General features: G+C 54.7%; 2 protein-coding genes across 10 annotated transcripts; both read left to right on the top strand.

Moving 5' to 3' along the window:
- Positions 1-42989: 42989 nt before the first annotated feature.
- Positions 42990-53013, top strand: SEPTIN5 (septin 5). 9 transcript variants are annotated; one of them, XM_054543682.2, is made up of 12 exons: positions 42990-43146; positions 43596-43651; positions 49288-49384; positions 49492-49578; positions 49801-49924; positions 50006-50140; positions 50235-50352; positions 50454-50555; positions 51326-51422; positions 51508-51643; positions 51930-52032; positions 52121-53013. In XM_054543682.2, exons 1-12 carry the CDS (start codon positions 43110-43112, stop codon positions 52175-52177), a joined length of 1149 nt encoding a protein of 382 aa, XP_054399657.2. In that variant the 5' UTR covers positions 42990-43109; the 3' UTR covers positions 52178-53013. The 9 variants fall into 9 exon arrangements, with proteins under 9 accessions (XP_054399657.2, XP_024095754.2, XP_054399656.1 ...); XM_024239986.3 differs by lacking the exons at positions 42990-43146; positions 43596-43651 and adding exons at positions 44188-44318; positions 44474-44484; XM_054543681.2 differs by lacking the exons at positions 42990-43146; positions 43596-43651 and adding an exon at positions 44511-45408.
- GP1BB (glycoprotein Ib platelet subunit beta) lies at positions 52677-54467 on the top strand. Its single transcript, XM_002830852.6, has 2 exons — positions 52677-53273; positions 53549-54467. Exons 1-2 carry the CDS (start codon positions 53264-53266, stop codon positions 54157-54159), a joined length of 621 nt encoding a protein of 206 aa, XP_002830898.1. The 5' UTR covers positions 52677-53263; the 3' UTR covers positions 54160-54467.
- Positions 54468-69880: the final 15413 nt, after the last annotated feature.

Below are 69880 nucleotides of genomic sequence, written 5' to 3'. Positions count from 1 at the left end.
AGGCTAGAAAGGAATGCAATCCCACTGCCCAGAGAGGCCAGCCTGGCTGTGCCAGAATCATAGAGTGGGGGTACACTTTCACCTGGCACAGCCAAGCCCACTCAGACCTGCCCAGTCAGAGCTGGGGCAGAGCTGGGCAGGAGGAGGTTGGGGACACCCCCTGAGTGATTCTGACAACCTCCTGGTTGCAAACTGCCCTCCGTGCAGCATCTCCCGTGGGTGAGGTCAGGCTCTTGGAGCAGTTTTCTTTGTCTGCTTTTCCCCATGTAGCATTATGTCATCCACATTTTCTGGTGATGTTCTCTCCCTGTAACTCTCACACCTGTAATCCCAGCACTTTGAAAGGCTGAGGCAAGCAGATCACTTGAGGTCAGGAGTTTGAGACCAGCCTGGGCAACGTGGTGAAACCCCATCTCCATAACAAATATTTAAAAATTAGCCAGGTGTGGTAGCACCAGCCTGTAGTCCCAGCTACTTGGGAGGCTGAAGCAGGAGGATTGCTTGAGCCCGGGAGGCAGAGGCTATAGTGAGCTAAGATCACACCACTGCACTCCAGCCTGGGTGACAGAGTGAGACCGTGTCTCAACATAAAATTCTCCAGGTGTTCTCCCAGCCCACAGCCCTCGTCAGGTTGGCATACGACATTGTAGGCCTTTTCTTCTGCGTTTCCATAATTACATATTTACGTGGCAATATAGTTGTGGATTTTTTTTTCTTTTTATATAAATGGTATCATACCACAAGTGGCATCCTGTGTCTTACCAGTTTCCCACTGTGATATGTCTTGGTATTTTTTCCGTGGTTGGACATGTCATTGACACACATTCTTTTCATTGCTTCATGGTTTCAAGGTTCCAAGGTTCCAAAGTTCCAAGATTCCATAGTTCCAGGATTAGATGGTTCCATGGTTCACTGGTTCCAAGGCCCAAGGTTACATAATTCAAAGGTTCCAGGGTACAGTGGTTCCATGCTTCCAAGGTGCAATGGTTCCAAGGTTCCAAGGATTAATAGTTCCATGTTTCCAAAGTTCCTTGGCTCAAAGGTTCAATGTGACCATTGTTCCAAGGTTCCATGTTTCCAAGATTCAGTGGTTCCAAGGTTCTATGGTCCCATGGTTCCAAAGATCAGTGATTTCACTGATGTGCAATGGTTCCAAGGTTCCAAGGTTCAATGGTTCCATCTTTCCAAGGTTCCAAGATTCCATTACCAAGGTTCAGTGTTACCATCGTTCCAAAGTTCCATGGTTTAATGGGTCCAAGATTCAATGGTTTCAAGATTACAGAGTTCTAAAATTCAGTGGATCTGTGGTTCTGATGTTACAAGTTTCCAAGATTCAATGGTGAATGCTTCCAAGGTTCCAAGGTTACAGGGTTTCAAGTTTACAGGGTTCTAAGGCTCTGTGGCTCTGTGGTTACAAAGTTACATGGTTTCCTTGTTCCAAGATTACATGGTTCCAAGGTTCCAAGGTTTCTTGGTTCCATGGCTCCAAGGTTTCACATTTCCATACTTCCATATTTCAGTTGTTCCAAGGTTCCATGGTACCAAGGTTTCATGTTTCCTGGTTTCAAGGTTCAGTGGTTCCATGGTTGCAAGGTTTCATGGTCCCATGGTCCAAGGTTCCAAGGCTCCAAGTTTCCAAGGTGCCATGGTTTCAGGGTTCATGGTGTCAAGGTTTAGTGGTTCCTGGGTTCCCAGGTTCCCTGGTTTGTTGCTTCCAAGTTATCAACATTTCATTTTTCATTTGCCTCCACCTATTTGTAGACACTCAGATTGCATCTGGAGATTTTACTTTTATCAACAACGCCACCACTATCAGCCTTGCTTTTTTTTTCCTTGTGCACATTTAGGAGTGTGCCTGAAGGGAAAAAATCAGGAGCAGAATTGCTGGATCCCAAGAAGTAATATGTGAAATTTAATCAATAGAGCCATATTGCCCTCTAATGCATCTGTATCAGTTGCAGTCTTCCAGCAGTGTATCCGAGTACCATTTGCTCATCATCCTTGCTATGACACAATATTATCAAACTTTGGTAATCTTTTTTTTTTTTTGAGACAGAATCTCATTGTGTTGACAGGCTGGGATGCAATGGTGCGATCTTGGCTCACTGCAACCTCCGCCTCCGGGTTCAAGCAATTCTCCTGCCTCAGCCTCCTGAGTAGCTGGGATTAAAGTCGCGTGCCGCCAGGCCCAGGTACTTTTTATATTTTTAGTTGAGACAGGGTTTTGTCATGTTGGTCAGGCTGGTCTTGAACTCCTGGCCTCAAGTGATCTGCCCACCTCGGCCTCCCGAACTTCTGAGATTACAGGCATGAGCCGCTGTGGTCAGCCAATCTTTGATAATCTGACAGATGACAAGAATATCTCATTGTTATTTTTGTTTCACTTGAGTTTGAACTCTTTTGCAATATGTTTATTGACCACTTGTGTTTCATTGTTATCTGTGAATTCTCTGTTTTTATTACGTAGGTGGTCTTCTTGTTGTTACGTAAAGATTCTTTTTCTTTCTTTCCTTCTTTTTTTTTTTTTTTTTTTTTTGAGACAGAGTCTCGCTCTGTCTCCCAGGCTGGAGTGCAGTGGCACGATCTCAGCTCACGGCAGCCTCTGCCTCCCGGGTTCCAGCGATTCTCCTGCCTCAGCCTCCTGAGTAGCTGGGATTACAGGTGCCTGCCACCACGCCCGACTAATTTTTGTATTTTTAGTAGAGACAGGGTTTCACCATGTTGGCCAGGCTGGTCTCAAACTCCTGACCTCAAGCAATCCGTCTGCCTCGGCCTACCAAAGTGCTGGGATTACTGGCATAAGCCACTGCGCCCAGCCATAAAGATTCTTTATGTGTTCTACTACCAATTCTTTGCCTTTGTTATACATGTTGCAAACATTTTCTCCCAGTCCATCACTTCTCTTTTAGCTCTGTTTTTGGTGAGTTTTATGTATTGCCTGATGTATCAGTATTTTCTCTCTGGATTCAGAAACTTATGTATTGTATTCTCTACTTCACCAACAAAGTTTCCTATTTTTTTCTTTTCTTTTATTTTTTTTGGATGGAGTCTCACTCTGTCACCCAGGCTGGAATGCAGTGGCACAATCTCGGCTCACTGCAACCTCCACCTCCCGAGTTCAAGAGATTCTTCTACCTCAGCCTCCCAAGTAGCTGGGATTACAGGTATAAGCCACCACACCTAGCTAATTTTTGTATTTTTAGTAGAGACGAGGTTTCACCATATTGGTCAGGCTGGTCTTGAACTCCTGATCTTAAGTGATCTGCCCATCTCAACCTCCTAAAGTACTGGGATTACAGCATCAGCCACCGTGCCTGGCCTATTTTTTTCTTTTGTATCTCATCAGTATTGATGTCCACCAGCCGAAGACCATCTGCAGTCAACAAAGTTAAGTCTATTGCTTGGTTGTAAACGAGCCTGCACATCTAAAGGAGTGGGTCTGGGGACTAGAGTTAGTCATAGGATGTCCTGTCAGGGTTTGGACAGAGTTTGTTAACTGAGGGGCTTACTGGAACAACGATGAGTGGTCTTGTCTTTATGGGTTCGTTTTGTTTTGTTTTAGAGACAGGGTCTCACTCTGTTGCCCAGGCTGGAGTGTAGTGATGTGATCATAGCTCACTGCTGCCTCAAAATCCTGGGCTCAAGCAATCCTCCCACTTCATCATCCCTAGTAGTTGGGACTTCAGCTACTGTAGAGGCGGGGTCTCACTACGTTGACCAGGCTGGCCTCAAACTCCTGGCCTCAAGGGATCCTCTCACCTCGGCCTCTCAAAGTTCTGGGATTACAGGCATGAGGCACTGTGCCCGGCCTGGTCATGTGTGTTCATGGGCCAATTTGTCCATGGCTTATTTTAGGACACATGGATCTGAATGAACTGGTGTTAAATAATGATGCCCACCATGGCTTGATCTGGCACAGTTGACGTGTTTTGTGAGTCAGGGTATGTTTCGCAAGCCGTGGTTTCTGTTTTAATCCTCAGTTTCCCCAAACAGACTGGATGCAGCAGGACCTGTTTACACCTGAGCTGTGGCTTTCCTGGTTATTTTCCTGGCCAGCCTTGGCTGAAGGACCAGCTGTTCTCTTCTGAGCGTGCCATCATCGATTTTTGTGCCAAGTCAAATGGTAGCCTTTCTGACGCCTGCAACATCCAGCCCCCTTGTTCTTTCTGTTGGATCATCTGGCAGGACATCAGCTTTGTGGCAGCATTCCAAAACATGGATATGCACTTGGCTACTGCAACACAGATAAATACTAAGACAAGAGTTTTTATTCACAAGTGAAACATATCTCCTATGTTCTGTGTTCTGTTGGGAGCTTTCTCAGATGACCAAGTGGTTTCTTCCCTTTGATCTGGATGAGATTTGTTCAACTTTGCCAGAGTTTGAAGAATTAGTTCTATATCTGGTGATCATCAAGAGTTAGGGTCTTGGAAGCACCAACAATGGGGGTGTCCACTGGCAATGGAGTCCCTGAATCCGCAGAGAGAGAAAACAGCCAGGAAAATAAAAACCAGGGACATGCCTCATGCAGAGAAGCCCCAGCAGTGGGCAGAAGCGTTCTACTCTGCTGATGTCTGCTCGTGGACCCCTTGGTCCTGGGAACCCTGACCTGCACGAGGTCCATGGTGAGGCATTGGCACTGCCCCTAATTGAATTCCCTGTAGTACCAGTAGCCACCAGAGCCTGGGACAGTCCTTGACTAAGGTTCTTTAGATGTTTCATCCACGCGGCTCAGTTCCCGAGCTTTGTGGATAGCAGGAGCCTTGGGGAGAATGTAAGTAAATGTTCTGTAAATGTCAGTTCGGCCCATCAGGTCTAGAGTGTAGTCTAACTTTGATGCTGCTTTGCTCATTTTCTGTCTGGATGATCTGTCCATTAATAAGAGTGGTATGTTGAAGTCCCCTACAAAACTCTAGTAAGTAGTAAGAATAAGTGTTTTTTTCTGGATTTAGGAAAGACAAAGTCAAAGAGTTGTCAGAGAACTTAATATATGAATAAGGCTAGAAATGGTTACAAATTATACATACAGATAAATATATATAGAGAAAAATATATAAATATATATAACAAAAAATTTATATATATATATATACACATATATTTTCCAAGACAAGGTCTCAATCCCATTGCCCAGGCTGGAGTACAGTGGTGCAGTCTCAGCTCACTGCAGCCTCAACTTGCTGAGCTCAAGTAATCCTCCCACCTCGGCCTCCCAAGTAGCTGGGACTACAGGCGTGTGCCATCATGCCCAGCTAATTTGTTGTATTTGTAGTAGAGGCGGGGTTTCACCAATTTGCCCAGGCTGGTCTCGAACCCCTGGGCTCAAGTGATCTGCCTGCCTCGGCCTCCAAAAGTGCTGGAATTACAGGTATGAAGACTTCATTGTCTTTGCAGTCATTTCAGGACAAGTTAAGGGTGGAGCCAGAATAAACCCAGCTGTATTAAACCCTGAAATTCCAATCCTTCCTTCTAATAGCTTTAACACAATGTTTTAACTTTCAGAAATGAGGTCTCACTCTATCACCCAGGCTGGAGTGCAGTGGCATGATATAGCTCACTGCAGCCTTGAACTCCTGGGCTTAAGCAATCCTCCTGCCTCAGCCTCCTGACCAGCTGAGTAGGCACACGCCACCACATCTTAATTTTACTCTCGTGCTGTGTAAGTAGAGCTCCTTAATCAGACTGCAATGTATTTTTCTGTGGGATATATGACCCAAACCTTTGTTTCTTCCAAATGGATAGCCAGCTGTTGCAATTTTAGACTAGTGTGACCATTTTTCTGTTCATAAGAACACTTTAGAGAATATCAAGCACATGTATCTTTCTGTTCACTTAGGCTCATTTTCTGGAGTTAAATTTCCTGAACTGGAATTACTGGGTCAAAGGTATGAGCCTTTTGAGGTTCCTGGTGCATGTTACCAATTGTTTTCCAAAAAGGTTGCACCCACAGGCAGAAGTGTCCAACCTTAGATATTCTAATTGTAAAAGATATGCTTTTCTAGTGTGGATAAGCAAAGTAGCTTAACATTGCTTCAATTTACACCTTTTTTTATTTTTATTTTTTATTTTTGAGATGAAGTCTTGCTCTGTCGCCCAGGCTGGAATGCAGTGGCACTATATTGGCTCACTGCAACCTCCGCATCCCAGGCTCAAGTGATTCTCCTGCCTCAGCCTCCTGAGTAGCTGGGATTACAGGTGCCCACCACCACACCCAGCTAATTTTTGTAGTTTTTAGTAGAGATGGGGTTTCACCATGTTGGCCAGGCTGGTCTCAAACTCCTGACCTCAGGTGATCCGCCCACCTCGGCCTGCCAAAGTGCTGGGAATACAGGCATAAGCCACCCTGCCCAGCCCAATGTACACTTCTTTAAAAATTAGTGAGAGGCCACTTCATACCTATTGGGGGTGCTACTATGTTTTAAAATAAAAACAGAAAACAAGCGGGGCATGGTGGCTCATGCCTGTAATCCCAGCACTTTGGGAGACTGAGATGGGCAGACCACTTGAGGTCAGGAGTTTGAGACCAGCCTGGCCAATGAGGTGAAAGCCTGTCTTTACTAAAAATACAAAAATTAGTTGGGCGTGGTGGCAAGCACCTGTAATCCCAGCTACTCGGGAGGCTGAGGCAGGAGAATTGCTTGAACCCAGGAGACGGAGGTTGCAGTGAGCCGAGATCACACCACTGCATTCCAGCCTAGGCAACAGAGTGAAACTGTCTCAAAAAACAAAACAAAACAAAACAAAAAAACAGAAAACAAAAGTGTTGGTGAGGATGTGGAGAAATTGGAACGCTTGTGCAAAAAAAATAGTATTTTTGCATTGCTGGTAGAAATGCAAATAATGGAGCCACTATGGGTTCCTCAAAAAATTAACTATAGAATTAGCATTTGATCCAGCAACCCACTTCTGGGTATAGACACAAAAGAATTGAAAGCTAGGACTCGAACAGATACTCGTGCACCTATTATTACAACAGCTATGAGATGGAAGCAATCTTATTCATAACCCAAATGTCCATTGACAGATGAATGGTTAAACAAAATGTAATATAAACTTACAATGGAATACTATTCAGCCTTTAAAAAGGAAAGAAATCCTGACAGATGCCACAACATGAATGGACCTCCAGGACATGATGGTCAGTGAAATAAGCTAGTCGCGGACGGACAGATTCTGCATGGTTCCACTTATGTGAGGTTCCTACAGTAGTCAAAATCATAGAGACAGAAAGTAGAAGAGTGGCTGCCAGGAGCTGGGAAGAGGGGACAGTGGGGAGCAGTTGTTTTACGGGGACAGAATTTCAGTTTGGGAAGATGAAAAGTCCTAGAGATGGATGGTGGTGATGGTTGCACAACAATGCGAATGTGCTTAAGCCCATCAAATCTCACACTTAAAAATGGTTAAGACGGGCCAGGCACGGTGGCTCACACCTGTAATCCCAGCACTTTGGGAGGCTGAGGCAGGCAGATCACAAGGTCAGGAGATCGAGACCACCCTGGCTAACATGGTGAAACCCCGTCTCTACTAAAAAATACAAAATACAAAAAATTAGCTGGGTATGGTGGCGGGCACCTGTAGTCCCAGCTACTTGGGAGGCTGAGGCAGGAGAATGACTTGAATCCGGGAGGCGGAGCTTGCAGTGATCTGAGATGCGCCACTGCACTCCAGCCTGGGTGACAGAGTGAGACTCCATCTCAAAAAAAAAAAAAGGTTAAGATGGACAGCCTTTGTGTGTGTGTGTGTGTGTGTGTGTGTGTGTGTGTGTGTGTATAGGCCGGGCACGGTGGCTCATGCCTGTAATCCTAGCACTTTAGGAGGCCAAGGCGGGTGGACTGCCTGAGCTCAGGAGTTTGAAACCAGCCTGGCCAATATGGAGAAACCCCAGCTCTACTAAAAATGCAAAAAATTAGCCAGGCGTGGTGGTATGTGCCTATAATCCCAGCTACTCGGAAAGCTGAGGCACGATAATCACTTGAACCTGGGAGGTGGAGGTTGCGGTGAGCAGAAATCGTGCCACTGAACTCCAGCCTGGGAGACAGAGCGAGATTCTGTCTCAAAAAAAATAATAATTATTATTTTATATATATATATATATATATATATATATACAGAAAGGGAGAGAGAGAGAGAAAGACAGACTCACCCTGATCACAGCTCAGTGCAGCCTCGACCTACTGGAGCAATCCTCCACCTCAGCCTCCCTAGCAACTGGGACTACAGCTGTGGGCCACCATGACTGGCTAATTTTTAATTATTATTATTTTTTGAGACGAGATCTCCCTATGTTGCTCAGGCTGGTCTTGGACTCCTGGGCTCAAGTGGTGCTCCTGCCTTGGCCTTCCAAAGTGCAGAGATTATAGGCATGAGCCACTGTACTCGGCCTGTCATGTATATTTTATCACAATAAAAAAATGTGTGAGAGGACCATTTCTTCCAATGTTGATTAGCCAATCCTATTTGTGTGTGTGTGAGTTTTCTCTTCATTTTCTGAGCCCACTTACGTCTGAGCTCTGAGTCCCAGAAGGCCAGTGGAGGAGGGAAGAGGAGGACTCGGCCTGAGGGTGACATGAGACTTGAAGAGGCTCCTGCTGGCATGGGGGAGGGGACAGCCCAGGGGAGGCAGTTCCGTAGGCCTGGCAGTATGAACCCCAGGCTGAGGCAGGTGCTAAAGAAGAGGCCATCTCCTTGAGGCCCTGACCCTGGAAGGCATTTGCCGAACACCTAGTGCCTGGTGACATTTGGGGTCCTGAGCCCAGCCAGCCTCCGAGGATCAGCCCTGCCTGTTATACGCGGAATGTTTGCATCCCTCCAACATTCGTTGTTGAAATTCTAACCCCTAGGGGGGTGGTACTAGAAAGTGGGGCCCTTGGGAGGTGAAGAGGTCGTGAGGGTGGAGTCCTCATGAATGGGATTAGTCCCCTCATCAGAGGGACCCAGAGAGCTCTCTGCCCTGTGCCACGTGAGGATTAAACACTAAGTAAAAAATCTGCAGCTGGAAGTGGCTCCCACCAGAACCCAACAAAGCTGCGTCTTGGTCTCAGATTTCCAGCCTGCAGAACTGTGAAGAATACATTTCTGTGTTTAAGCCACTCAGTTTACAGTATTTTTTAATAGCAGTCCAATCTAACTAAGCCACCATCCCTGGCTGGGCCCCAGCTAGACAGAAAGCCTGTCAGGGCACTCTAGGGTTTGACTCCCCAAGCTCAGAGAGCGTGTTGGGGCCAGCTGGTGTCCCACACCTGGGCCACTTATCTAAAGGACAGGGTGATGGGGACTCCCCCGTGTGTCGTGACCTCTGGGGGAGGTTTTCTAGAAAGTGCATACACTTGCTCTGTACGCATCTCCACCCTGATCGAGGGTGCTCCCATCTCTGCCCCAAGCACATGCTCCAGAGGACGCATGGTCCCACCGCCCAGGAACAAGAACCCCGGACCAGGCCCTAGCCCGGTTCTGGTTAGGCTCGGCCACCAGGGGGCGGTGTGGGCTGCAGGAGGCTGCTGTCCCTGGAGCCTCCCAGTTCCCGACCAGGACGCCACCCCACTGGGTGGGCGTCTCCAAGGCCCTGGTGGATTCTGTAAGCTCGGACCTATTAATAGAAGTAGTTCTCTATTGTCCCAGTCGCCTAAAATGCTGGGGACCTCTCAGGTGTCTGCTGATGGAAAGGCAGCCAGAGCCAGCCAAGGCAATTCCCAAGCCCACCGCTCAGCCTTGCAGAACTGACGGCGCAAGGGTCACCCAGGGGAAATGGTTTCTAAAAATACAGGGACTTCCACTTCCAGGAAAATTGAGTTGAAGTACTTTTCCCTGTTCCTCCCACTATGTACGGCTAAAAGCCTGGACACCACACAGAAAGCAAACATAAGCGGATTCTGAAAGGCGAAGAGAAGAGCAGAGATCCATCAGGGACCTCAGGACCCAAGGATGACGGGGCGGGCAGCTCCCTGTGGTTTCTTTTGGCCTCAAACATCTCACTCCTGGAGCTGAAGAAGCCAGCAACCTGGAAACGCCAACAGACACAGACAAAAGTTGCTCCAATGAAAGCTGCTGTGTCTAGCCAAAGGACCAGGAGGGAGCAGCCTCGCAAGGTCAAACGTTTAGACGATAACCTGTCTACTCCAGCCATCACCACTGAAACACCCTCGGCCACTCCAGCAAAGGCTGAGCAGGAGCCTAGACTCCCCACTTTGGGAAGCCGTGGCACGGAACCCCAACATCTCCCCCTGTGGTGTCAGAGGGGCCAAGGAGGGAGCCGAGACCGCCTCACCCACCCCGACCCATACCCCATTGTGGAACAGCCTGAGCTTCCACCCCATCTGCCAGTAATGCCGCCCTCTCCTCCTCCCTGCTGGGGATGGGTGTTGGTGTCAGAGGAGGCAAAGCGAGGAGCCTGGCTCTTCACTACTACCCAGTGGTAATGAGGCCACTCCAATGGGCTGTCAGCAGAAACCACATGGGGAGCCAGACCCTGCCCAGAGTAAAGAGAAAAAGAGCCCCCTTGGGTATAAATGGAGATTGAGTGGGGAACCTGGACTTTATTCCACCCTGCAGTAACAAGGGGCTAGAGCAGCATCAAAAAAACAACAGCACAACACCACAATGTTTACAAAAGCAACAGTAGAAGACTTTGGGGCCAGGCATGGTGGCTCACGTCTGTAACCCTAGCACTTTGGGAGGCCAAGGCGGCTGGATCACTTGAGGCCAGGAGTTTGAGGCCAGCCTGGCCAATATGGTGAAACTCTGTCTCTACTAAAACTCTAAAAATTAGCTGGGTATGGTGGCGCACGCCTGTAATCCCAGCTATTCGGGAAGCTGAGGCAGGAGAATCGCTTGAACCTGGGAAGCGGAGGTTGCAGTGAGCCAAGGTTGTGCCACTGCACTCCAGCCTGGGTGACAGAGCAAGACTCTGTCTCAAGAAAAAAAAAAATAGAGAAGACTTTGGGAACTGATGGGTGTGTTTATTACCTTGATTGCGGTGAGGGTTTCATGGGTCTGTATAGACATATGTCAAAACTCATCAAACTGCCTATTTTAAATATGTAGTTTCTTGGGTATCAATTATACCTCGATAAAACTGTTTGAAAAACAGAAAATTTAAATCAGATCCAGAGTCTCATAACACAAAAAATGTCCAGGTTTCAATAGAAAACCGCTCATTACCAGGAAGATGGTTCTCAGTATGATGCAATGGACTGAAACTGTTGCAACAAAGTGAAAAGGGACAATCGGTAGATGCCAACAGTAGGTGGCAAAGATGTTAGAATTCGCTCACAAAGATTGTAAAACAGCCATCATAAAGATGCTTCAGCAAACAACTAAGAATGTGCTTGAAACAAATGAAAAAATAGCCTCAGCAAAGAAAGAGAGAGAATATCTTAGGAGAGAAATTGAAGATACAAAGAAATTGGAATGGAAATTTTAGAAGTGAAAAATACAATAACTGAAGTATAAACTTCGTGGATGGGCTCAAGAACAGGATGAAGGGGACAGAGGAAAGAACTAGTGAACTAGAAGACAGAACAATAGAAAGTACCCAGTCTGAACAACAGAGAAAATAGACTGAAAAAGAAAAAAAAGAACAGTCTCAGGTATATGTGGGACCGCAACAAAAGACCTAACATTTGTGTCACTGGTGGTTAAGAAGGAGAGGAGAAAGTGTGCAAGGCTGATAAAGTACTCAACAACGGCTAAAACTCCCCAAATTTGGCAAGAGACACAAACCTACAGATTCAGAATGAATCCCAAATAAGGAAAACCCAAAGCAATCCATGCCAAGGCACATCACAATGAAATTTCTAAAAACTAAGGACAAAGCAAAAATCTTGAAAAGAGCCAGAGAAAGCAATACCAATACCAATACCAATACTCTATAGGGAAAAGCCATTTGCATTACTGCAGATTTCCCTTTGGGTGTATGGAGGCCGGAATGAAAGCGGCACGATATTTTTCAAGTGCTGAAGGAAAGGAACCATCAGCCCAGAATCTTGTATGCAGTGAAAATATCCTTCAGGAATGAAAGGGAAATCAAGACATTCTCAAATGAAGGAAAACTAAGAGAATTTGTTGCCAAAGACTTACCCAAAAACACTGTCTGAAGGAAGTTATCTACATGGGAAGGAAATAATTAAATAAGGAAGGAAGGAAAAAAACCTAATATGTAAAAATGTGAGTAAATACAATAGGCTTTTCTTCTCCTCTTGAATTTTGTAAGTTATGTCTGATGGCTGAAGCAAAATTTATTGCACTGCCTAATGTGATTCTAAGTGTATGTATAGGAAAGATTTAAGACAATTACATTATAAATGGGGCAGGATAATGGGATACAAAGAGAGGTAAGTTTCCTACCCTTCACTCAAACTGAAAAAATGACACCTTCAGTAGATTGTGATAAGTTGTATATAATGTAGAACATCCACTAAAAGGCTGTACAAGGAGCTACACTCAAAAACACGATGGAGGGCCAGGCACAGTGGTTCACACCTATAATCTCAGCACTTTGGGAGGCTGAGGCAGAAGGATTGCTTGAGGACAGGGGTTCAAGACCAGCCTGGGCAACATAGCGAGACCCTTACTCCACAAAACATTAAAAAATTAGCCGGGCATGGAGGCACATGGCTGTGGTCCTAACTACCTAGAAGGCTGAGGTGGGAGGATTACTTAAGCCCAGGAGTTTAAGGTTACAGTGAGCCATGTCATTCCAGCCTGGGGAACAAAGTAAGACTCTGTCTCCAAAAAAAAAAAAACAAAGCAAACAAAAAACAAAAACAACCCACACTATTGATCAATCAAAATGGAATTCTAAAAAATGTTTAATTGATAAGAAGTCAGGACAAAGGAAACAGAAACAAAAAACAGATCAGAATAAAATGGTACAATTGCCGGGCGCGGTGGCTCAAGCCTGTAATCCCAGCACTTTGGGAGGCTGAGGTGGGCGGATCATGAGGTCAGGAGATCGAGACCATCCTGGCTAACACGGTGAAACCCTGTCTCTACTAAAAATACAAAAAATTAGCCGGGCGTGGTGGCGGGCGCCTGTAGTCCCAGCTATGCGGGAGGCTGAGGCAGGAGAATAGCGTGAACTCGGGAGGCGGAGCTTGCAGTGAGCCGAGATCGCGCCACTGCACTCCAGCCTGGGTGACAGAGCAAGACTCTGTCTCAAAATAAATAAATAAATAAATAAATAAATAAATAAATAAATAAAATGGCACAATTATACCCTAACATATCAATAATTACATTAAATGTAAATGTCTTAACTCAACAATTAAAAGAGATTGGTAAGATGGATTTTAAAGCATGCATCAACTATATACTACCTACAAGAAATTCACTTCAAGATGTTTCACACAGATATTAATCAAAGGAAAGCAGGAGTGGCTGTATTAGTATCAAATGAGGCAGACTTCAGGGCAAAGAAAATTACCAGGGATAAGACTGACATGCAATAATAAAAGGGTCAATGCAACAAGAATGCATAGTAATCCTAAACATTTATCTAACAAACAACAGAACTGCAAAATATATACAACAAAAAGGGATAGAACTGAAAGGAGAAATAGACAAATCCACAATTGTGGTTGGATACGTCAACACTCCTCTCTCAACAATTGATAGATCAACTAGACAGAAAATCAGCAAGAAAATAGAAGCACGCAATGACATCATCAACCAACAGGATCTAATTGACATTTATTGAACACTTTATTCCAACAGCAGATTATACTTTCTTTCCAAGTGCCCACGAAACGTATACCAATATAGACCATATTCTGGGGCACAAAACAAACCTTAACAATTTTCTAAAAATTGAAATCACATGGTGTGGGTTCTCTAAACAATGAATTCAAACTACAAATCAACAGAAAGAGAATAGAAAAACCTCCAAATACTTGAAAACTAAACAACTCATTTATAAGTAATCCATGGGAAAAAGGAGTTTCAAGAGATATTTTTAAAAATTCATTGAGCTGAATGAAAATGGAATACAAATGTCAAAACACAGAAAAAGCATTGTGGATAGGGAAAATTTATAGCATTAAACACATATATGAGAAAAGAAGAAAAGTCTCAAATTAATAAGCTCAAAAACCTCAAGAAACTAGGAAAAGAAGAGCAAAATAAACCCAAGGCAAGCAGAAGGATGAAAATAATAAAAGATAAGAGCAAAAATTAATAAAATCCTTATTAAAATAATAGAGAAAATCAATGAAAGAAAGAACTGATTGTCTTTTTTTGTGGGGGGAGGGGGATAGAGTCTTGCTCTGTTGCCCAGGCTGGAGTGCAGTGGCTCAATCTCAGCTCACCGCAAACTCCACCTCCCAGGTTCAAGCGAGTCTCCTGCCTCAGCCTCCCGAGTAGCTGGGACTACAGGCACGCACCACCACCCCCGGCTAACTTTTGTATTTCAGTAGAGACGAGGTTTCACCATATTGGCCAGCCTGGTCTCGAACTCCTGACCTCGTGATCCTCCTGCCTCAGCCTCCCAAAGTGCTGGGATTACAGATATGAGCCACTGTGCCCGGCCAAAAGCTGATTCTTTGAAAGGTCAATAAAACTGACAAAACTCTACCAATACTGACCAAAGAAAAAAAAAGACATAGATTACCAATATCAGGAATGATAACTCTACTCTATACATATAAATTTGACAACTTGGATGAAATGAACCAATTTCTTGAAAAATACAAACTACCACAACTTACCCAATATGAAAAAGATAATATGAATAGGGAATTTAATTAATAATTTTAGAACTCCTAAAAAAGAAATCTCCGGACTCTTATGGTTTAAATAGATAATTCTATCAAATCTTTAAAGAAAAATTTATCACTACTGTTCCAGAAAATAGGTGAGGAAAGAAGACTTTCCAATTTGTTTTATGCAGCTAGAACTACAGTGATACCAAAACCAGACAAAGATGGTATAAAAAAAGAAAATCTCAAAATATCCCTCATGAATATAGACCAAGAAAATATTTAATAAAATATTAACAAATAGAATTCAGCACTACATACAAATAATTGTACACCATTACCTAGTGGAGTTTACTCCTGGAATGGATGACTGGTTAAACATTCAAAAAGCAAACAATATAATCCACTGAATTCATAGGCTAACAAAGAAAAATCATATCAATTGATGCACAAAAAGCATTTGACAAAAATCGGCTGGGTGCAGTGGCTCACGCCTGTAATTCCAGCACTTTGGGAGGCTGAGGAGGGCGGATCACGAGGTCAGGAGATCGAGACCATCCTGGCTAACACGGTGAAACCCGTCTACTAAAAATACAAAACATTAGCCAGGTGTGGTTTTTTGTAGTGGGGTGCCTGCAGTCCCAGCTACTTGGGGGGCTGAGGCAGAAGAATGGTGTGAACCCGAGAGGCGGAGCTTGCAGTGAGCTGAGATCGTGCCACTCCACTCCAGCCTGGACGACAGAGCAAGACTCTGTCTCAAAAAAAAAAAAAAAAAAAAAAAGGCATTTGACAAAATTCAACACTCACTCATAATAGAAATTCTAAAACTAGGAATAAAGGAGGAACTTTGTCAACTTTGTAAAGGGCATCTATCAAATACCTATAGCTAATGTGATACTCTTTTTTTTTGAGATGGAGTCTCACTCTGTCACCCAGGCTGGATGGAGTGCAGTGGCGTGATCTCAGCTCACTGCAAGCTCCACCTCCCGGGTTCACGCCATTCTCTTGCCTCAGCCTCCCAAGTAGCTGGAATTACAGGTGCCCGCCACCACGCCTGGCTAATGTTTTAGTAGAGACGTGGTTTCACCATGTTAGCCAGGATGGTCTCGATCTCCTGACCTTGTGATCCACCCTCCTCGGCCTCCCAAAGTGCTGGGATTACAGGCTTGAGCCACCGCACCCGGCCAGCTAATGTGATACTTGATGGTGAAAAGTAAGTTCTTTCCTTCCAAGATCCAGACAAAGAGAAGATGCCTGCTCTCACCACTCTTACTCAGCACAGAGCTGGGAGTTCTAGCCAGTACAATAAGACAAGAAAAGGAAATAAAAGGCACACAGACAGGAAAGGAAGAAACAAAACTGCCCTCATTTGCAGATAACATGATTGTCTCTGCATAGAAAATTCCAAGGAATCTACCCTCAAAAAAGCCCTCCTAGAACTAATAAGTGAGTTTAACAAGGTCGCAAGACATAAGATAAATGATCAAAAGTCAATTGTATTTCTACATGCTAGCAACAAACACATGGGCACTGACATTAAAAATACAATACCATTTAAAATCCCTCAAAAAATGAAACACTTAGGTATAAATCTAACATATATAGAATGTAGATATGTGGTGTGCACTGGTAGCCTCAGCTACTCAGGAGGCTGAGGGGAGGATCACTTGAGCACAGGTGTTCAAGGCTGCAGTGAGCTATGATCTATGCCACTGGACTCCAGCCTGGGTGACAAAGTGAGACCTCATCTCTAAAAAGATTTAAAAAATTAAATTAAGTTTAAAAATACAGAATTTGAACATTGAAAACTATACAATACTAATAGAAAAAAAAGAAATGAAGTTTTTATTGATCCCTGCAACAACTGGGATAAATCTTCAAAGAATTATGCTAAGTGGAAAAAGCCAGGCCTGAAAGATGATATACTATATGATTCCATGTCCACTTACATAACACCGTTGAAATCAACATTCTAGAAATGGAAGACACATCAGTCGTTGCTGGAGGTTAGGAAAGGGCTTCGGTGGGAGGGAGGTGCATGTGGCCATAAAAGGGCAGCAGGAGGGAGCCTCTGGTGACAGAAATATCCGGTATCTTGACCGTACCAGTGTCAGCATCCAGGCTGTGATGTCCTACCGTTTGCAAGATGGTACCATTGGGTACAAGGGACCTCTCTGTATTATTTCTTACAACTGCCTGTGAATCTACAATGATCTCCACAGAAAAAATTCAATTAAAAAATATTTTAAAGCACATAACAGGCAGTCATGTGTAATTTGGGTCACGTAGAACAAGTCTGGATCATGAAGTCTGTGAGGCTGGTGTTCACTTAACTGAGAGTGTATCTAGTTTTAAACCAGTATCGGCATTAAAAAAAAAAAAAAGGCAGAGTCGGGGGCCACTCTCAGAGAGCACTATTAGGTGCTCACCGGCAGAACCCAGACATTGCATTTCCAAAGTTTTAAGCTTTTCAGCTGCACTCTGAGGAGCTGGCTATTGATCTGTGTCCTTGGTGCACAGCCCTTGCACCTCTTTCTGCCCCCACACCCTGCGGCCCCACTCGGCTCTGCACAGGGGCCCTGCTCTCTGGGACTCCACATCCCTGCAAAATTTGTCTCCCTTTCCCAGGGTTCCTCCCCCGGGGCTGCGCTGAGGACAAGGACCTGGCCTCTTCCTTGGAGTACCCCACAGCACCCTGCATTTCGGCGTGGTCCATGGGCTCCTCTCAGGGGCTCCTCACGTTGTGCAAAGGGGTAAGGGAGCAAGGCCGGCTGCAGATCTCCCTCCCGCTGTGGCAAGGACATCCTAGTCGAAGAGCCCGTTTATCTTCGCTCTTAAGGCCAGGCTCTCTCAGGTCATTGTTGCCAAAGAAATGAATTGCAACCCAGCTCCGCAGGTCCCTGCACAACTGGGGCAAGGGCTGGCACTGGACCAGCGGGAACCTGTTGGGGAGGCTGTGAGGCGCTTCTCTGCATCCGAGGCTGCCACACCCTGTGCACACGGTGGAGCTGGGTGGATGGGGTGTGCTCAGGAGGGGCTCTCGGCTCTCGGCTGGGAGTCAGAGGCGTGGTGGGTGGGACGGGGAGGGGTGTCACAGCTGCAGGGCAGCCTTGATGTCTGCAGTTGGCTTTTTAATTTGTAGTCACAGCCAACGAGTGTGGAAACCGCCTCAGGACCAGCTTGAGTGGAGCGGCTGCGGGAGTTGCTTCATGACTGCGGTCTCACCCTGTGTTTCGCCACCCTTCCCTGCCTGGCCTGGCTTCCTTCCTGCCTCCTGGGTACATTGGCCCTTGGCTCTCTCCTCATTAACCGGCTCCTCAGACCCCGGCTAGCCAGCTGTCTGCAGCCTCCTGGGTGACACCTTCACCCCTGTCTCCTCGGGGGTCTGCTGCCACCACATCAATCTCCCTAACACCCTGGTCATGCCACCCCTCTGGAGACCTCCCTAGTCTCTCTCGCAGGACCCCCAACCTGCTCAGCCCAGGCCCGCTGCCCTCTCCCTGCCCAGACACGTGCTCCCGTGGCCCGGCCGTGCCTGCCCACACACCTGCCCTCTCTGAGGTTCACATGTGGCATCCAGGGGCCCTGCCCCAACAGCTCCGCCTGGTGCAGCCTCCCCCTCAGCCTCCTCTTCCCCTGAGCAGGGTTTGCAGAGGCCCAGAGGCTGCCAGGATGAGTAGATGTTGGGGTCATGCTTACTGGGCATGTCTTATCACCCAGAGCAATGGCCTTGGAGGTCAGGGACCCAGCATGGCCGTGCTGGCTTGGGGTTTAGGAGTTGTCTCACCAGAGCCCCGCCTCAGCCCACAGCCCCGGACCTGTTTCCTTGAAGGCTCCCCTGAGCCCCATGCCTGGTTTTCTGGCCAGCGCCCTTGGCAGTGACCCCTGCTCTCCACCTGCAGCTCTGGGCATCCCCTCAGCCCCAAGCCCCGATAGGCGCCCCCTGTCTCTGTGCCTGCAGCCTTCAGGAGTGGCCCACACATTGGCTTTTGTCTCTGGGCTCTCTGTCACCTCCTCTTCCTCCTGCCACCCTCTGCTCCCAGGCTGCGGGTGTGGGGCAGCAAGGAGCTGGCAGGCGGAAAGAGGAGCAGGTGCCCTCACGCAGTGGGGAGCAGACATTTGTGCTGCTTTTCCCTTGTGGCTTGGAGTGGCCACTGGGGCAGGACATGAGGACAGACCAGCCCTCGTCCCCCCAGTGCAGGGGGCAGATCTCACTGCCAGGTGAAACCCTGCTGACCATCCATGTGCACCCCTCAGCTTGGCTGGGTGCAGGAGGTGGTTGCACAGTTGCAGGTGGGACATGGAGGGAGTGGAGCAGCCCCTTGCCCCGACACAGGCCCCGTTCCTGCTTAACCGGATGTTCCGAGGAGAAGCACAGCTCAACAGGTGTGCGCAGGAAGCTCCTATCAGTGCTGTCCTGGGAGAGGCCCATCCTGAATGAAGTATGTTGCTCAGATCCAGAGAGCGCTGCATCTTCACAGGTCAGGGTGGAAACCTCCTGGTGCATGGCCCGGGAGGGGCACCCGTGGCAGGGCCAGCGCCTGTGAGGCTGCACAGACGAGCTCGAGCAGAGAGTCTGGAGCCGGGCACATCCCACATCCGACCCTGAGCTGGGGCCCTGGGGGAGCCCCTGTGGCTTTTGTACCAGCCACGCCTGTATGCAGAGAGCTGAGTGTCTGCTGTGGAAGACCACAAGTCACACAGCAGACATGGACACTCGGCCCAGGTGATGCCGACCCATCAGCTCCTACAGGACCACAAGCTCCTGTTGTGGTGGCCAGAGACTCCCAATGGCCACAGACCCACTCAGGTTTCTCTCTGGGGTCTTCCAGAGAAAAGGAAAGCACAATGAGCTCCTTAAACCTTTCACTTCAAGTTGTTGCTTTTAAACATTTTGCTTCATGGCCTTTCTTGCTCTTTCTGTAAAAATCTACATTGTGCTACCATTTTTTTTTTTTTTTTTTTAGACAAGGTGTCACTCTGTCACCCAGGCTGGAGTGCAGTGCTGTGATCACGGCTCACTGTAACCTCAAACTCCTGGGCTCAGAGGATCCTCCAGCCTCAGCCTCTGAAGTAGCTGGGACTACAGGTACATCCCACTGCATCCAGCTAATTTTTTGAAAATTTTTTTGGTAGAGACGAGGTCTCACCATGTTGGCCAGGCTGGTCTCAAACTCCTGGGCTCAAGCGATCCTCCTGTCTCGGCCTCCCAAAGTGCTAGGATTACAGGCATGAGCCGCTATGCCCACTCAAGATGGTGATTTTCTAACTCCTTCATTTCTTCTCCATTTAGTAGCTGGCTTTCCACCGTAAGGAAAACTGCCCAGTCTCCCCTCCAGTTACCAGTGAAGGCTTATGGGGTTTTCTTTGATTTGGTGAGTTATATTAGTGACTGTGGGGCTTGTTTGGATGCTGGCTGACCGGCCCCATGTCCCCATCATGGTGGAGCACGCCCTTGCTTCCTGGCACCACCGCTGCACCGGGCTCAGCCTGCACTTTAACTGCTGCAGCGCTGGAGGCAGCCACTTCCCAGCTTCCTTTTTTTTGTTTGTTTTTGCTTGTTTGCTTTGAGACAGAGCCTCATTCTGTCGCCGAGGCTGGAGCGCCCTGGCAGGATCATGGCTCCTTGGCTCAAGGGATCCTCCTGTTTCAGCCTCCCAAGTAGCTGGGACTATGGGTGCCCAACATCATACTCGATTACATTTTAAAAATTGTTTATAGAGATGGGGTCTCATTATGTTGCCCAGGCTGGTCTCAAACTCCTGGGCTTAAGTGATCCTCCTGCCCTGGCCTCCCAAAGTGCTGGGATTATAGGCGTGAGCCACCACGCCTGACCAAGCCCAGCTTTCTTAGAGCAGAATATTTCTTCCACACTGTAGTCCAGGCATGAGTTGTGCTCAGTTTACCACGGTATCATTTAGATCCTAGAAAAAATTATTTGTAAGATTATTATAATATGTATAAATAAATATACAATTAATAATACTATTAAACATCATTGAATTGTGATTTTATTATTAATATAGTTGTGTTATTAATATGTGATTGTACTATTAATTTTAATTATCGTGTAATTAGTTATAATGCATCCATAATAACTCATACCATGAATTCACAGTCACTCCTAGTCCTGCCCGGCCCTGCAGGCTCCTCCTTGTGTCCGTCATTCCATATCTGTACCTCCTTCTACAAGAGAGCCCTAACTTATAACAGCATCACTATATCTATCATCTATTTAGCCCTCCAAACACACAAGACACTTCCAGAATCTTCTTATTCTCCAGAGGAAAATGCTTCATCAAAACACCAGAGGCAGCCAGCATTTCGGCAAGAAAACACAAGAAACTTCCATTTCTTTGGAAATTTGATCTAGGAAAATGTGTGTCTCTCTCATTTTGCTAATGGATGTCTGTTTATCAGTCACAGACCGTGAAACGACTCCTTATTTTGAATATCAGATTTTCTTCTTATTCTCAAACCTCAAAACAGCTTGGTAATAATTTATTTGGAAATTGTCTGAAAGGTAAAAATAAAAACAGAAGCAAGTATTATGCCCTGTTACTGCTCCTTAATTAGGTAAAAGCCTGATTTCTTGGGCTGCTGGGATGTAAATTCTGCATAAAATGGCTGGCTTTCTTTTTAAGGCTTTGCAGCAGTGTTAACATTCGGCTGCCAACTAAGTCGATTTTAATCGCCTTTACAGGAACCTTCACTTTTTCTGTTTGTTCCATTCCACTCTTTCCTCAGTAGATAATCCCGCATGTTAAGATTCCTGTACAGCCGAGGGAGGCGGCTTTTGGCCGGGAGCTTGTGCTCTGGGTGTGAGCGTGGCCGTTGGGAACGCCTTCTGCTCAGAATTCTGCGGTCTCAGCAGATCGTTCAGTCTAGCCACTGGGACAGGGCCAACCGCACACTGCTGGACCTCTGAGCAGAAGATGTGTGAGGTTAGGAGGGAAGGAATAAACAAAGTCGCCTTCTTCCCTGCTGACCTGCCTTGGTATGTCACCATTACTCAGCTCCTTACAGAACAGGAGCTTCAAGCTTTCACCGGACAGGCTGGCTTCTTCCCGGGAGCCCCCGCCCAAGGTGGGGCCTGGTGGGGTGGGGCCACTGTCGCTGCTGGAAGCTTTAGCTTTTTTCCCTCAGGTTGGCCCCCTTTGGCAACTAATTTTTTAACTTTTTCTAATAGGTAACAGAGTCCCAAGATTCCAAGTTCCAGGAGCATGAAAGGACTCACTTGTGGAGATTCCTGCCTGGGGCTCCCACCCACCTAAGGAATGCCATCCTTGTCACCCGCTCACGGGGCAGCTCCTTGGTATCCTTCCAGGGTGGTGTGTACAAGTACAGGCACATGGATGCATGGATGCATGAGCATTTTTTTCTTTTGCCGACATATTAATACACCTGGCAGCACTCTAGGCCCATTGGCCTGCAACTTTTTGTTTGATTGATTTTTAATTATTTACTTTTTAAAAAAATTGTAGTTAAATATACATGACATATATTTACCATTTCAGTCTTTTTTTTTTTTGAGATGGAGTCTTGCTCTATCTCCCAGGCTGGAGTGCAGTGGTGTGATCTCGGCTCACTGCAACCTCCACGTCCTGGTCCTGGGTTCAAGGGATTCTCCTGCCTCAGCCTCCCGAGTAGTTGGGATTACAGGCGCCTGCCACCATGCTTGGATAATTTTTTTTTTCTTTTAAGACGGAGTCTTGCTCTGTCACCCAGGCTGGAGAGCAGTGGTGCAATCTCAGCTCACTGCAAGCTCTGCCTCCCAGGTTCACACCATTCTCCTGCCTCAGCCTCCCGAGTAGCTGGGACTACAGGTGCCCACCACCACGCCCGGCTAATTTTTTGTATTTTTAGTAGAGATGGGGTTTCACTGTGTTAGCCGGGATGGTCTTGATCTCCTGACCTCATGATCCGCCTGCCTTGGCCTCCCAAAGTGCTGGGATTAAAGGCGTGAGCCACTGTGCCCAGCCTAATTTTTGTATTTTTGTAGAGACAGGATTTCACCATGTTGGCCAGGCTGGTCTCAAACTCTTGACTCAAGTGATCTGCCCTCCTCGCCCTCCCAAAGTGCTGGGATTACAGGTGTGAGCCACAGCACCCAGCCCATTTTTAAGTGTACAGTTTAGTGGTATTACATACATTCACAGTGTTGTATAATCGTCACCACCATCCATCTTCAGAAATTTATGCATCTTGCAAAACTAAAACTCTGCCCCCATTAAACAGCAGCCCCCTCATCCCCTGCCCCCAACCCCTGGCAACCCCTATTCTACTGTCTGTGCCTATGAACCTCACTACTCTATGCATCTCACATACGTGGAACCACATGGTATCTGCCCTTTCCTCGCTGGCGTCTTTCTCTTAGCATAATGTCTTCAAGGTTCATCGGTGTTGGGGCATGTGTCGGTATTTTATGGTGTGTGAATTACGTCTCAGTTTAAAATGTTCTAGAGTTACCCAGTGGTGATGGATACACAACTCTGTGAATATGCTAACAACTTCTGACTCGTACACTTTGAGTGAGTGATTGTATGGGCTTTGAATTGTGTCAATAAAGCTGTCATTTAAAATAAAATACCGATCCGTGCTGGCACAGAGAAGGACTGGGAGACTCCGGGCAGTGCGCAGGCTCTTGTGTCTGGCAGAGTGAGGGGCCTGCTGACCTCTTCCCGGGCAGGCGTCCCAAGAGTCTAAGTTCCAGGCCTTAGGCCTCCTCACGTGGGTCTTGTGTGCATGGCTCAGGCGGATTGGCGACCTGAATGGTCGGCACTGCTATGTGAGAACGAGTGTGGCCCCAGATGGAAGGCCTGAGAGGAGGCAGGAGGGATGAGGGTGGCATGGGTGATGTTACGCACTGACTTATGTTCTCCCTTCCAAAACTCCACACCGAAGCCCTCACCCCCAGGACCTCCGAATGTGTATTCGGAGGTACGGTCTTTAAGGAGGTAGTTAAGTTAAAATAAATTCATGAAGGGGTAGGTCCTGATCCCATATGACTGGTGTCCTTCTAAGAAGAAATTGGGACACAGACATGTACAGAGGGACAAATCCGGGAGGACTCAGGAGAAGGTGGCCGCCCACAAGCCAAGGAAAGAGGCCTCAATCGGAACCAGCCCTGCCCACACCTTAATCTTGGACTTCCAGCTTCCAGGACAAGACAATAAATGTCTGCGGTTAAGCCACCCAGTCTGCGGTGCCTCAGGGCACAGACACAGGTGGTGATGAAGCCAGGCGAGAACATTCTGAATGCATCTAGGTATAGAATCGGCAGGACTTGCTGATGGATCCAATGCAGGACAAGCAGGTGACCCTGAGGATTTTATTTGAGCAAATGGTGCAGTCACCAGTCAGACGGGGGACCCCCAGGCAAGCATAGTGCAGTTTCTTTGCAGGTGCATCCATGAAGTGTGTGATGCCTACTAGACATTCAGGAGCTGCAGCCAGGTGGGCAGCCCACAGGGGAGTCTGGGCTTCTTGGGAGGAGGATGCAGAGCCGTCCTGGGCAGGGCAGCAGAAGCACCAGGCTTCATTGGAGCCAGGGCCTGCAGCCTCTGTTGGTGGCACACCCAGGTGAGGTCTTCACACTGCCTACACTAAAGCAAATGAACAACAAAAATCATAAGACACCCTCGGATCAGTTTTGCATGGGAGAAGTCATTTCTTTCTTTTCTTTTTTTTTTTTTCCGAGATGGGGTCTCACTCTGTCACCCAGGCTGGAGTGCCGTGGTGCGATCTCAGCTCACAGCAACTTCTGCCTCCCAGGCTAAAGTGATCCTCCCACCTCAGCCTCCTGAGTAGCTGGGACCACAGGCATTCGCCACCACACCTAGGTGTTTGTTTGTTTGTTTCTTTGTTTTGGTAGAGACGGGGTTTCGCCATGTTGCCCAGGCTGGTCTCAAACTCCTGAGCACAAGCAATCTGGGATCATGAGTCACTGCGCAGGGCCGGGAGAAGTCATTTCTATGCGCCTCGGGGAAGCAGTGTGGACAAGGCCGGCAGGGCCCTGCTCTCGGGCAGATTCCCTTGAGGGAGAGCCTGATGTGTAAGTGAAAAATGAAATGTGCAGGAGAGCCACTGGTCAAGCAGCAGTGCTAGGGCAGCAGGCCCTGTCTGGGAGGCCAGCAGGCTCAGAACACACCCAGGAGGAGCCGGCCTCCAGACAAAAGCACATTTGCTAAAATAACTTCGAGAAATTTTTAAATGTTTTTCAAATTTTTACCAAAATTTAGAAAAATTTCCTCTAAACTTTGCTTAAACCGTGCTAAAAAGTGGGGACAAGCCTGAACAAAGGCCCGACGCCAGCAAAGGTCAGCGAGCAGTGCAGAAGAGGCGGGAAATATTGCCAGGAGGTGGCCAGGCAAGGAGACCACCCCGGGTGGGGGACGAGGGAGGTCCCCAGAGCATCTCCCCACCCACGATTGGACCCAAGGCACTGGGTAGTTTGCCAAGGGCAGTGCAGCCACCTTGGGCCAGGGCCCCAGCCACTTGCCTTCCGTCAGGAGTTGCTTTTTTTTTTTTTTTTTTTTGAGACGTAGTCTCGCTCTGTCACCCAGGCTGGAGTGCAGTGGCTGGATCTCGGCTCACTGCAAGCTCTGCCTCCCGGGTTCACGCAATTCTCCTGCCTCAGCCTCCGGAGTAGCTGGGACTACAGGCACCCACCGCCACGCCCGGCTGATTTTTTGTATTTTTAGTAGAGACGGGGGTTTCACCGTGTTAGCCAGGATGGTCTCGATCACCTGACCTCGTGATCCACCCGCCTCGGCCTCCCGAAGTGCTGGGATTACAGGCGTGAGCCACCGCGCCCGGCCAGGAGTTGCTTTCTTAGAGATCTCCTTGGATCATGAGTTTCAGCGAGGAGGGGGTCGTCTGCACAGGAAACATGCCCCGGCCGTTGGAGACTCGCTGCTGCCCCCCGAGGCACTGCTCCTTTGGAGTGAGCTGGCCAAGCACAACACAGAGCCTGCTCCCCAAACTGGGCGGGACAGCGCCAGGCCGATAGTCACCACGGAATGTGGTCTCTCACTCAGCGCCTCTCCTGGAGCCTGAGACCGCTCCATTCAGCACTGAAATCCTCCCAGGGAACCCCAGCCAACCCAAACAGCCTTGCTTTGCGGGGCTCTGTTTTCCAGTCAGGGTACAGGGCAGCAGGGCGGGAAGGGGCCTCAGCAGCTCCCCAGCAGCCCACACCACCAGCCTGGCTTCCCTGCTGTGTTCGGGAATCTCCTCCCCCACACCCCCTGCAACCCCCAGCCCCCAGCCCCCAGGAACACATCCCCAGTGGGCTCTAGTCTCACCTACACAGCCCCCACCAGACCCCTGTGCCCATGTCTCAGAGGCTGTCACAGAGACAACCGATGGCCCTGCCCATCCAGCTGGTCACCCCGATGCCTCCCCCACCTCCTGCACCACATCTGATGCCACACAGCTGTGACCTGTACACAGGGGATGGCCCCCGTCCCCTCTCCACTGTCAGTGCCCTGGCCCCAGGCCTCTGCTGTGCCTTTGGGGAATCCTCTTGCTGCCCACTCTGCTGTCCAGAGACAGACCAATATACATTATCCAGTCTGTGACAGAGAGATAAAAGATTCACCAAAATTGTTTAAAAGGATGAGATTCTGCAGATTGTATTTTTCAAAGATGGCCACAACACTTCCTTCTATCCCACATGCTCTTCCAGAACCCTGATACTATCTGTGAATCTCAGTGATCTCATTCCCTTATAAACCATAGAATGCCACAGAACTGATGCTACAGAGCTCCTGAGGCTGGGGCGCAAGAGATAATGCAGCATCTGCCTTGGGTGCTAGAGCACTATGCACAGAGACTTGGGGCCACCATGCTTTCAACGTTGCCAGGCTAGCCCACCTGCACAGAGGTGGTTTCCAGGCTACTCCACCTGCAGAGATGGTTGCCAGGCTAGTCTACCTGCAGAGATGATATAAGACTTCATGGAAAGAAGCATGTCCAGCCAGTTGCTCCAGCTCCAGCCACTGTCTGCCTGGAATTGCATGAACTACCCAGCTGAGATATCCTAAATTCCTGACCCCAGAAACCATGATAGATAGTAAAACTAAATTGCTATTTTAAGTCACTAAGTTTTGAGTTGTTATGCAGCAATAGATAATGTTATGCAGCATTTCATAACAGAATAAAGTGCACAGAGAGACCCACAACATGTAGCCAATTGATTTTCATCAAAGATGAAATTGGCAATTCAATGGGGAAAGTCAAATATTTTAAACAAATAGCACTCGAACTATTGAATAAATTGGGAGGATGAACTTTGACTTCTAACTAACACCGTACGCAGAACCTAATTCAAGGTGGGGCGCAGTGGCTCACGCCTATAATCCCAGCACTTTGGAAGGCCAAGGCAGGTGGGTCACTTGAGGCCAGGAGTTCGAAACCAGCCTGGCCAACAGGGTGAAACCCTGTCTCCACTAAAATACAAAAAATTAGCCAGGTGTGGTGGCACATGCCTGTGATCCCAACTACTCAGGAGGCTGAGGCATGAGAATCACTTGAACCTGGGAGGCAGAGGTGGCAGTGAGCAGAGATCGCACCACTGCACTCCAGCCTGGGTGACAAAGTGAGATCCTATCTCGAAAAAACAAAACAAAACAAAACAAAACAAAAACTAATTCAAGATACAATTATAGTCCTAAACATAACAATAAAACTGCAAAGATTCTAGAAGAAACAGAGGAGAATATATGTGTAAGCTTGGAGTCAGTAGGCAAAGATTTCTTGGAAAGGACACAAAAAGCATGAAATATAAAATTTAAATTTGATAAATTGGATTATCAAAATCATAAACATCTGTTTCTCAAAAGATAACATTAAAATGAAAATAATTCTGGTGTGGCGACTCACTCCTGTAATCCCAGCATTTTGGGGAGCCAAGGTAGGCAGATTGCTTGAGCCCAGGAGTCTGAGAGCAGACTGGGCAACACAGCAAGATCCTGTCTCTACAAAAAATTTAAAAATTAGCTGAGTATGGTGGTGGACACTTGTGGTCTTAGCTACTGGGGAGGCTGAGGTGGGAGGATTGCCTGAGCCTGGGAGTTTGAGGCTACGGTGAGTGATGATTGAGCCACTGCACTCCAGCCTGGGTGACCGAGTAAGATCCTGTCTCAAAAAAAAAAAAAAAGAAAGAAAGACAGAAAAGAAAAGAAAAACAACCACCAAAAGCCATTGTCTCAACAAAATATTTGCAGGGGGCATATCTGACACTGAACTGGTACCCATATTTTTTATTATTGATTTGCAGAAGTTCTTTATATATTCAAAGTTATAAAACAGGCAGAATTAATCTGTGATTATAGAACACAGGTCAGTAGTTGCCTGGACTGGGGTGGGGGTGGGAGGGTGGGAACTGACTGGGAAGGGACACAGAACACTTTCCAAGGGTAATGAAAATAGGATCTTGATTGGGGTTTTGGTTACATGGGTTTATATATTTGTCAAAATTCATTGAATTGAGAACTTAAGATCTGTGTATTTCTCTGCATGTAAATTTCACCTCAATAAAATAATTTAAAATAAACAAAAAGGGAAATGGGTATCCAATCTGCAGCAAGTAGGTTAAAATAACAATGATAGCTATTTCAGTTCCTTTGCCTTTCCATATAAATTTTAGAATAGTCTTATGACTATTTGAATATCCACTAAAAAACCTGGCTTGTATTTTTATATTTTGATGTATAGGAATGTATTTGGGCATAACTGACATCTTTACAATACTGAGTCTTCTAATCCATGAATATGGTATATCTCTTCCTTTATTTAGATATTCTTTGGTTTCTTTCATCCACATTTTGTTGTTCTCAGCATAAAAATCCTACCCATGTTTTGTTAGACTTACACTTGAGCACTTTACTTTTTGAGAGATTATAAATGACACTGCTTTTTCCTTTTTCTTTTTTTTTTTTTTTTTTTTTGAGATGGAGTCTCGATCTGTCACCCAGGCTGGAGTGCAGTGGTGTGATCTCGGCTCACTGCAAGCTCCACCTCCTGGGTTCGTGCCATTCTCCTGCCTCAGCCTCCTGAGTAGCTGGGACTACAGGTGCCCACCACCATGCCTGGCTAATTTTTAAAATATTTTTAGTAGAGACGGGGTTTCACCGTGTTAGCCAGGATGGTCTTGATCTCCTGACCTCGTGATCCACCCACCTCAGCCTCCCAAAGTGCTGGGATTACAGGCATGAGCCACTGCGCCCAGCCCAATGATACTACACTTTTAAAGAAATGCAATTGATTTTTAAAATTTTTTTATTTTTTTATTTTTGTAGAGAAAAGATCTCATTATGTTGACCAAGCTGGTCTCAATGTCCTGGCCTCAAATGACCCTCCTGCCTGAGCCTCCCAAAGTTCTGGGATTACAGGCATGAGGCATCCAGCCACGGCTGGTTTTTGTATGTCAATCTTATATTCTTCAACTTGCTCAAGTGAGAAGAAACAATCTGCCTGATTTCAAGGCCTATTTCATAATTATGATATTTAAAACTATATGGGATTAGCAGAAGGGTGGACACATAGATCAATGAAACAGTAGAGAACTCAGAAATAGATCCACATAAACATGTCCTAGTGATTTTTTAAAAATAAATTTTATTGTGTATATTTGAGGTTTACAACATGATAGTTTTTTTTGGTTTGGGGTTTTGGGGGGTTTTTTTGAAACAGGGCCTCACTCTGTTGTCCAGGCTGGAGTGCAGTGGTGCAATCACAGCTCACTGTAGGCTCGACCTTCCAGGCTCAAGCGATCCTTTCCCTCAACCTCCCAGATAGTTGGGGCTACAGGTGTGCACCACCACGCCCAGATAATTTTTCATATATATATATATATATATATATATATATATATATATATATATATTTTTTTTTTTTTTTTTTGTAGAGATGGGATTTCACCATGTCGCCCAGGCTGGTCTTGAACTTCTGGGCTCAAGCAATTCTCCCACCTCAGTCTCCTAAAGTGCTGGGAGAACGGGCGTGTCCCTAGTGATTTTTAACAGAAGTTCAAAAGCAACTCAATGAAGAAAGGATACAACAAATGGTGCTGAAGCAACTGGACATATATAGATGTGTTAGGCCATTCTTGTATTGCTATAAAGGAATATCTGAGACTGGGCAATATACAAAGGAATGAGGTTTAATTGGCTCACAGTTCTGCAGGCTTCACAGAAAGCATGGTGGTGGCATCTGTTCGGCTTCTGGGGAGGCCTCAGGAAGCTTTCAACCATGTCTGATGGTGAAGGGGGAGCAGGCATTTCACATGGCAAAACAGGAGCAAGAGCTAGGGGAGGTGCCAACACTTCTAAATGAGCAGATCTCATGGGAACTCACTCGCAATCACAAGAACACCACCAAGGGGATGGTGCTAAACCAGTCATGAGAAATCCACCCCCACGATCCAACCATCACCTCCAACACTGGGGATTACATTTCAGCATGAGATTTTGTGGGGACACAGAGTCAAACCATATCAATAGGCAAACAAAAACAAAACCAGAAACCTCAATCTCACATCTTATTAAAAAATCGACTCAAAATAGAATGACGGGCCGGGCACGGTGGCTCATGCCTGTAACCTCAGCACTTTGGAAGGCCGAGGCGGGCCGATCACCTGAGGTCAGGAGTTCGAGACCAGCCTAGGCAACATGGCGAAACCCCGTCTCTATTAAAAATACAAAAAGTAGCTGAGCGTGGTGGTGGGTGCTTGGCTGAGGCAAGAGAATCTCTTGAACCCAGGAGGCAGAAGTTGCAGTGAGCCGAGGTCATGCCACCGCACTCCAGCCTGGGAGATAGAGTGAGACTCGAGAAAGAGAAGGAAGGAAGGAAGGAAGGAAGGAAGAAAGAAAGAAAGAAAGAGAAAGGAAGGAAGGAAAGAAAGAGAAAAGAAGGAAAGAAGGAAGGAAGGAGAAAAGAAAAGAGATGCCATCTCAAAAAAAAAAGGAATAATAAACTTAAGTTTAGAATGTAAAACTATAAAAGTTTCAGGGAAAAAAATACAGGAGAATAATCTCTAGGACCTAGAGCTAGGGAATGAGTTATTAGACTTGACTCCAAAAGCAGGAGCCATAAAAAGAAAAATTGATAAATTGGACTCCATTAAAATTAAAACTTTTGCTCTGTGAAAATTTATCTGTTAAAAGTTGTTCTGTTACAAGAATGAAAAATCAAGCTATAGACTAGGAGAAAACAGTTGCAAAAGATATATCCAAGAAAGGGCTAGTACTATAATATATAAAGAACTCAGGCTGGGGGCAGTGGCACATGCTTGTAATCCCACCAATTTGGGAGGCCAAGGCAGGCAGATTACTTGAGGCCAGGAGTTCGAGACCAGCATGGCCAACATGGCAAAATCCATCTCTACTAAAAATACAAAAGAAAAAAAAATTAGCCAGGCGTGGTGGCACCCATCTGTAGTTCCAACTACTCAGGTGGCTGAAGCACAAGAATCACTTGAACCCAAGAGGTGGAAGTTGCAGTGAGCCGAGATCATGCCACTGCACTCCAGCCTGGGCGTCAGAGCGAGACTCCATTTCAACAAAAACAACAACAACAAAACCCTCTCAAACTCAACAATAATAAAAATCCAATTAGAACATGGACATGAGACATGAATAGACATTTCACCAAAGAGGATACACGGATAACAAATAAGGACATGAAAAATACATCATTAATCATTAGGGAAATGCAAATTAAAACCACAGTGATATCACTATACATCTATTAGAGTGGCAAAAAAAGGCTGGACACAGTGGCTCATGCCTGTAATCCCAACAATTCGGGAGGCCGAGGCAGAAGGATAGCTTGAGTCCAGGAAGTGGGGCTTTGGTGAGCTGTGACTTCACCACTGCACTCTAGCCTGGGTGACAGAGTGAGACCCTGTCTAAAATATATATACAATTTTTTTAATTTAAAAAAAAATGGCCAAAAAAGGTGATACTGTTAAATGCTGGTAAGAATTTGGAGAAACTAGATCACTCATATACTGCTAGTGGGAATGTAAAATAGTACAGCTATTCTAAAAAACAGTTTGGCAGTTTCTTTTTTTTTGAGGCAGAGTCTCGCTCTGTCACCTAGGCTGGAGTACAATGGCGCCATCTCGGCTCACTGCAACCTCTGCCTCCCGGGTTCAAGCAATTCTCCTGCCTCAGCCTCCTGAGTAGCTGGGACTACAGGGGCATGCCAGCACACCTGCCTAATTTTTGTATTTTTAGTACAGAACTACTTAGCAATAAAAGAGAAAGCTATCAACACACAGTAACCTGGATTAATCTCCAGAGAATTATGCCAAGTGAAAAAAGCCAATTCTAAAACTTCCCACACTGCATGATTCCATCAACGTGACATTCAAAAAATGCCAAAATCATGGAAGCGGTGATTGAGAGACTCAGGAGGGGAGGAGAGTGGAAACCGGGCGTGGCTGTCAAAGGGTGATGGGAATGTTCTGTACCTCACCTTGATCAACGACAACATCTAGCTTGTAGTATTATGATATTATAATACAGTGTTTCAAGATGGCATCATTGGGGAAAACTGGGTGAAGGGTACCTGGACTCTCTTTACATTGTTTCTTACACTGTATCTCAAAATAACAGGTTTCATTTTAAAAATATACAAACCCTGATGACTAACTTAATCGAAGTATCCTACTGAAGATACTTTCTGGGGAGCAGTGGGGAACCTACCACACCTGTCCTTGTGGCTCCATTAGCCTCTTCTCACTTAGACCAGGGATGATGGTGAGGTGGTGCCGAGGAACGTGGTGGGTGCAGCTCTGCCTCCAAAGTCAGTGAGGAGCAAGGAGGAGGTGTTTGCTCTGTCACTTCAGCAGTGACCAGATTGCAGACAGGGAGGCAGGTAAGACTAGGACTTGAATTGTGTGTGGTCGAGACGAGGAGTTGAAGAGTTAAATCCTCATCCTCTGGAATGGTAAGTCAGCACACAGTGCTAAAAATATTTGCCATGGAAATGTCTCCAACTGTGAAAGTGTTCATACGCCTCTGCTTTGTTTTGTTTTGTTTTGAGACAGGGTCTCTCTTTGCCACCCAGACTGGAGTTCAGCAGCGTGATCTTGGTTCACTGCAGCCCCTACCTCCTCCTGGGCTAAGCAGTCCCCCGACCTCAGCCTCCCAAGCAGCTGGGATTACAGGCGCACACCACAGTGCTGGGCTAATTTTTGTATTTTTTGTAGAGACAGGGTATCGCCACGTTGCCTAGGCTGTCTCGAACTCCTGAGCTCAAGTGATCTGCCTGTCTTGGCCTCCTGAAGTGCTGGGATTACAGGCCTGAGCCACCAGCGCCCGGCTTCCCTCTGTATTTTAATAGTCTTCAGCATGATGTTGGCCACGTAATAAATATCTAGACACCAATGTCTCTCTATATAAAGATACAGATAGACTGATAATATCATAGATAAAACATGATATTTTATGATTAATTATTATTATTATTATTATTTTGAGACAGAGTCTTGCTCTGTCCCCTAGGCTGGAGTGCAATGGCGCAATCTCGGCTCACTGCAACCTCCACCTCCTGGGTTCAAGGGATTCTCCTGCCTCAGCCTCCCCAGTGGCTGGGATTACAGGCGCCCGCCACCACGCCCAGCTAATTTTTGTATTTTTAGTAGAGATGGGGTTTCACCATGTTGGCCAGGCTGATCTCAAACTCCTGACCTCAAGTGATCCACCTGCCTCGGCCTCCAAAAGTGTTGGGATTATAGGTATGAACCACCACGCCCGGCTGATTAATTTTTAAAAATCACAGTGGGTAGCTAGTATTTGTGGAGCCCCTTCTCTGAGGCCCCATGGTCCCATCTGGACCTCGCTGCACTGGGGAGCCACCTTCCACTGCTGTCCCACTGTATAGATGAGGAGCCCAAGCTCTGGTCCAGGTGTGAGCAAGTGACAAAGAGCCGTGGAGCCCTTCCCTTCACAGGTGCTTCCCTGCAGGTGGGGTGGCCAGGTGTCCTCAGACCGGGTGGCTCTCCCTCAGGGACCGGGGTGGGGCATGAGGGAGGAAGGAGTTGTTGAGCATTCGGCACAACCCACGCCTGCTCTGCTGCCAGCCGCGTGGAAGCTTGATTGCCATACAGCACAGACTGCTGACTTTCTATGTTGCCGACTGTTTTTAAAGAGGGGTTTTGGGAGGGGTGGTATGAAATTTATCGTTTCTCTCTTTCTTCATTACTGTTCGCACCTATTTTGGGTGTTTTGTTTTTCCCTGTGCTTCCTGTCCGCTGTGCACTAGGGAAGCCTCTCAAATGGCAACAGAAAGTGGTTGGTTTCTTTGAAGAGCATTTGAACTGAGTGAATTTTCAAAAAGCATGGCATTGACAGAACAATGAAAGTCCCAGGATAAAGTCCAGGCCAGTTGCCATGACAGACGGCATCTGTTGTTGACAGAAAGATGGAGCCAGACTGAAACTCCAGCGGCCGGAGGGCTGCGCACCTGGGCAGGGCAGTGCGGAGCAGAGCTCCCAGTTTGGGTAGCCAGTGGGACTGGGTCGGGTACCAGCCTTGACTTCGGGCTGGAGCAGAGTCACCTGGTTGTGCCTCTTTTGTTTTCTGTGGAGCAGTGGGGGGCCCACCACACCCCTCCTCGTGGCTTCATTAGCCTCTTCTTGCCTGAACCAGCGATAATGGTGAGGTGGTGCCAAGGAACATGGTGGATGCAGCTCTGCCTCCAGAGTCAGCCAGCAGCAAGAACGAGCCGTGCACCATCACTGCTGCAGTGACCGGACTGCACCCCGCGGAGCTCTGATCGCCTCTCTTGGGGCTGCTGTAAGAAAACACCAGGGTGGTCTCAGACCCCAGCACTCGGGTGGATCCTCTGAAAGAGATGTTGTTCCCGACTCCCAGCCTGTGGGTAGAGAAGGTGCCAACCCCACGAGAGTCTCCAGGCCCTGGGCCTGCTTGGACCTAATCTGCTTACAGTTCATGCAGGTTCTCTATCCAGACTTTGCCCTCCTCCCAGCTGTTTCCTAGTCTCCTGCTTTTGGTCTCACTGTACTTTGTTGAGTAGAAGGCATAGCAGCCTTGAGAGCTAGAAGGGTCCCCAGCCATCACCTGGGCCAAGTCCCGCCATGGACAGGTGAGTGTCTACTGTTCTGTAGGGGCAGAGACTCACCCCAGGTCCCAAGGGGCGCTAGCACTGGTGTGGGGCAGACCATTCACCTTTGCCACTGCACAGGTCACATCCTCTCCTCTCAGCCAACATGCTGGCCCAGCCTGGACTGGCCCAGCCCCTCTTCTCTGCTTCTGGGGTCCTGTTCACCCCAAGAGCCCTCTCTCCAGCTCTCCTTGGATAAAGCCCCACGCCCAACATGGTCCCAGGCACTGGCATTTGGGGCAGTCCTGGGATCGCCAGCAGACCGAGCTCAAGGGGGTCATGCAGATGCCACCCAGGCCTGGCTCCCAGGGACTCCCAGGAGGGAACTTCCCACCCACCGAAATGCAAACGCTGGAATTCCAAGAAGCACTTCAGATCCACACAAGTCCTGATTGGGTTTGATTCCTCCTCTGGATGGAAGGCTTCCCTCTCTGAAGTCAGACGACGAAGCAGAGGCCTGGGACTGGTGGTGTAATCCAGAGACCCTGCCCTGCCTTTCTGGCACTGGTGGTACAGCCTGGGACCCTGCCTGCCTGGCACCGGTGGTGTAGCCAGGGACCCTGCCTGCTTGGCACTGGCAGTGTAACCCAGGGACCCTGTCTGCCTGGCACTGGTGGTGTAACCTGGGTACCCTGTCTGCCTGGCAATTGTGGTGTAGCCGGGGACCCTGCCTGTGTACCCTCTGTCCAAGTCTTGGGGTGCCCCTGTATTGTGGTTTGAATGTTTGTCTCCACAAATTCATATGGTGAAATCCTACCCTCCAGATGATTGTACTAGAAGGTGGAGCCTTTGGGAGGTGATCAGGTCACGAGGGTGGAGCCGCATGAATGGGATTGGTGCCCTTATAAAAGAAGGCTGGAGGCTGGGCGCAGTGGCTCACGCCTGTAATCCCACCACTTTGGGAGGCTGAGGTGGGTGGATCATTTGAGGTCAGGAGTTCGAGACCAGCCTGGCCAACATGGTGAAACCCCATCTCTACTAAAAATACAAAAATTAGCTGGGCATGGTGGCAGGTGCCTGTAGTCCCAGCTACTCGGGAGGCTGAGGCAGGAGAATCACTTGAACCTGGGAGGCAGAGGTTACAGTGAGCCGAGATCGTGCCACTGCACTCCAGCCTGGGAGACAAAGCAAGATTCTGTCTCAATCAATCAATCAATCAATAAAAGAAGAAGCCTGGGGTCAGACACAGTGGCTCAAGCCTATAATCCCAGCACTTTGGGAGGCCCAGGTGGGAGGATCACTTAAGCCCAGGAGTTCAAGACCAGCATGGGCTACAAAGAGAGATCTCGTCTCTACAAAAAATATTTTAAAAATTAGCCAGATGTGGTGGTGTGTGTCTGTAGTCCCAGCTACTCGGGAAGTTGAGATGGGAAGATTCCTTGGGCCAGGGAGATTGAGGCTGTAGTGAGCTGTGATTGGGCCACTGTACTCCAGCCTGGGCAACAAAGTGAGACTCTGCCACTACAAAAATAAAAATAAATAATAACAATAATAATAAAAGAGGGTCCGAGAGATACCCTTCACCCCTTCCACCATGTGAAATTATAGAGAAAAGCCTAAAGATGATCATCTATGAAGTGGGCTCCACTCTCTCCAGACGCCAAATCCGCTGGTGCCTCGATCTTGGACTTCCAGCCTCCAGAGCCGCGAGAAATAAATGTTTATTGCTTAAGCCCTGCAGTCTAAGGAGTTGTGTTATAGCAGCCCAAACAGACTATGACGCCCTGTATTCGTTTGCTGAGGCTGCTGCAACAAGGTCCCACCAACTGGGTTGCTTAAATGAGGCGGTAATGATGGAGGGCGTTCAGCCTGCACTCAGAAAGGTCTTTGCAGATGGCTGGGGGCCCTGGAGCCTGGAAGGAGGTGGATCTCAGGAATTTCACCCCCCCACACACATCTCTTGCCAAATCAAGTTCTTTGCCCATTTTGAATCAGATTGTTGATTCAAACAATCTGATTGAATTGTTGATGATGATAGTAGTCTCTCTTTGTGATTCTCAAAAATAACCTCGAGGATCAGGGCAGCCAAGACAGTCCCCTGAGACACAAGTGGGGGTACTGAACCAGGCCGCTGCCCCATCCTGCAAGATGACTGGGCCCTGGCATGGGACAGGGGCTTCTGAGGATGCAGGGGTCTGTGGTTGGACCCTTGGTTTGACTAGTGTCTGTCACAGTGTCTGTCTGGGAGTCACGGGCCCAGACCCTGGGCCAGAGGTCGGGCAAGGCTTTGCAGGCTGTTTTGGCAGCAAGGCCCAAACCTGGCCAATGGCATGCTGGCCCTGCACTCGAAGAAGGAGACCTGCCTAACGAGGCCCTCACCCAGGCCGAGCCATGTGCATCAGCCCTGCCTCCCTCACCCCACCTGCCATGGCCAGCACCTGCCCAGGGCCCCTCTGCTGGGCTCCAGGTACTCCCCCAAACTCTGAGCCAGCACTCGAGGCCCAGCCCCGCTTTCCTGGCTATGAAGGCTTGTGGTGTGTTGATCCCCCAACGTGAAGCCCCAAGGAAAGAGGGTCTCTGCCACCACTCCGGGTGTATGGGGCCTTCTGATCTGTGCCGCTGGGAGATTTGGGGCTGGCAGCCGCAGTGCAGACCAGAGGTACAGTCCTGCCCTCACCAGTGCCCTCCGCCTGCACCCCTTGCTGGTTGGGAAGTCCTAGAGGGAGGACTGGGTGGCACGCTGGCACTGTCCTGCCAAGAGGGCCACACGCAGCTGCTCACCAGGCGAGAGGGGGCAGGACTTACTCAGGACGGGCCTGCAGCTGAATGGCTGTGAAGATCCCTGGCTGCAGAATGAGCCCTTCGGCAACAGCCCCGGGGAGGGGACAGAGTAACTCCTTTGTCCTGCAAGGCCCTGCTTGGGTCTCCCCAGGTTCAGCTCCCAGGTGCACCTGATCATGCTTCCTTCTTTGGCTGAAACCTGCTCAGCCACCTCTGAGGGGATGCTGGTCAAAGCGTGCAGGGTTGAGGGCTGAGCCCCGTACCTCCTGCCTGCCTTTCCAGTGAGGACAAGGGGCCCCTCCTTTCCTGCAAAAGCAGCCCCTGTCTTAGGGGCTCTGTCTCCTGCTGCTCCCCCATCTCTAGGGGACCCTAAAAGTCTCCACCACTTTAAAGGCAGCCTTTGGAACAAGGAGGGGCAGGAATCCACTTCAGTCCAGGATGTGACAGCTGGCTGGCCACTGGCCACGGAGGTCCAGCGACATGCTTTCCCCAGTCAAATGGAAGGACTTTGGCGGCATCCTGGTATAGGGTGTGCCTGTCTCCACCAACGGGGAATCCCCTGCTCAGGGATGATCATGGCTCCGGCCTACAATGGGTGTGACACATGCTTGATGGGAAATGGGGTCCAACCCGGGGCAAATGAGGAGCAGGGCAGAGCCGCCACCACGCCCTGCAAGTGGGAGCAGGAGCCCTCACGCAGGCCGGCCCTGCTCTGCCAATGGCCCTGGCCGTGGCACCTGGGGATGGCAGCTCCTCACCCTCCCAACCCCCACCATCCACCCCCGCAGCAACGTGTGCTGTGCAGTCTGGGGCAGGCAGAGCTCTGGCTGTCCTCCATGGCAGAGGCGGCTTCCGTGGCATTCAGTCCGGGGGGCTGGAGAGGACACAATGGCAGGGAATGAGCTGAGACTGGGATCCTCGTCCTCACCCAGGTATGGCCATCACCTGAGGCCTCGAAACCAGGTGATGGGCCGCTGAGTTGAGGGCTCTGGCAACCATCTTCCCTGTGGGAGCCTGGGTGTGCAACAGGCAGTGCATTTGCACGCAGCACCAGGGTCCAGGGAACAGAGGTCCTGAAGACGGGACAGCAGGGTCCTGTTTATTCCAGAGTGATTTTCAGATCTCTCTTGCCTGACCGGGAGGTGGATGCAGTGGGGAGCTGGAGCCAGTCCCTGGAGCCCAGCGCTGAGCTCTTTGTGATGGAGGGGTGGGGTGAACCGCAGGATCTAGGTCACCGTGCTCTGGCCCTGCTCTCTGCCTTTCGCAAGTGCTTGCTCCCGTGGGATGTTTGTCATGCTTCGATGCACGACACAGGAGACTATCAACATTGGTGCCATTTCACATCTCTTCATTCATCTGCTATTCTTCCACCTTCAGCTTCTCATAAAATCACAGAACTGCAGTGAGGACCTCTGCCTGCAGAGGTCCCGTGCAGCCCCCTCAGGCAGCATCCCTGTGGAAAGTCCCCCTCTGCCCACTACCCTGGGGAGCTCTTCCCGGCTGAGCCACACTGCACGCCTGGTCCCTACCCTGGGCTGCTCTCTGTGTTATCTTGCAGGCACCGTCCCAGACCCCTTCAGGCTTCAGGGGACTCTGAAGGCCCATCAGATGTGGCTGCAGACCCACCTCCCTCAGACCCTCAGCTCTGGATCCCAGGCTGGCTCCCTGCCGTGGAGCACAGGCGCCCTTTGTAGCACTCACTCCAGCTGCCCAGGGAATCGAGGACTTGGTGTGGACCGAGACTCAGCCCCCTTGAAGCCCTATTCTGTCCACCCCTGCAAGACATAGGCGGCTTTAAGCAGGGCCAGGCGGCACCCTCCAGGCAGAGACAGCTGCTGTGGGTTCTGTGCTCTTCTAATGGGCATGTCTTCCCATCGGTGATGAGGACTGATTTGTGCAGTGACCCCCTTACATTTTTCTGAAAAGGAAATCAAGGAAAACATTCTCCAGTAGAATCCTTACTATGCACACACTTCCCCTTGTGCTCGGTGACAGCCACTGCCTTTGGGAGCAGGGAGGACGCCCCAGAGCCTCCTGGTCTCCGCACACCCCCCCTGAGCTGGGCTGAGCACACAAGCACCCCTCTGCAGCCAGTAGAGGTTTTGGGTTTCAGAATATGCAGTCTGAAGCTCCCCAGAGCCTGGCTCTTTAGTCAGGCCCTCCTTGCCGGCCCTGTGAATCCACGCCTAGGAGCCTGTGCCCCCACCCAGCAGGAGCTGATGCTGCTGAGCTTCCCAGGTGCCAGACAGGGGCTGAGTGTGGGGGCCAGGGAGCCAGTCGGGAGTCAGCTGCCTGCCAGGCTGTGTCCTGCAGAAGAGAGGCAGGCATAGGGCATGGTGGGCCCGGAGGGGCTGGAGACGGTGCTGCTGGGTCGGCAGAGCTAGAGAAGGGCGGCCCAGGCAGGGGGCACACTAGTGCCAAGGTGCAGGGGCATGAAGCTGCAGGTCACACGGTCTGCCTCGGAGCCCCCAGGTGCTGGGGGTGGGTTCAAATCTCACAGGGTTGGCGGGCGAGGGCTTCAGGAACAGCAGGGACAGGAGCATGAGAGCAGTAGAAAAATGCAAGGGTCAGGAGGGTCATCCGGGACCCATCAGGTTGCTGGTGAATTCAGGGGATAGAAGGGATGTAAGCTCAGGCCTCGAGCAGCTGCCTGATTGGGACAGCCCCTGGCTGGGCCGTGACCAGGTCACAGCACTTTGCAGGAGTCAGGCCTGGGCTCCACGGTCCTGGGTTCTAGTCTCGGCTGTTTAGTCTCAAGCAGATCTCCACCGCGCCCTGACCTCCACTTCCTGCGTCTACTCAGGGTGAAAAAACACCCCATTCCCAGCACAGGTCAGGGTTGCCAGAGTTGATCATGCAGGTAGGCCTGTGGGGCTCACAGGTGCCTGACACCCTGCATGCATCTTGGCCTCTTCCCTCATCCTCGGCCTCAGATGGACTGAGCCATCTGGAATCTGTCAGTGGTGGCCTCAGCCCTAACTGCAGATGACAGGCTTGGGAGTGTGGGGACTTGCGTCACCTGGAGCAAACTGCTCCCCCTCTGAAGCCTGTCACCCACAAGACCTGCTCCCAAGGGCCAATGGCTGCCAAGGCCAGGCCTTATTCTTTCGTCGCCATCACAGTTGCCACCTCCCTACCAGCTCCATCCTTCTCCAGGTCCCAGCCCTGTGGCGCTCACTCCCCTGTGTGCTGAGGGAGGCCCAGCATGGTTCAAATGCGGCCTCTGGAGAATTTCTTCACTAAGAGGCTTTTTCTGAAAAGAGTCAAGCTATTTGTAGCCCAAGTTGGTTGAACAGATTTTTCTTGGTGTAGCTTATTTTTTTATTCATTAACTTCTTTTCCTTATGAATTAAAAAATAGCATTTTTTTTTCACACAGGAGTGCTTTATTTACTTCTTTTTGTACCACAGCCAGCACTTCCTCTGCCTGCTGGGGAAAGTGGATGCACACACCCACTTGGGCAGGCAGTTTTCTTTCAAGCCATGGCATCTTGGAGAGGTAAGTGTGTGTATTCAGACCACTACCCCGTGGCTCCAGCCCCCCTGATATCAACTATAGCCCCAAGGCTTGGGGTTTTCTTGTTTGTGTTTTCGTTTTTTTTTTGAGACAAGGTCTCACTCTGTTGCCCAGGCTGGAGTGCAGTGGCACCATCACGGCTCACTGCATGCAGCCTCAAACTCCCAGGCTCAAGTGAGCCTCTGGCCTCGGCCTCCTGAGTAGCTGAGACTACAGACTCGTGCCACCACAGCCAGTTTTTTTTTTTTTTTCTTTTTTAATTTTATTTTTTGTAGAAACAGAGTCTCACATTCTTGCTCAGACTGGTCTCAAACTCTTGGCCTCAAGTCATCCTCCCACCTCGGCCCCCGAAAGTGCTACAATGATAGGCGTGAGCCACCAGGCCTGCCTGTTTGGCTTTTTGGTGAACAGGAGCCTAATAAGTGTTTCACTGGGCTGTCAGCCTCCATTGTGGTGGCCAGTATCTCAAAGCCTCACCTGGCAGAACTGGAGACACGTCTGCTGACCGATGCCCTCATGACCCATTTTCCTGACTTCAGAAATGTCCCATGCAGACACTATGCCCTCCAGCAGGCCTCCCAGCTAGACAGGGTGCAGCCTCGGTGTGTCTGTGGAGGGACTCGGGCTGTCCCTGCACTCACAGTCATGGTGACCAAAGTACCAGAGTAAGGGAGCAGATGCCGCCTCCCCCTTCCAGCCCAGGCATTTTACATGAGGCGCTGACCCAGGACCACCCTTGACTTTACTCTTCCAAGGAGTGGCTCCCAGTCCTATATATTCCATCAACCTCCAGGCTGGCTATCCCTTAAACACTGGTCTCCAATCTAACTGCATTTCTGTAAGTAATCTTTTGGGACAGACTTTTTAGAAAAGATCATGTTTATGCCGTATTCCTCATCTTTCTTGTCTTCTATCTCCAGATTTGTTTTAAAACCTATTACTCCTGTATACATGTGCCTCTCACCCTTTGTCTGAGCTATGCCCTTGACCTGCTGCGCACTTGTCTCAAGGCCGAGTTCAAACCCCCTAACCCAAGGCTGTCCAGAGCTGCCCTCCCACCTGAGCCATAGGGAGGGGCGCTGAGCTGGTGCCTTTCACAGGCTGCCTCCCTCCCCCTGGGCAGGGCTCCTGTCTCTCCTCCTTTGTCTCCACAAGCACAGGCTTGCATGGGTCAGCATGTGGTGAACAGCCAACCATCATGTTCCAATTCTTTCCAAAAAGTCCTGTCTATGCTCAGAAGTCCTGCCTGGCCCTTTGAGTTCCCCTACCCCCCAACACACACATTTCTTTTCTTTTTTTTTTTTCTTTTTTTTTTTTTTTGAGACGGAGTCTGGCTCTTTGGCTCAGGCTGGAGTGGAGTGCAGTGGTGCGATCTCGGCTCACTGCAACCTCCGCCTCCTGAGTTCAAGTGATTCTCCTGCCTCAGTCTCCTGAACAGCTGGGACTACAGGCGCGTGCCACCATGCCCAGCTAATTTTTTGTATTTTTAGTAAAGACGGGGTTTCACCGTGTTAGCCAGGATGGTCTTGATCTCCTGACCTTGACACACATTTCTTTATCGAAATTCCAAATTCTCCAAAGCTCAGAAACATAAAGCTTTTTCAAAACTCAGTGGCAAAGCTGGACCTGAACTGATACGCCATCACTTACTGTCTCTATTTCTTCCAGTTCACCTGAATACTCGTATGTTTTGCCCCCAAAATATAAATGGGTCTGATTATGAGGAGCAGCCCCAGGTTCCAAAGAGGTGCCACATAATGTGTGATGTATACAAAAAAGCCTGAGTTCCAAACACATCTTGGGTGAGAGGTTGGGACTGTGGGGGATCCCCACACTGGTTAGAGTTCTAGACCCAGAGGAGGGTCATGGTCAACGGGGCTCTGGTCACAGAACGTCACAGAGCAAGGACTGTGGAACAAAGACGCGGCTTACATGAATTTTTCACTCACCGTGCTGGGTGCTGGTGATTCAGAGATGGAAAGGCCCTAGCGACACCCACTCCACCCAGGGAGCCCACGGGCCAGCAGAGGGACCAAGGGGCACAGGATGGGTGGGGAGCAGAGGCGGGTTCCCTGGTGTGGAGGTACTGTCCATACGGGGTGCAGGAGACATCTCCATACAAGGGGGCCTTCACCTGGGGAGGTGGTGACCGCAAGCCTGACAGCCCGAAAGCCTTCAGAGGTGCCGCCTGGGGACACTTTGGGAAAGTCCAGGCGGAGGACACCTGGGAATGTGATAGTGACACAAACGACCGGAGAGACTTGCTGTCAGTCACTGAGTCTGGCTGACTCACTGAAGATTAGGGCCTGAACTTCCCCCTCTGTAAATGGGGTGCAGGCCTTGGCCCTGCCTTCAGAGTGCCCCTCGGTCCCCTACAAGCCTTCTCCGCAGGGTGGGATCGGGTCTGCCTGGAGCATCCCCACAGCCTATGGGTCAGCAGAGAAGCAGGCGCAGAGCTGGGGTGAGACGGTCAGGGCCGGTCCTGCCAGACACCTCAGATCACTCCTCTTCACAAATAATCCCATTTTACAGCCCAGGAAGAGAGAGGCCGGACCACTGCCCAAAAACTGTGGCCTGCAGCCTGCCAGGTGCGTCTGCTCGCAGAGCAGGTCTGCGCAGCACCGAGCGGTCAGCAGGGGCAATGCTGGACACTGGCCAGCCGCGCCGGGACCATCCCTGCTCAGGCCACCGCCTCCCGAGTCCACCACGACCTCGGCAGGGTGGGGCGGAGCGTGCAGGGTCTGGCCTGGAAAGCCAGGGCAGGCTTTAGAGAAGGGCCACCAGACGGATGGTCCGAGGACCGGCATGGACCCAGGTCCCAGAGAGGGCGGAGGGAGCGTAGGGCCCGGCCTGGGCTGGGGCACCGGGGAGGTGGCTGGGAGGAGGCCGGCGGGAACAGCCGTGCAGGGCGGGGGCGGCGCGGGTCTGGTCGGGTGACCCCGGGCGCGGCCAGGGCTGTGGGAGGCGAGGGCGTCGCCCCGAGGCCGCGGGCTCGGGTCCACGGCGGGGGGCCTGGGTCCCCGCCCCCCCGGGCCGCGCTGGGTCGCGCGTGGGCGCGGCGGGCGCCGATTGGCTGCCGGGCGCGCGGGCGGGGCGGGCGGCGGCGGCGGCGCGGAGGGGCCGCTCACCCCGCAGCCCGGCCTCGGCCTCCGCCGCTTGTCGCCGCGCCCCGCCCGCGCGCCCGCCCCGCACGTCTCCCTCCGGCGGCCACCATGAGCACAGGCCTGCGGTACAAGAGCAAGCTGGCGACCCCAGGTGAGCCCGGCGCCCGCCCGCGTGCCCGCGCGCGCCTTTGTCCCCGCCGCCCGCGCGCCTCTCACCATGTCTCTCCGTCTCTCCCCCGCCCGCCGGCCCGGACCCGCCCGGAACCGGACCCGGACCCGGACTCGACCCCGACCCCGACCCCGCAGAGGACAAGCAGGTACGTGCGCACCGCCGCTCCCCCGCCGGGAAACCCAGCCGGCTGTCACCCATTGTGACACTAGCGTCGCGGGCGCCCAGGCGCGACCCCGCCCCCGCCGGCCCTCACCCAGCCCTGTCGCGATCACCGATTGTCAGCCGGGCAGTGCTGCCGCACCTGGGGCTGCAGAGGAGAGGAGTGGGGGCCCTGGTCCCCTGACCCGCACAGCAGGGACCGTGCGCCCCTCCCCAGGATGGGGGGATGGGCAGAGTGTCCCTCTCCCACAGGGCCAGCGCCAGCATCTCCTGCTGATCTGGCCTGTAGGCCATGAGCTGGGGGTCCTTGGGTGAGGCCATGGTCGTGGCAGGCCACGCTGGGGGAGGGGAGTCAGGCTCCATCAGCCAGCACAGTCCCTGAACAGCCCTACAGCAGAGGGCCTGTGGTCACCCCCCCCACCTCCCCTGCACCTTCATGCCCCTTTCCCTCCCCACACAGAAATTCGAGTGTTCGGGTCTGCAGCAGGGACTCTTCCCCAGATTGGGAATCCCCAAGGTCTGGTCTGAGTCATTCTTGGTGCCCAGATGGGTCCTGGGACCCTGTGGGTATAAATAGGCTTGTGGCTTCTCAAAAGGGTTGGCTTGGGCGCTGCCCTCCAGGAAAGCAGGACTGGACAGGAGGCTGGTCTAGGCATCTGGGTGAAACCCAGCCCAGCTCAGGGTTAAACAATGCTGTGAGACCCCTGGAGTGGGGTGGGGGCTGACAACCAGGAGGGCTAGGGGTGCTGGGGGAACCCTGCTGGTGGCCTCTCTGGCTTGAGCTCAGCCATCTTTGGAGGAAAAAAGAAGCGCCCAATTCTGGCACCAGGGTGGCATTGGCAGCCCCATCAGGGATGGAGTTTCTCAGGAGCCATGGATGCTGAGTGGAACTCCAGAGTCCTGGCCCAAGGTGCAGCAGGCAGGGTAGGAGGGCTGGGCAGGGGGGCTGGGAGCTGGGGAAGTCACTGGCTGACCAGTGCCATTCTCCTGGAAGGGACACACCCTGCCCAGAGGTGGGTGAGGCTCTCTGGGAGGGGCCCCTTGGGGAGCCAGGCTGGGAGCTGCCTCCCCATCACAGCAGGTCAGACAAAGCCTGAGATGCAGGGACACATGCGTCAGGCTACTGTTTGAGGGAAATGGAGGGAACTGAGGCTGGGAGAGCCAGGAAGCCAGGCCCCTGAGGCTTCTCCTGTGCCTGCAGGTGTCCCCAGCTTGACCCAAGGGCACTCTGAGACCCTGGGCTCCAGCCACTGCTGTTTGGTGCAGCCAGGTTCTCTTGCCCATTACTGCAGGGTAGGGACCCCCTCCTGCTGAGGTGCCCATCCTTTGAGGTCAGCTGGGAGTCCACCTCACCCCATCCCAGGCCTCCCAGGCCTCCAAGCCCAGAGGAAGAAGGCACTGTGTGGCCAAGGAAGGGAGCCCTGGAGCAGGAGCCAGGCCAGGTGTCTGGGTGGCCAGTGGGTCTGGGGGAGCTGGAAGCACATGGCAGCTTCCCTGCTACCACCGTTGTTGAGCCTCAGCCTGTCCAAGCATTCTTTTTGCTCTTTGAAAGGGGGCTGTAGAGGCATTGGGGGAGCTCCGTCACTACGCTCTGTGCCCCCACCTCCTCGCAGGCAGCACCGGTGATCTCTTGGCCCTGGCTGCTGCTCCCAGAGCTGACTCGGGTGATTCTAAGAATGGAAGTGCCTGAGAGGCTCAGGCATTGGGAGGAGGTGGGTGCAGCTGTGTCATATGGCTCAGGAAGCCCTGGGAGTATCTTTTGTCACTTGGGGACCAGAGAAAGGGGGTGGCAGGTAGGGCCCCTTCCTTGACGCTCCCCCAGGGAATCCACAGGCCCTGAATGGGCCCCAGTGGGTGGCAGGGCAGGTGGGTTGAACGCTGAGAGTGAGATTCTTGCCCTCCTGACCTGGGCCTCCCCAGAGGCTGTGCCTTACCAATGGGGAAACTGAGGCAGGCAGTCTGAGAGCCACACACTCTGTTAGACACCTCCTAGCCTGAGGCCTAGGCCCAGGGCTGTCTGTCTTCCTGGAGATGCCCTGGGCCTGAGATGCCAGCCTGTCTGGGTGGGTGCTGGGCTTTGAGGTGTGGACCCTCAGGTGGAAACTGGGTGGGACTCAGCCTAGAGGGTTCCTGCAGGTCAGGGCCATGGAAGGCTGGGGCCAGTGAGGAGGCTTTCTGGCAGCAAGGACTGAGGGATGCAGTGGTAGAGCTGGGGGGCCTGGAGCTGCCCCCTTTCCCTGGGATGAAAGGCTCTCCTGTTCCCAGCTGTGGGCCTGCCCCTCCTCCCCAGGTGCCAGCGGTCTAGGCCCCCACAACAGGACCAGAGCCTGGACAGGGAGGGGAGGAGGTCTCTCAGCCAGGAGAGCCTAAGGGAGGGCTGGTGGCAGGTGGGGTGGGGTTGGGGCCTCCAGCTTCTTATGTTCTAATGTGCAGGGGCTTGGCCTGACCAGTCCTACCCGGGAACCTTTCCAGGCCCCATGTCCTGCTCGGCTGGGCTTGCCTGTTGGGATTCTACTGGGGTCATGGAGGTGGGTGGCCCACAGAGTGGAGCTCGGGAGACCCCCGCAGTCCCTGGAGTAGCCACATGGGAGGGAGACCCAGCTGGCAGGAGCTCCCAGTCCCTCCAATCCTGTGAGTCAGAGCTGGTGAGGATGCTCAGAGAGCAAGGGAATGTCCACAGAAGCACGTGGGAGATGGGTCCCATCCCACCCCCTACCCCTGTCTCTGAGGGCAGGGCCACCTGAGGGCTGCAGGGCAGCTCATGGGTGGCCGGCGTTTATTTAGCAGGCTGGCGGGGGCTTCCAAGTTTTGCAGGGACCTCCAGTACCCTGGCAGCCTGCACCCTTCCCTTCCCTTCCCTTCCCTTCTGTCCACCCTAAGCCTCCTAGGGGGCAGGCAGGCTGGACTTCACAAAAGGTGGGCTCTGCCCTCCTCCGGTCCCCCGAGTCTTGGGGCGCTGCACCCGGAAAGAGTCCACCAAACACACATGCACACACCCGCGCACACGCACATACCCAATGCATGCACACACATGCACACACATGCACGTACGCACACACGCAGGCATTACACACACCCGCACAGACGCGCACACACAAACACGCGCACACACAAACACGCACGCACGCACGGGGGAGGTCAGCCCCAAGCAGGGCTGGGGAGGGGTGCAGGGCGCGGCGTGTCTGTGGGCACTTGGGGCGTCGTGACGCCGCCGGGAGGTTTTCGGGCAAGTCTGCGAGAAGACGGCGGGCCCTGAACTGGGCGGGTACCCGCGCGGTTGCGCGTGGGTCCCGGGAGCGGCCTCCAGCGCCCTCTGGCGGGCGGAAGCCGCGCAGCACCTCTTGGGGGCGGGACGCGCGGCGGCTACCGACTCCCGGCCCGCCCCAGCCCGCGTGCAGGACCCAGTCGTCCCCTCCTGCTGTCCTGGAGCCCGGACTGAGGCCCCGGGGGCCCGGCAGGGCTCCCGGTCCACGCGATCCATGGCCTGTCCTCGCCTCGGCTCAGCCCTGCCTTCCGCAGCCGCTTTCGGGTGGCTCCGCCCGCGGCCCAATTTCCAGGCGACCGTTTCCAGGCGACGGCGGGCGGGGCCGTCTCTGCCGCCCCCCGCCGCGCGCTCCGCGGGCGCCTGCGACGCCCCGCCTCTGGCTCGGGTGCGGGAGCGGGGCCTGCCCGGGCTGCGACGCCGCCACAGCTCGGGGCCAGTTCGCCCAGTCAGGGGGATGGCTCGGGCGGCCTCGGGGGTCGACGATCCCCCAGGTAGGCGACGTGCCCTGTCCAGGCCTCACTTCCCGCGTCCGCAAAACGGGGTGGAGAACGCAGCCTAAGGCAGAGCCGCGCCAAGGTCCCTCGCTGTCGCCGGGCTCTGGCGGCCTGACGGGGCCTGGGGTCCGAGCGTGCCCGCGGGCCTGCGGGGGTCTCCGCGATGGACTCGCTGGCAGCGCCCCAGGACCGCCTGGTGGAGCAGCTGCTGTCGCCGCGGACCCAGGCCCAGAGGCGGCTCAAGGTGCGTGTGTGGAGAGGGCGGAACGTGGGTCTGTGACCCCGCGGGCTCCAGGACTCGGCATGGGGTCCCCGTCCCCGCGCGCCACGGCCCGCCAGCGCCTAGGCTCAGCCCTTCCCTCCGCAGCGGCCTCGGAGGTCCGCGGCGCCACGGTGGGGCGACGTGCCCTGTCCAGGCCTCACTTCCCGCGACTCCAAAACGCGGCGGAGAATGCGGCCGTGGGACCCCTCCAGGGGCCCCAAGGGTCTGCGGGGGCTGGGCGCCTGGGCGCGCGGGCGGGGGAGGCTCGGCGCCGCCGCCGTCTATAAATAGGCGCTGCTCCGCCACCGCCGCTGCCGCCGCCCCCGCGGCTGGATCCGGGCCAGGTGGGGCCTCCTGCCCCCTGGCACTCTCCGGAGGGGTGAGTGTCGAGGCCCCGAGCTTCTCCGGCTTATGGAGGGCCTTGAGTGTGTCCCAGGGATCCCAATCCTGCTGCCCTCTGCCCGAGGAGGGAGGACATCGCCTGTGCCTGCTGCGGCCTGACATCTCCCCACGGGACAAACACAGTCTTGGTCCCTGCAGAGTCCTCCCTGAGATTGGGGCCAGGGGTGTCTTCTCCTGCCACCCCCTCACCTGCCTTCTTACCTCCAGGCTTTTGCCCACGGGCCCTCCCCTCATTTCTGCCAACGAAATGCCCCACCCTGGGAACCGTACCCTCTGCTGTCTTCTCATACTGCATTTGGTAAGAGACAGGGTATTGGGCTTCCGGAGAAACCGTTGTGTCCCTAACCTGTTCCATCCTGTCCCCAGGACATTGACAAGCAGTACGTGGGCTTCGCCACACTGCCCAACCAGGTGCACCGCAAGTCGGTGAAGAAAGGCTTTGACTTCACGCTCATGGTGGCTGGTGAGTGGGCCGGGCTCCTCGGGGGAGTGGCTGGGGTCCCTGGCCAGCCAAGCTCTGTCGTTGGAGCCCCAGACCTAACCCAGCTCCTTCTCTGTACCTGTGTGCAGGTGAGTCAGGCCTGGGGAAGTCCACACTGGTCCACAGCCTCTTCCTGACAGACTTGTACAAGGACCGGAAGCTGCTCAGTGCTGAGGGTGAGTGGCCCCCAGGAGGCCCTGGCACTGATCCCCAGTCCCCTTCCATGGGACCTCTCCAAGGACTCCCTTTCAGGTCCAGCTCCCACTGTTCTGTTCTTGCGGTGTGGGTCCCCCGGGGCTAGGGCCAAGGCACCAAGATGGATGAGGACAAGGGTCCTGGCTGCCAAGGGTGAGGGGCTGAGGGTTGGAGAGGCCCCTCCAGTGGCCCCTTCCCCGTAGAGCGCATCAGCCAGACGGTAGAGATTCTAAAACACACGGTGGACATTGAGGAGAAGGGAGTCAAGCTGAAGCTCACCATCGTGGACACGCCGGGATTCGGGGACGCTGTCAACAACACCGAGTGGTGAGCGAGGCCTGCTGAGAAAGGCCCTGCCTAGGCGGCCACAGCACTCCAGGCCTGGCCTCACCTCCCTCCTGCCCACAGCTGGAAGCCCATCACCGACTATGTGGACCAGCAGTTTGAGCAGTACTTCCGCGACGAGAGCGGCCTCAACCGAAAGAACATCCAAGACAACCGAGTGCACTGCTGCCTGTACTTCATCTCCCCCTTCGGGCATGGGTGTGTGGCTGTCCTGGGGCCAGGCTCGGGAGTGCACCCCCTACAATATGGCCCCCTGGCTGTGCCTATGCCCACCCTCGGCTGCTCTCGGCAGGCTGCGGCCAGTGGATGTGGGTTTCATGAAGGCGTTGCATGAGAAGGTCAACATCGTGCCTCTCATCGCCAAAGCTGACTGTCTTGTCCCCAGTGAGATCCGGAAGCTGAAGGAGCGGGTGAGCCTGCGGTCACACAGGGGCCTGGCCAGGGCCCTGGGGCTGAGAGTACCAGGGGGACTTGGCTGGCCTCAAATCTGATGGTCCTTGCCCCACTACAGATCCGGGAGGAGATTGACAAGTTTGGGATCCATGTATACCAGTTCCCTGAGTGTGACTCGGACGAGGATGAGGACTTCAAGCAGCAGGACCGGGAACTGAAGGTGAACACGCAGATTGGTGGGGCAGGGGGGATGGAGGTGGCGAGGGGCAGAACCAGAGGGCTTTGTCTCCTTCACACCGGGCCTGCTGGAGGAGGGCCAGGTCAGCCCAGTTGGGGGCAAGAGTCATTTGTTCTAGAAGTAGAGGACCTGTACCCCCTTCATCCAGGGCTAGAAGGTAAAGGTCACCATGTCTTTGCCTGGCTGGGGTGGGTCATGTGGGCCCCGTGTGGTGCTTGGCAGGTATGGAGCACTTGCCCAGATCCAGAGGTGCAGCAGTGGGCCAAGCCCCCAACCCCAACCCTCTTCCCATGGGTCACCAGAGGAAGGGGCTGCCCCAGTGGCACACCCTGGCTCCCAGATTTCTGAGCTCCAGGGTTGGTGGCTTTGGGTGCCCCAGCAGCTACAGTGGTGATGATGGAGACCATGCCAGGGGCAGGTGGCCACCAGGGCAGGGGCATCAGCACGGGGAGACATAGGCTCAGCCCTGGGGAGGGAAGGGGCAGCTGGAGGGGGTGGTTCTTGATGAGGGAGATGAGGAGGGAGCATGCCTGGTTGGGCATAGCCTGGAAAGGCCCTGGAATGTGAACCGCATGGGCTCTGGCTCCAGCCAGGGGCAGAGAGGCCAGAAAGGGGCAACACCAGGATCTCTTTGAGGAGAGGTCGTTGATGGTGATGCTGGAGGGGTGCCCCTGGAGTTACATGCCCGTTTCCCATCAGTAACCCTGCAATTACGCTCACCGGGTATGAGCCCTTCTCCCTCCTTCCCCCAGGAGAGCGCGCCCTTCGCCGTTATAGGCAGCAACACGGTGGTGGAGGCAAAGGGGCAGCGGGTCCGGGGCCGACTGTACCCTTGGGGGATCGTGGAGGGTGAGTAGAATCTTGGGGTACCAGGTCTGGGGGGTGAAGGCTGTCCTGGGCCGGCGCCAGCCCACCACCCACCCCCACTCCGCAGTGGAGAACCAGGCGCACTGCGACTTCGTGAAGCTGCGCAACATGCTCATCCGCACGCACATGCACGATCTCAAGGACGTGACGTGCGACGTGCACTACGAGAACTACCGCGCGCACTGCATCCAGCAGATGACCAGGTGCGCGCCCCAGCAGCGAGCCAGACCTCGCCCCTCCGGCCCCGCCTACGTCTCCATAACTGAGGGCCGGTCCTGTCAGCCCACCCAGACTTGAACCTTGCACCATTCCCCAAATCGCCCCCCCCACCTCCCCCAGAACCTGGTCTCCCTAGAACCAGTCCAGGGCTGTGAGGGCTCCGGAGGGCAGGGCCTCAGCAGTGGCGGGGATGGGCCAGGCATCGCCAGCCCACGCTGCGCCTCCGGTGGCGCCGCCCCGCCCATCCTCCCCCCTCCCTCACCCCGGCAGCAAACTGACCCAGGACAGCCGCATGGAGAGCCCCATCCCGATCCTGCCGCTGCCCACCCCGGACGCCGAGACTGAGAAGCTTATCAGGATGAAGGATGAGGAAGTATGTGGGGCGGCGGGGGCGGCGGAGGCGGGCGGCAGGGATGCGCCCCCGCGGTGCTGCTCACCCGCCCGGTTGTCTCTGCCCGCAGCTGAGGCGCATGCAGGAGATGCTGCAGAGGATGAAGCAGCAGATGCAGGACCAGTGACGCTCGCTGCGGACACACCATCCGTCTCCGGGACGCCCTCCCACCCCTGGACCCCAGACCGGACTGTTCCCGACCCGGAGACGCGGGGCCACAGCCCCCAGCTGACCCTAATTTATTCTCAGCACCACCCCCTCCCAGATCATTGTATCTGCTTCCGAGGGGCCTGGACCGTAGCCCCCGCCCAGCTGGCCCTCTCTGACCTTGGGGGATCAGGAGCGAAGTTGGGCGGGACTTCAGAGATCCGCCTCCCTTGCCCTTCCCCCGCCCCCGGACGGTCACAGCACCCAAACTGCAGGCCCTGCTCTGGCAGGCAGGCAAAGCTAGGCAGAAGAGGATTCCCAGGATCCTGGGTCTGTTGCCTGCCCCAGTGCTGCAGAACGGACTTGGGAGCCCTCCTTTGCCTGCTCCCGCGGGTCACCCAGCGAGTGCTGAGACCCCATTTTCTGTCGAGGCGGGCCGAGTCTTCCCTTATCCCCAGAAGCCTAGCGGGCAGGGTTGGGCTGAATCAAATGGGAGCCCTCCAGACATAAGGAGGCCAGAGGCTGCAAGGAGGGCGGGCCGTGACCGCTCACACCCCTTCTCCACAGCCTGGCCCGACCTGGAGGGCTCCCGGGGCACTGGGCGGTGAGCCACCTCCTGGCAACTCTCGGTGCCGTCCCCTGCCCTCGCTCGAGGCCTCTTCTCCCCAGCACCGCTGTGGTGTGCCGGGATCCTGAGCCTCGGCCTCCCGATCTTCCCACCCGCATGATCCCTTCCCGCCACACGATGCTTCGTTTTGTTCCGTTGTGAATGCCGCGTCCTGTCCTGGTGACAGGAGAACAATGTTGGTGAACGTCGCAGCGAGTGTCCGAGTGCTCCGTGTGCCCCTGAGAGCGGGTGGGAGCGGAAGCCTGAGCGGCCTGCGGCCTCCGGCGATAGTGTGCTATCTGCCGCTGCAGCGCGCGTCCGCGCGGCCTCTGGGCTATTTCTGGCCGGGCCGCAGCACTGTGGTCGGTGCGGGCGTGGCAGAGGCGGGGCGGCTTTATCACTCGGCTCTCCCGCCTACGCCTCCCGCTCCAGAGTAAGCCGGGCAGCCGTCTTCTCGCCATGGGCTCCGGTGAGTCTGGAGTCCGGTCGGGCCCCCGGCTGCTCCCTAGGCCGACCCGGGTTGAGAGGCGCTCTGGTCCTTTGGCTGCAGCCGGGAGAGACTTGAGTCAGACTTAGAGGGGACTTCCAGCCGGCGTGCGGGGTGGTCAGGGTGGAGAGGCTGGCGGGCTACCGGGACGCAGGGCATCAGGGGCTGGATGGAGCCGGGCCGGCGCTCTGGGTACTCAGAGACGTCGCCCAGGTGCCCCGCCGACCGCCCGGCTCACTGCGGCGCTTCCCTTGCAGGGCCGCGCGGGGCGCTGAGCTTACTGCTCCTGCTGCTGGCCCCGCAGAGCCGCCCGGCCGCAGGTTGCCCGGCGCCCTGTAGCTGCGCGGGGACGCTCGTGGACTGCGGGCGCCGCGGGCTGACTTGGGCCTCGCTGCCGACCGCCTTCCCTGTCGACACAACCGAGCTGGTGCTGACCGGCAACAACCTGACGGCGCTGCCGCCGGGGCTGCTGGACGCGCTGCCAGCGCTGCGCACCGCACACCTGGGCGCCAACCCCTGGCGCTGCGACTGCCGCCTTGTGCCGCTGCGCGCCTGGCTGGCCGGCCGCCCTGAGCGTGCGCCCTACCGCGACCTGCGTTGCGTGGCGCCCCCAGCGCTGCGCGGCCGCCTGCTGCCCTACCTGGCCGAGGACGAGCTACGCGCCGCTTGCGCTCCCGGCCCGCTCTGCTGGGGGGCGCTGGCGGCGCAGCTTGCGCTGCTGGGCCTTGGGCTGCTGCACGCGTTGCTGCTGGTGCTGCTGCTGTGCCGCCTGCGGAGTCTGCGGGCCCGCGCCCGCGCTCGCGCCGCAGCCCGGCTGTCGCTGACCGACCCGCTGGTGGCGGAGCGAGCCGGAACCGACGAGTCTTGAGGAGAGAACTGGCGCGTCCTGAGGAGAGAACCGGCGCTGGGCAACGCGGGCCTGCAAACTCGACAGGACCCTGCCCGAGGGGCCCTCGCGCCAACCTGGATCGGTCTCCGCCTCCTCCGCTGTCCAATCTCTCAGACCCACCCCACCTGCAGGCCCAGACCACGTGGGACAGAACTCCTGCCCACCCTACCCCGAGCGAGGCGAACCCGCACCTCCAGGCTTGGGAGGACCATGGGGCACAATGCGGTCCAGACCCTGCTGCGTCTCCCTTCCAAACTCTGGTGCTGAATAAACCCTTCTGATCTGGCCTTCTCTGCACGACTGACCTGGAAATTCCCCTCGCCAAACCCAGGAAAAGGCCCCAGGAGGCGGTTCAAGGGGACACAAACACATCCTCACACGCCCACCCTAACCTCAGGGGCCGACAGGAGTCAGTGGGTGAACTCTCCCCTTCCAGACACACTCCCAAAAGGCCACATGGGAAGGCGTGAGAGAGATGCTAAGTGATAACGTGGGGGCCAGTGACGACGTTGTGGGGACACTGAGGACCCTGTGGGGGCAGTGAGGGTGCTGTGGGGACAGTGAGGACGCTGTGGGGATGCTGTGTTGACAGTAAGGACACGGTGGGGGCAGTGAGGACGCTGTGGGGGCGGTGAGGACGCTGTGGACACTGAGGACGCTGTGGGGACAATGACGCTGTGGACAGTGAGGACGCTGTGGGGGCGGTGAGGACACTGTGGAGTGAGGACACTGTGGGGGCAGTGAGGACGCTGTGGATAGTGAGGGCGCTGTGGGGGCAGTGAGGACGCTGTGGGGGTGGTGAGGACGCTGTGGGGGCGGTGAGGGCGCTGTGGGGAGGGTGAGGACGCTGTTGGGGGCGGTGAGGATGCTGTGGACGGTGAGGACGCTGTGGGGGCGGTGAGGGCGCTGTGGATGCGGTGAGGGCGCTGTGGATGCGGTGAGGGCGCTGTGGGGGCAGTGAGGACGCTGTGGACCGTGAGGACGCTGTGGGGATGGCGAGGACTCTGTGGGGATGGCGAGGACTCTGTGGGGGCGGTGAGAACTCTGTGGGGGCGGTGAGAACGCTGTGGACGCCGTGAGGACGCTGTGGGGGCGGTGAGGACGCTGTGGGGGCGGTGAGGACGCTGTGGACACTGAGGACGCTGGGGGGACAATGAGGACGTTGGGGACAGTGAGGACGCTGTGGGGGTGGTGAGGGCGCTGTGGGGACGGTGAGGACGCTGTGGGGGCGGTGAGGACGCGGTGGGGGCGGTGAGGACGCGGTGGGGGCGGTGAGGACGCGGTGGGGGCGGTGAGGACGCGGTGGGGGCGGTGAGGGCGCTGTGGACGCGGTGAGGACGCGGTGAGGACGGTGAGGACGCGGTGGGGGCGGTGAGGATGCGGTGGGGGCGGTGAGGACGCGGTGGGGGCGGTGAGGACGGTGAGGACGCGGTGGACGCGGTGAGGACGCGGTGGGGGCGGTGAGGACGCGGTGGGGGCGGTGAGGACGCGGTGGGGGCGGTGAGGACGGTGAGGACGGTGAGGACGCGGTGGACGCGGTGAGGACGCGGTGGGGGCGGTGAGGACGCGGTGGGGACGGTGAGGACGCGGTGGGGACGGTGAGGACGCTGTGGAGAGTGAGGGCGCTGTGGACAGTGAAGACACTGTGGGGGCGGTGAGGGCGCTGTGGGGGCGGTGAGGACGCCGCGTGGGGGTGGTGAGGACGCTGTGGACAGTGAAGACGCTGTGGGGGCGGTGAGGACGCTGTGGGGAAGGTGAGGACGCTGTGGAGAGTGAAGGCGCTGTGGGGGCGGTGAGGACGCCGCGTGGGGGTGGTGAGGACGCTGTGGACAGTGAGGACGCTGTGGACAGTGAAGACACTGTGGGGGCGGTGAGGACGCGGTGGGGGCGGTGAGGACGTGATGGGGGCGGTGAGGACGCTGTGGAGAGTGAGGGTGCTGTGGGGGCGGTGAGGGCGCTGTGGGGGCGGTGAGGGCGCTGTGAGGACGGTGTGGACGCAGTGAGGGCGATGTGGACAGTGAGGGCGCTGTGGGGGAGGTGAAGTCGCTGTGGACACTGAGGAGGCTGTGGGGATGGTAGAGCACGCTGTGGGGGCGGTTAGGACAGTGAGGATGCTGTGGGGGCGGTGAGGACGCTGTGGAGAGTGAGGATGCTGTGGGGGTGGTGAAGATGTTGTGGAGAGGGAGGATGCTGTGGGGGCAGTGAGGACGCTCTGGGAGAGGTGAGGACGCTGTGGGGGCGGTGAGGATGCTGTGGAGGTGGTGAGGATGCTGTGGAGGTGGTGAGGGCACTGTGGATAGTGAGGATGCTGTGGGGGCAGTGAGGACACGGGGGACAGTGAGGATGCTGTGGGGGCGGTGAGGACACTGTGGACAGTGAGCATGCTGTGGGAACAGTGAGGGCGCTGTGGGGACAGTGAGGACACTGTGGACAGTGAGGATGCTGTGGAAGCAGTGAGGACACGGTGGACAGTGAGGATGCTGTGGGGGCGGTGAGGGCACTGTGGGGACGGTGAGGACACTGTGGACAGTGAGGATGCTGTGGGGGCAGTGAGGGTGTTGTGGAGACAGAGGACACTGGACAGTGAGGATGCTGTGGGGGCAGTGAGGGCGCTGTACGGACAGTGAGGGTGCTGTGGGGACAGTGAGGACACGGTAGACAGTAAGGACGCTGTGGGGGCAGTGAGGGCGCTGTGGGGGCAGTGAGGATGCTTTGGGGGTGGTGAGAACACTGTAGGCAGTGAGGACAGTTCCAGCAGTGTGCCTCGTTATCTGAGCATGTTCAGGGGCTGGTTCTTGTGGACAGTGCCAGCCATGAGGACACCAAGAGCATTTCAAGGGTTGGGTTTCCTGACGCAGGGACTGCGGCGTTGGCAGCGTTCAGTTCACTAGGAGAGCGTTGGGGCAGGTGACCAGGGTTGGTTCGGGTCTGTTGCTCCATGCGGGACCCCTGGACCATCGGAATGAGAAGATGGCCTCTATGTGACGGAGTCACGTGCGGTGGGGGTTCTTGGAGGGCCCCACAGCGATGAGTGGAACTCAGGGGTTGCAGGGTCTCTGGAATCATTGTATTCTGGAGTGAACCTGCCCCCCCACAGGCTCCACCAACACCCCCAAACCCTCCTGCCATCTCTCCCCATCCCACAGCAGCAGCCCCGGCCCCAGACCCCTTCTGCCAGGATTCAGGGCTGGCAGCCTGCTCCTGCCAGCCAAGAGCCGTTCCTGTCCCTGCCCACAGCCTCTGCCTTCCCCAGGCTCCCAGGCTGCGCCACACGGGGCCTGCATACTGTTCCTTCTGCCTGGCACAAGGTACCCTCCATGCCACTGCTCCTTGCTTATCTCCTGTGCCTCTGGCGAGTCACCCACCGGGCCACCACTTCCCTCAGGAAGGCCTCTCTGACTGCCCAGACCAGCAAGGGGCTTCTCAGAGTTCTCCAGTCTCTGGCCTCCCACTGCCCTGCCTGGATTCTGGAGCTGAGCAAACAGGTCAGCACATGGTGCCCAACTTAGGAGGTGACTGACGCCTTCCTCACTATTGGGGCTGGCCTGGGGTGCCAGGGACAGGGTCCCTCTGCCACCGTCCATGTGGCCCCCACCTGTCTGGCCCTATGAACAATGAAGACTATTCTCCATGCACCCCAGAGAGGCCCCAGATGGGGAGCCTCAGGTCCCGGCTGCCCGGCCCAGGAAGGCCCTCAGCCCCCAGTGGCCATCACTGACCACCACTGACCGGGTCGGGGAGGCTGCCACTGACATGGCCTTTGTCCTGGCCTTTGTGGGACAAGACAGATGGCCCTCCTGCGGGGCTGATGCTATCTCGAGGCTGCCGGTCAGACGTGAGGCAGGAGCCACCCCTACCTTTGTGAGCAGGTGCAGGGCATCCGGCCCATTGTGGGCTGCGGCCGACTGTGGTTGTCCATCCGGCCTTATCACCACATCGAGGACAGTGGCCCCTTTTATACAAATGAACTGCCCAGCTTGCCCTCCCCAGCGGTGGCCTGGCACCTCCAGAGGTGCTAGTGGAGGTCAGAGGTAACCATCGTCATAACACCATGCGTGTGCAACACTAAACTCAGTCCAAGCAGGGCAGGGGAGGGAGTGTGCTCCCCACTTTCTCTAAGAAACCAGATCCCAGAAGGGGGCTCTCTGCTGGGCCCCAGAGCATTTTTTTGTGTGCACTGGAAACAGGGCTGAGGCAGGCCTCTTGGATCCCCTCTCTGCCTCACTGAGGTCTTTGGGGTGCAAATGTACAGCCCAGGAGAAAGTGGCCCGGGGTCCTAGGTGGCCCCCAGCCAAGAGAAGGATGCTCCTCTGGTCTGTGGGAAAAGGCCCCAGCAGGAGATAGGGGGAGTGGGCAGCCCACTGCCTGCAAGGCTTGAGGTCTCCTGGGCCAGTGTGTCGCTCAGGGGGTGGCAGGGGGGCCCTGAAGGGCAGGAGCTGCAGAGGCAGAGGGCCTCCTGTTGGGGAAAGCAGCTGGAATCACTGTGTGGTTAGACCTAAGGAAGAACTTCCTGCCTGCTGGTCGGCGGGGCAGCTGAACCCTATGGTTCCTCCACAACCCCTCTTCTTGCCAGCTCTATGTGGTCTAGACTGGTTCGTGCCAAGGTACTGACCGCGGAAGGCACAGGGCTGCCCTCGCTGGCTGACCTTCCTTAGCTGCCTGGGAGCCCCCAGTCCCCACACCTGACTCTGAGCTGACCCTCCACACACACTGACCCTGGGGCCTCAGCCTCCAAAGAGTGTGGGGAAGTGGGTAGTCCCAGTTTAGTACACCTGAATGTCCCTGTGGGGACGGGAGAAAGGCACACCCTCCCTGCAGACCTGGGCACCACCTTGACCCCAGCACTGTCCTTCATTTCACAGACAACACACCTGCCCCAGGGCCCCCTCCCCACTGATGAGCTGGGCCCCTCTGTGACCTCAGACTCTTCCTTCTAAGCAGGAACAGGTTGGGGGTCCCATCTCCAAGCCCTACCTGGACCCCACACCTCTAGTCCCAGGCCAGCTGATTCAGGGCTCCTTGCCCTGCAGCCCGAGGGCCGTCTCACCACCATTGCCCACCCCACCTCCCTGGGCTCCTGAGATCTCAGCCTTAGGTCAAGGCCCAGCCCTGGTGCACCCTGCCCTGTGGGCCAGGCCCTGCATGCCTTTGCCCGCGCCAGTCCCTCCACGGGGCACGCCCTTCCTGCTGTGGCTATTCCTCAATCTTAGAGGCCCCTCTCAAGCCCATCCTCACAGAGCTTCCTAGGCCTGCCCTGGCCTGACACATAGTGCAGGATGGTGTCCAGGCCTGTGTCCCCAAGATCCATCTGGGGTTCAAGCCACATCTTGGGCCTATACACAGCCAGCTAGTGAGTGAGCGTGCGAGTGAGTGAGCGAGGCCCTGCAAGATGGTCATCTGTCTTGTCCCACAAAGGCCAAGACAAACGCCGTGTCAGCGGCAGCCTCTCCAACCCGGTCTGTGATGGCCAGTGGTGGTCAGTGAGGGATGGGCCGCGAGGCTCACAGCTTAGGCCGCACCTGCCCATTTCACAGAGCGGCCAGAAAGCTCCCAGGGCGAGGGCCTAGTCATGTCCTCCCCTCGGGTGAGCAACCCTAGGCAGGCACCAGAGGGCGCTCGCGGTCTGCAGAAAACGCTGGCTAAGTAAGGGGTGAGCGTGGAAAGAGGTGGGCACTGTGGGTGCAGACAGCCGGGGTCCGCGGAGAAACGGAGGCCTGGAGCGGGGGCGCTGGGTTGTCCAGGCTGGTGGCGAGTGGCACCGAGTGGGACGGGCAGGCTGCCCCTCGTGAGGGCGGGGAGGGTGTCGCCTCGTGGCGGCTGACAGATGGGGCGGGATGAGCGTAGCCCCCGCCCCTGCCCTGGTGCACTGACAGCCTGTCAACCGGGAAGATAAGGGACTTCTTCCGCTGGGCGTGGGGTGGGGGTCAACCCAGGTGCGCTGTCCCCCTCCCGCTAGTGTTTGCTCGGTAAACACTTACTGGGCCCCGGCTGTGCACACCGCCGCGGGGGAGGGGCAGGTGACCTGAAGGCCTGGGCTCCACGGCCTCTGCCAGGGATGCCGGGTCCACGGGCCATCAATGATGCAGGAAAAGAGGCTCTGTCACCTCTGGCCCCGCCTGGAGAGAGTTGCCTGTGGGGTCCTTCGTGGGCCCCCTCCAGCCTGGGGTGGCCCTAGCCTCAGCTTCGGAACTGGGCTGACCCCCACTAGCCAAGGCATTAATGGGGCTCTGTGGAGGAGGTCCTGGGAAGGCCTGGGGAGCTGAAGTCCTGGCCACGTGGGGGAGGACTGCACCCCCTGCCCAGACGGAGCAACAACATTGGGGTGGGTGGCGGGGCCCTGGGGGCCCATAGCTCAGCGCAGCGTCTGCGCCCACCCCCTGTGTTTCCGATGGAAGACAGGCTGAAGGTGATAAATCACCAGGTCCCACCCCCACCCACCCCGCCAACGGGTGGGGAAGGGGGGCTGCATGTGACAGAGATGGGGACTGAGACAGAGACGGGAGCCAGGTCTAGAGGAGAGACCAGAGACAGTGGCACTGTGGTGGCCCCGCTGACACGGGCCAGGACCCTTGCGTGGGTGTCTGGCCTCCCTGCTCTGGGCGCCCCTTCCACAAAGCCCATCTGGAAACCAGCTGAGAGCCACCGTACCCCCACCCTGGCTGACCCCCAACAGGGAGGTGGAGGAGGGAGGGAGACCTTTGCAGCCATAACTCCGTCCCCCGCCCGCCCGCCCCCAGGAGGACCATAAATCAGCAGGGGCTCTCAAAGCACTACCCCCACAAGCTGAAGGGAGGGCTTCAAGGCCACTGGTCCTGGGGACTAGGCCTGTCCTTGGCTGTGTCTGTCCCTCTTTAAACAGCCCTGAGGCTGAGGCAGGCATATCACTTGAGGCCAGGAGTTCAAGACCAGCCTGGCCATCATGGTGAAACCCCGCCTCTACTAAAAATACAAAAATTAGCCAGGCATGGTGGTGGTGGGCACCTGTATTCCAGCTACTGTGGAGGCTGCAGGGGGAGGATGGCTTGAGCCCAGGAGGCAGAGGTTGCAGTGACCCCAGATCACGCCAATGCACGTCAGCCTGGGTGACAGAACTAAACTCTGTCTCAAAAAAATAAAATAAAAATAAACAGCCCTGAGGGGAACCCCAGTGGCCCCCACCCCCAGCACAGTCGAACTGACTGAGCATTGTCTACACTGGATGTACACACTCACATCCTCACTTTCTCTCTCCAGACAGGAAACGTCTGCAGGGAGCAACTCTGAGTCCTCATCAGGAGACCCCCTGTTGCTGGCCCCTCAGGAACTAGGGGTCAGCATGTCCTACCCAGTGAAGCCCTCCTGGGGGTCTTCTCTGCCCACAGGAAATGCCTTCTTCTATCCTGTCTTCCTGTCACCGCCACCCCCCAGGGTGCTGAGGGCCAGCTGGACAAAAGGTGGTGAGAGATGGGCCAGGTGGGTCCCCCGCAGGTGAGTGCACCCCACACACATACACACAGGGCAGGTGCAGAGTCAGTACCCAGTGGGAGAGGCTTGAGAGGGCCTGGGGGAGTGCTCCCTGGAGCTGTGGGGTGTGCTCAGCAGCCTGGTTCTAGCCGGGCTAGCCTCAGCAGCCTACAGACGGCTCCCAGGGTTCCCATGGCGGGCATAAGGGCATTGTACACAAGGAAACACAGATGTCCACCGTGACATCACCCCAGCTTGTCTCAAAGAGCCGTGGGGTTGGGGATGGGGGCTGTTCCTTGTCTAGAAAGACCGTCAGAGATGTTTGAATTCTGTGCCTGAGACAGGCACTGATTGTCCCTGGGCTGGCCTGGGCCTGGTCACCTGGACTGTCGTCGCCTTCATCCTCAGAGCAAACCCTTGAGTCTAGCACTAGCGACGTCTCAGGGGAGGGTTCAGATTGTGCAGCAGCTGCAGGGGTGCTCAGCTCAGCCTGTAGGAGGGTCTGGCTTTTCCAGAATGTCCCAGGGAGAAGAGCACGAGGGGAGTAGGGTGCTGGGGTGTGCAGGGGAGCCCATGTCCCGTCATCCATTCACGTTCAATCATTCAGACCAGTGTGCAGACCTGTCTGGAGCCTGCCGGCTGCCAGAGTCAAGGGCTGGGGGGTGCAGATCCCTTGGCCCCAGACCCCCACCTGGCAGAGGCACTTCACTCCTCTTCCATTCCCCCTGAGAGGGCCAGCTCCCTCCTGCTCGCACTGGGATTCCCCCTAGTACGAAGTCCTTTGGGGCTCACCTAGGTGTATTTAAGCATGTCTGACAAATTGAGGGACTCCAGGCCTAACAGACTGGAAAGGGGCCGGGAAGGCGAGGGCTCACTCAACCACAGGGGCCAGTTGGCCCTGCCCTCCCCAGGCCGCCCAGGTGCAACTCTCTCCACTGTCTTTGTCCCAGCCACACAGGGCTTTACGGCCAGCCCTGCAAGGTCACTGCACTCCTGGTGGGGTACAGGAACCCTCAAAGATGGGAGGATCTGGAAGGGAAGCCATTGAACTTTGCCTGATAGACCCATGGGATGTGGGGGCACAGACCCCAGGTGGGCACCAGCAGGTCCCCATTTGGCTGGACCATGTTGGCAGAATTAGGGTGCCCACTCCTGGGAGGAAAGCCTCAGTCTACGGCGGGGGTCCGGTGAGCCAGGGGTGAGGGTCCCAGGGCAGCATCAGCCCGCAGAGCAGACCAGGGCTTCTGCCCTGCACCATGTGGCAGCTGTACCGGCCACTCAGGGGATCCCAAGCTGGGGTGGGGCTTCAAGGAGGTGCCTACGGGCAGATCCAGGGCCGAGCTCTGCCCGGGTGTCTGCTTCAAAATCTATTTTGACGTGCTTTGTATTTGGGGAGTTGCTTTTCTCTATGCTCTGTTTATTTAAAGATGCTCTTGAAGAGTTCCAGCCAGTCTTTGTTAATGCCGAGGAACGGGCTGCTGTCTGAGCAGGGCTGGAGAGGGTAGGAGCCCCTGAAATCCGCCTGTCCCAGCATGCCCACCCCGTGCCCTTATTGCCCACTGAAGGTGCCCGCTCGGCACCAACTGCACTGGCTTCCTCCAGGAGGGTAGCCTGGGGGCTAGGGCTAGAGAGGCACCAGTGCCCAGAGCAGTACGTGAGGCCAAGGACCTGGCCACTCTGAGACCAAGCAGGTTCCAGGCGTCCGTGCTGAGTGGAGTGGGAGACTACTGACTTCCTTTGTGGCAAAAGTGGCGACGGACCTGTTTGTGTGAGCCCAGGGCCTCTCTTGGCACTAAATGCCTCACTTGGCTACCCCCTGCCCTGGGGTCCTTGGTGGGGGTCCTTGGTGGGGGTCCTTGGCATGGGACTTTCTGGTATGGGAATCCCTGGTCTATGCAATGTTAGTCTATGAGTCCCTGGTCTGGGGTTCTGAGCCTGGAGAGTCCTGCTCTGGGTCCCTGCTCTGGGGGTCCCAGGTAAGCAGGTCTCTGACAGGTGTCTGCTCAGGGTCCATAGTCTAGGGGTCAGTGATCTGGCCTTTTCTCCCTAGGGGTGCCAGGTGCCGTGTGCTGCCATGGATGTCTCTGGGATATCAGTCAGCCCCTTCTCTGTGGGCCAAGGAGCCCCTGCTAAGAGGAGTTGTCCCAGAGGGTCACAGTCTTGAGTCTCTTGTGGCAAGGTCAACAGGAGGACCAGCTGGAGCACGAAGAGCATCCCCAGATCACAGGCAGAAGGGTGTTTCCTGCTAAGGCCAGCCAGAAGACTCCACAGACCTCCCAAGTCCTGGCTAGACTCAATCCTGCTGTTATAAGTCCCCCTTGGTCCTCCCTGAATCCTCCCAGAGCCCTCCCTGAATCTTCCCAAATGCTCCCTGAACCATCTCCAGGTTGTCTCCTGGAGTCCTCCCAGTCCTTCCTGGATCCTCTCCACATCCTCCCTGAGTGCTCCCAGAATCTTCCTGCAGTCCTCCCCGTGTTCTTTCAGGTGTGGGCTGCTGTACCTGGATTGGCCCTAGCAGGTGACTCGGGCTGGAGTTTTGTTGACACCAGTGGAGCCACAAGCCTGCTGTGCACAGGTGTGATGGCAGGCCTGTGAGGGTTCGGGGCTGCATGGCCTTGCTCCCTTTGCACTGGTATCTGGATGTGCTCAGAGGCCGCCTGGGTCCCCAGGCCTTTGGGACAAGGCCAGTCAAGTCTCAAAAACAGGTAGGACCCCAAGCAGAGCCAAGGCATCACCAGCCCCAGCCCTTGTTCCCATGTGCCCCATCTCCCGAAACACTCCCCTGTGTCATGCGGTACCAGCTCTGCCTCTGACTCCCCATGCAGTGGCCCTAAGGCCACTCCCTGCCAGTGTCCTCCTGGGTCTCCCCGGGTGGGCAAGAACCTGCTCACACAGGTACATGCACAGCAAGCATCGGAGGGTCTCCTTCCCTGGGAGACATCACAGCCCCACAGTGGGTCACCCTCAAGGCTAACCACTCAGCTTCGGCCTGCAGAGTGGCCCCAGGCATGCCCGGCCACCTTCTAAGTGTGCCAGTCCCACCCTGTGTGTGTGTGTGTGTGTGTGTGGATGTGCCAGAGATGTGCAGTCACACCTCCGTCTGTGTCCCATGCCCCCATGAGTGTGTCCTCACACCTCTTGCCCCGCCTCCCTGCCGTGTGCCCCTCGTAGCAGCCTGGCCCTGCCCGCTGCACCATGTGTACACAGAGGCTTATTTTCTCTGCCTTTCGGGCCAGGGGTGTGCTCGTAAATTGTGCAGTCGATGACACATTTATCCCGCGGGCGGCTGGCGGTGTGAATTTATGGCTGCACCCCTTCCTGGCTGAGGCAGGACAGGGGCCGGGATACCTCTCAGGCAGGAACCTCCAGTCCACTCCACTGGGCTGTTGTGGGTCCATGGGGGCAGGGGCTGGGCCAGGAGGCCTTAGGAGCGCTCCCAAGGTCTGACCTTGCACAGAAACCCTGCAACTTCAGGGTGCTTGGGGCAATGAGAGGCGAGGCCACTCTGCCTGGGTGAGGGCTGGGGGCACAGTGGCTGCCCACCTGCCAGAGGCATGGAGGCCCAGAGCCCAGCCTCCATGCCCCCTTCCAGTCGGCTCCTCATCTTCCCACCTATGAAAGAGGGGACAACTTGGATGCCCCAGGGACAGCAGGTGTGGGGGTGGCTCCCCTCAGGTGCTGAGTCAGCCACCCACTGCCACTGGGCCTGCTGGGAGTATTGAGATCTGGGGAGGACTATCGGAAAGGGTGGGGGCCTCGAGGGCAGCTGGGGCTGCACACAGGGAGGAGGAGCGGAGATACTGTCGAATCAGAGCAGAGAGCCCCTCAGAGCTCACCTGCCCTCCTCTGCCTTGTAAAGATGGGGAAACTGAGGCCCAGGGAGAGCAGAGGTCCCAGGCCACATGGGTAGGATAACAGAGCCTTAAGATCCTGGATTCCTGCTCCCTAGTATGCAATAAGGGGGGTCCTAGGCACACCCCTCCCCATGGAGACGCCTTTGTCCTGCAAAATCTGGAGGTGGGGCCTCCGGCTGAAGGCTCAACAGGGAGCTGATGGAGCAAGTTGGCAAGCTGGTCCCATCAGGGCCACAGCTGGGGGCTGGGACCGGACTGCCTCCCCTCCGTCAGTCGGTCTGTCTGTGTGCAGGGTCGGGTCTCCAGGGGACCCTCTGTCGGCTCTCAAGCTCCCTCCCATCTCGGCCCCAGCCCCCCCTCACCGCCCGCTGTCAGGATGAGCGATGGCCGTGCCCCTCCCCGGCCCTCGGCCCCAGGCCCGGTTCCCGCTCATTAGCCGCTGACACTGTTTGCTTTCCCGCCCTGGACGCCCACCCCGTCACAGGCCATTTCTCCTGGCGCCCCCCACCCCTGAGGACCTGCCCAGGGGTCCAGGGTGCCGGGTCGAGGGGACAGCCGGGTGCCAAGCAGGACCTGCGTTATGCTCCCAGAGCAATGGCCACATGGAGTGCCGACCCCACCCTCACCTGCACCCCAAGAGACGGGGAGCCACAGGCCACCCTGAGTCTCCCATGGCCCTGCCCACATCACACAGGTCAGACACAGCCACAATGAGACCGCGCCGTGCCTCGCAGCTTGGATGACTTGGTGCTGCACACACTGGGAGGGTCTCTGATGAGACGTACTGGGCCCCCTGTACCCATCTTTGTCTCTCTTTATCACTGCCCCTATTTCTGTCTTTGTCTCTCTGTTTGGTCTCTGCCCCAGCCCCATCCTGTGGAATGACCACTGAGCCACCAGCCCATTCAGAAAGTACATCCCTCACCTGGAGCCCCTCTGTCCCCTCAGGCAGCCCCGGTACACAGCCCGGGGGGTGGGTCCTGAGGCAGCAGGCACCCCTCCCTCCCGCACCACCCCCGCCGCCAGTATGGCCACAGCTGGGCGGCATCAGGGCCCACAGGCCAGTGGCAGCCAGTCCTTCACTTAAAAATGTGTTTGTGATTTCGGCGGCGAGGCAGATAACGGTGACGAATGGCCCGCCTGCCCCCCAGGGCCCTCAGCCCATCTGGTTTGACTTTGGCCTGTCGGCAGTGCCCTTGGGCCTCACCCCTGCCCTCTGGCAGTGCCCTCCAAGTGAGGCATCCCTCAACCTTTGCACACTCTGGTCCCTTTTCTGGAAACACCCCTCCTCTCCACCCATCTGTCCCCCCATCATGGGCTCCCCTGGCTATGCCCATAGGAGCCACCCGTGCAACACTCAGGGTGGCAGGCCCTGGGCAGTGCTGGGGTTTGCAGGGTGGGGGAGGGGGCATGCCTTGCCTGGGCCCTGCATCCCCTCTGTCCAGTAGGGAATAGTGAGTGCCCACCTGAGGCCAGAGGGGCCGAGGCTAAGGTGATGGAGTGGGCCAGGACCGAGAGAGGTGGCCCGGTGGCCAGGGCAGGGCCTAGCCCTGTGAGACAGCCCATGTGGTCATTGTCAGGAGGAATTTCTGACAGGGCTCGGGACCCTCCTGACCATCGATTATCCAAGCGGGAGGAGTGGCTTCCGGGTCCGGCCATGGGCTCAGCTGGGAGGTCACTGAGGTCAAGCCTGAGTGCTCCTCCTCCTCTAGTCTCCCCTTCTACTCCCTTGGGGCTCCCCAGTTGGGCAGAGGTGCCTGGAAGGTTGCTCCTGCCCAGTTTGAATCCTGGCTGGCTACCACAGGGAGTGGTCAGGGGTCCACTAGGGATTGGGGCTCATGCATTCCTTAGCACAACTTCCCAATCAACCCCTACGTGCCCAGGTCACAGACGGAGTCAGCCTGACCCTCAGAGAGGAGATAAGGAGAGGTAGGGGTGCTTAGAGCTCCCCTGGCCCATCTCAGGGGTTGGGGAGGGGCTTGTGTAGAGGAAGGGCATTCGGGCAGGATGGAGGAGGCAGCCCTCCATGGGGGTCTGGGGTCGCCTCTAGGAGAGGCACTGCTCTATTCCCCACTGCACCCTCCAGGCCCACTCCCTGCCCTGTGGCGAGGACAGCTGTAGGGGGAGGGGAGGGGCGGTGCCGTGTCAGGACCCCCACACCCTCCTCCAAAGCAGGAAAATCCCTCTCCCTTAGTATCACATTGTTGAGAATTAACTTTGTTGAAATAAAAATTGGTCGTGGTATTAACTCGGCCTCGAGGATTTTCTCTGGGATCCCGGAGGCCGCAGAGGGGTCAGACGCCCATTCCCAGGGCCAGCCGCTGGCTCGGGTTTCGGGGGCTCCAGCGACCTCAGATCCTTGGGATACGGTGCCTGGTTCCTCGGGGTTGAGGGAGCCACCCCAGCCCTGCCTTCTACAGCCCCGGACACGAAGGAGGACGGCCCAGACAGTGTGAGTCTTAGGCATCCATCTGTGCCCCTCCCCCATGTCTCCGTGTCACTTGCAGCCATGGCTGTTGAGCCACGAGATGCCCCTGCCGCTCCTCAGGGGTCTGCCACGGCCTTGGTTTCCCCACATGTAAAATGGGAGCTTCACCCCAGCACAGGGTGTAGGGGGCCCTGGGCACAGACAGGCAGCCAGATGCTCAGACATCCCAGAATCCTGGGGTGGGCACGGGTAGGGACAGATCCACCCAGGTCTCTCCAGAGGGCACCAGGTGGCCACACAGGCACTTGTGGCCTCAGCACAGCCTTGCTGGCCACAGAAAGAAGTTGGCACCCCCGACTGTCTGCCAGCAGGGCGTGGGTACCTGCTCCCAAGGAAGCAAGCAGAGAGCCCATGCGTGCTGCCAAGAAGGGACAGCAGCCCTCAAATGACACGATTCCACACAGACAGATCCGCGCAAAACTGCTCCGAGAATTGCTGGGGTCCCACCTCCCCCGACATGGTCCCCGCTGGACAGGGGGCGTGAGCACTGCCAAGTTCCCACACCCCCACTCTGGAGTGTGTATTCCTACAGAGGGAGTGCCCACGAACACAAGCACGAGGGACGGAGGTGGGGCCTCCTCAGGGCCTGCGGGTGGCTGGTCCTGCGTCCCGGTAGCCAGGGGACAGGTGAGACCTCCCAGCCGGTGGTCCCCTGGAAGCCTCCTCTGCCCACATCCCAGGCAGTGTGTTTTCGGGGGTGGGGTGCAGCCTGGGAACGGGCTGGTTCGGGGGCCTGGGAACGAAGGCAGGAGCCCCTGGTGGGGGATGCACCAGTGGGCCCAGCTGTTGCTGCCCGGCTCCAATTCCCACTCTGCACCGAGGCCTGTCCCTGGGGCCAAGGCCGGTGGTCTGCCTGGGAGGGAGTGAGGGGGTGTGGGGGCCATATCTTCCTCCAGTCAGTGGTCCCTGGGCAGCAGAGGTAGGAGAGAACCGCCTTCGAGCTGAGTGGCAGAGCCCGCAAGCAGGGGGTGCTCTCCTGTCTCCCCAAGCCCAATTGCAGCAGGTCCCAAAGCCTGCTCCGAGCATGGAATCACCCTGAGGCCCCATCCCCTCACCCAGCACCCAAGCCCACCTTCTCCCTGGGCCTGTGTTCGCAGACCAGGGCCTCCATTATACACCATGAGCCTGGCGCCAGCCCACACCCTCCAGACCTCTGTTGTGGCTGCTCCTCCTGTCGAGGGAGCCTTTGCACCAGGGCCATCCTAAAACTCCTACTTAACCTTCAAGACCCCATGCAAGTGTTCCTGCCCCAGGACCCCACCCCGAATACTGAGCCCTGCACCCAGCTGGTGTCATTCTCTTTACAAGACTCCTGATGCCCCTCATCTGGCACAAGGCCGGACACCAGAGTGGGGGTGCACATTTCCACCCCCAGTAGCAAAAGGCTGACTCCTCAAGGAGGCCTCCTTCACAATGCCTCGGTTTCCCCATCTGAACTGTCCTTGGCTGACAGTATCCATGGTCCTATGGGAGCAAATCTGAACTCTGGGCGGGAACCAAGGCCCACTGGGGCCTGGCCTCCACCTGTCCAATGTTCTGAGCAGGGTGGAGGGACCCTGAAGAGGACAGGCCAAATGGGGGCTCCTCCAAAGCAAGAGAGTGGGTGCCCAGCCAGCCACCCCACAAACATTTGGCTGGCTTCAGCTGAGGCCGAGGGAAGGCAGAACTGCTGGCGGGGTGGGGGCCAGATCGGGATTCTTCTTACTCCTAAAATCCCTCCCGCCTGCCCAGCGGGCCCCGAGGGAAGCCCCATGATGCGGGAACCTGATATTTTAAGACTTAAAGCAAATGTTTCTGGAGCCCGAGCTGGGCCTCGGCGCCCGCCCGGGCCTTGTGGGGGCAGGGCCAGCGGGGAGGAGAAGACCCCTCCCCTGAACCAATCCTGCCCCTCCCTGGCTGCAGTTTCTGGTGACAG

The sequence above is a fragment of the Pongo abelii genome, chromosome 23, assembly GCF_028885655.2.
Source record: "Pongo abelii isolate AG06213 chromosome 23, NHGRI_mPonAbe1-v2.0_pri, whole genome shotgun sequence".
NCBI classification, from domain to species: domain Eukaryota; kingdom Metazoa; phylum Chordata; class Mammalia; order Primates; family Hominidae; genus Pongo; species Pongo abelii.
The sequence above is the reverse complement of the archived record's forward strand: the minus strand, read 5'-3'. Positions and strand labels throughout refer to the sequence as shown.

What these genes read in the sequence shown, in the direction of transcription:
- SEPTIN5 (XM_024239987.3), top strand. Translation starts at nt 47,520, where the DNA reads ATGCACACACATGCACACACATGCACGTACGCACACACGCAGGCATTA. An exon ending in ATCTCCCCCTTCGGGCATGG is followed by an intron (nt 50,141 to 50,234) that starts GTGTGTGGCTGT and finishes TGCTCTCGGCAG; the next exon opens with GCTGCGGCCAGTGGATGTGG. An exon ending in TGCATCCAGCAGATGACCAG is followed by an intron (nt 51,644 to 51,929) that starts GTGCGCGCCCCA and finishes TCACCCCGGCAG; the next exon opens with CAAACTGACCCAGGACAGCC.